This window comes from Salvia hispanica, chromosome 2, assembly GCF_029641045.1.
Source record: "Salvia hispanica isolate PSC_SH4W2 chromosome 2, Shi_PSC_v1, whole genome shotgun sequence".
NCBI classification, from domain to species: domain Eukaryota; kingdom Viridiplantae; phylum Streptophyta; class Magnoliopsida; order Lamiales; family Lamiaceae; genus Salvia; species Salvia hispanica.
This window is the reverse complement of record NC_142693.1, coordinates 47,210,079-47,282,167: the sequence shown is the minus strand read 5'-3', so window position 1 is coordinate 47,282,167 and position 72,089 is coordinate 47,210,079. Positions and strand designations below refer to the sequence as shown.

Genomic DNA, 72,089 nt, shown 5'->3' with positions numbered 1-72,089 from the left:
ACAAATAACACTTACTATTCACATATGAATATCGAGAATATCGAATGTCAACAACTCGTATTAAAATGTCAACAACTATAAAATAACACTTGTAATTCACATATCAATACCGAGAATATCGAATGTCAACAACTAACAAATAACACTTATAATTCATATATCAATAGCTAGAATATCGAATGTCAACAACTAACAAATAACACTTACAATTCACATATAAATACAGAGAATATCGAATGTCAACAACTCGTATTAAAATGTCAACAACTAACAAATAACACTTACTATTTAAATATCAATACCGAAAATATCGAATGTCAACAACTCGTATGAAAATGTCAACAACTAACAAATAAAACTTACAATTTAAATATCAATACCGAGAATATCGAATATCAACAACTCGTATGAAAATGTCAACAACTAACAAATAACACTTACAATTCACATATCAATATAGAGAATGTCTAATGTCAACAACTTGTATTAAAATGTCACCAACTAAAAAATAACACTTACAATTCACATATCAATACCGAGAATATCGAATGTCAACAACTCGTATTAAAATGTCAACAACTAACAAATAACACTTACAATTCACATATCAATATCGAGAATATCGAATGTCAACAACTCGTATGAAAATGTCAACAACTAACAAATAACACTTATAATTCACATATCAATACAGAGAATATCTAATGTCAACAACTCGTATTAAAATGTCAACAACTAACAAATAACACTTACAATTCACATATCAATACCGAGAATATCGAATGTCAACAACTCGTGTTAAAATGTCAACAACTAACAAATAACACTTCCTATTCACATATAAATATCGTGAATATCGAATGTCAACAACTCGTATGAAAATGTCAACAACTAACAAATAACACTTACAATTCACATATCAATACAGAGAATATCTAATGTCAACAACTCGTATTAAAATGTCAACAACTAACAAATAACACTTACAATTCACATATCAATACCGAGAATATCGAATGTCAACAACTCGTATTAAAATGTCAACAATTAACAAATAACACTCACTATTCACATATCAATATCGAGAATATCGAATGTCAACAACTCATATTAAAATGTCAACAACTACCAAATAATACTTATAATTCACATATCAATACCGAGAATATCGAATGTCAACAACTCGTATGAAAATGTCAACAACTAAAAAATAACACTTACAATTCACATATCAATACCGAGAATATCGAATGTCAACAACTCGTATTAAAATATCAACAACTAACAAATAACACTTACAATTCACATATCAATATCGAGAATATCGAATGTCAACAACTCGTTTGAAAATGTCAACAACTAACAAATAACACTTACAATTCACATATCAATACAGAGAATATCTAATGTCAACAACTCGTATGAAAATGTCACAACTAAAAAATAACACTTACAATTCACATATCAATACCGAGAATACTGAATGTCAACAACTCGTATTAAAATGTCAACAACTAACAAATAACACTTACTATTCACATATCAATATCGAGAATATCGAATGTCAACAACTCGTATTAAAATGTCAACAACTAACAAATAACACTTACTATTCACATATCAATATCGAGAATATCGAATGTCAACAACTCGTATTAAAATGTCAACAACTAACAAATAACACTTACAATTCACATATCAATACCGAGAATATCCAATGTCAACAACTCGTATTAAAATGTCAACAACTAAAAAATAACACTTATAATTCACATATCAATACCGAGAATATCGAATGTCAACAACTCGTATGAAAATGTCAACAACTAAAAAATAACACTTACAATTCACATATCAATACCGAGAATACTGAATGTCAACAACTCGTATAAAAATGTCAACAACTAACAAATAACACTTACAATTCACATATCAATACCGAGAATATCGAATGTCAACAACTCGTATTAAAATGTCAACAACTAACAAATAACACTTACAATTCACATATCAATACCGAGAATATCGAATGTCAACAACTCGTGTTAAAATGTCAACAACTAACAAATAACACTTCCTATTCACATATAAATATCGTGAATATCGAATGTCAACAACTCGTATGAAAATGTTAACAACTAACAAATAACACTTACAATTCACATATCAATACAGAGAATATCTAATGTCAACAACTCGTATGAAAATGTCAACAACTAAAAAATAACACTTACAATTCACATATCAATACCGAGAATATCGAATGTCAACAACTCGTATAAAAATGTGAACTACTAACAAATAACACTTACTATTCACATATGAATATCGAGAATATCGAATGTAAACAACTCGTATTAAAATGTCAACAACTAACAAATAACACTTACAATTCACATATCAATACAGAGAATATCTAATGTCAACAACTCGTATTAAAATGTCAACAACTAACAAATAACACTTACAATTCACATATCAATACCGAGAATATCGAATGTCAACAACTCGTGTTAAAATGTCAACAACTAACAAATAACACTTCCTATTCACATATAAATATCGTGAATATCGAATGTCAACAACTCGTATGAAAATGTTAACAACTAACAAATAACACTTACAATTCACATATCAATACAGAGAATATCTAATGTCAACAACTCGTATGAAAATGTCAACAACTAAAAAATAACACTTACAATTCACATATCAATACCGAGAATATCGAATGTCAACAACTCGTATAAAAATGTGAACTACTAACAAATAACACTTACTATTCACATATGAATATCGAGAATATCGAATGTAAACAACTCGTATTAAAATGTCAACAACTAACAAATAACACTTACTATTCACATATCAATATCGAGAATATCGAATGTCAACAACTCGTATTAAAATGTCAACAACTAACAAATAACACTTACTATTCACATATCAATATCGAGAATATCGAATGTCAACAACTCGTATTAAAATGTCAACAACTAACAAATAACACTTACAATTCACATATCAATACCGAGAATATCCAATGTCAACAACTCGTATTAAAATGTCAACAACTAAAAAATAACACTTATAATTCACATATCAATACCGAGAATATCGAATGTCAACAACTCGTATGAAAATGTCAACAACTAAAAAATAACACTTACAATTCACATATCAATACCGAGAATACTGAATGTCAACAACTCGTATAAAAATGTCAACAACTAACAAATAACACTTACAATTCACATATCAATACCGAGAATATCGAATGTCAACAACTCGTATTAAAATGTCAACAACTAACAAATAACACTTACAATTCACATATCAATACCGAGAATATCGAATGTCAACAACTCGTGTTAAAATGTCAACAACTAACAAATAACACTTCCTATTCACATATAAATATCGTGAATATCGAATGTCAACAACTCGTATGAAAATGTGAACAACTAACAAATAACACTTACAATTCACATATCAATACAGAGAATATCTAATGTCAACAACTCGTATGAAAATGTCAACAACTAAAAAATAACACTTACAATTCACATATCAATACCGAGAATATCGAATGTCAACAACTCGTATAAAAATGTGAACTACTAACAAATAACACTTACTATTCACATATGAATATCGAGAATATCGAATGTAAACAACTCGTATTAAAATGTCAACAACTAACAAATAACACTTACAATTCACATATCAATACAGAGAATATCTAATGTCAACAACTCGTATTAAAATGTCAACAACTAACAAATAACACTTACAATTCACATATCAATACCGAGAATATCGAATGTCAACAACTCGTATTAAAATGTCAACAACTAACAAATAACACTTACAATTCACATATCAATACAGAGAATATCTAATGTCAACAACTCGTATTAAAATGTCAACAACTAACAAATAACACTTATAATTCATATATCAATAGGTAGAATATCGAATGTCAACAACTCGTATTAGAATGTCAACAACTCGTATTAGAATGTCAACAACTAAAAAATAACACTTACAATTCACATATCAATATAGAGAATGTCTAATGTCAACAACTTGTATGAAAATGTCAACAACTAAAAAATAACACTTACAATTCACATATCAATACCGAGAATATCGAATGTCAACAACTCGTATTAAAATGTGAACTACTAACAAATAACACTTACTATTCACATATGAATATCGAGAATATCGAATGTCAACAACTCGTATTAAAATGTCAACAACTATAAAATAACACTTGTAATTCACATATCAATACCGAGAATATCGAATGTCAACAACTAACAAATAACACTTATAATTCATATATCAATAGCTAGAATATCGAATGTCAACAACTAACAAATAACACTTACAATTCACATATAAATACAGAGAATATCGAATGTCAACAACTCGTATTAAAATGTCAACAACTAACAAATAACACTTACTATTTAAATATCAATACCGAAAATATCGAATGTCAACAACTCGTATGAAAATGTCAACAACTAACAAATAAAACTTACAATTTAAATATCAATACCGAGAATATCGAATGTCAACAACTCGTATGAAAATGTCAACAACTAACAAATAACACTTACAATTCACATATCAATATAGAGAATGTCTAATGTCAACAACTTGTATTAAAATGTCAACAACTAAAAAATAACACTTACAATTCACATATCAATACCGAGAATATCGAATGTCAACAACTCGTATTAAAATGTCAACAACTAACAAATAACACTTACAATTCACATATCAATATCGAGAATATCGAATGTCAACAACTCGTATGAAAATGTCAACAACAAACAAATAACACTTACAATTCACATATCAATACAGAGAATATCTAATGTCAACAACTCGTATTAAAATGTCAACAACTAACAAATAACACTTACAATTCACATATCAATACCGAGAATATCGAATGTCAACAACTCGTGATAAAATGTCAACAACTAACAAATAACACTTACTATTCACATATAAATATCGAGAATATCGAATGTCAACAACTCGTATTAAAATGTCAACAACAAACAAATAACACTTACAATTCACATATCAATATCGAGAATATCGAATGTTAACAACTCGTATTAAAATGTCAACAACTAACAAATAATACTTATAATTCACATATCAATACCGAGAATCGAATGTCAACAACTCGTATTAAAATGTCAACAACTAAAAAATAACACTTGTAATTCACATATCAATACCGAGAATATCGAATGTCAACAACTCGTATTAAAATGTCAACAACTAAAAAATAACACTTACAATTCACATATCAATACCGAGAATATTGAATGTCAACAACTCGTATGAAAATGTCAACAACTAAAAAATAACACTTACAATTCACATATCAATACCGAGAATATTGAATGTGAACAACTCGTATGAAAATGTCAACAACTAAAAAATAACACTTACAATTCACATATCAATACCGAGAATATCGAATGTCAACAACTCGTATTAAAATGTCAACAACTAACAAATAACACTTACAATTCACATATCAATATCGAGAATATCGAATGTCAACAACTCGTATGAAAATGTCAACAACTAACAAATAACACTTATAATTCACATATCAATACAGAGAATATCTAATGTCAACAACTCGTATTAAAATGTCAACAACTAACAAATAACACTTACAATTCACATATCAATACCGAGAATATCGAATGTCAACAACTCGTGTTAAAATGTCAACAACTAACAAATAACACTTCCTATTCACATATAAATATCGTGAATATCGATTGTCAACAACTCGTATGAAAATGTCAACAACTAACAAATAACACTTACAATTCACATATCAATACAGAGAATATCTAATGTCAACAACTCGTATTAAAATGTCAACAACTAACAAATAACACTTACAATTCACATATCAATACCGAGAATATCGAATGTCAACAACTCGTATTAAAATGTCAACAATTAACAAATAACACTCACTATTCACATATCAATATCGAGAATATCGAATGTCAACAACTCATATTAAAATGTCAACAACTACCAAATAATACTTATAATTCACATATCAATACCGAGAATATCGAATGTCAACAACTCGTATGAAAATGTCAACAACTAAAAAATAACACTTACAATTCACATATCAATACCGAGAATATCGAATGTCAACAACTCGTATTAAAATATCAACAACTAACAAATAACACTTACAATTCACATATCAATATCGAGAATATCGAATGTCAACAACTCGTTTGAAAATGTCAACAACTAACAAATAACACTTACAATTCACATATCAATACAGAGAATATCTAATGTCAACAACTCGTATGAAAATGTCACAACTAAAAAATAACACTTACAATTCACATATCAATACCGAGAATACTGAATGTCAACAACTCGTATTAAAATGTCAACAACTAACAAATAACACTTACTATTCACATATCAATATCGAGAATATCGAATGTCAACAACTCGTATTAAAATGTCAACAACTAACAAATAACACTTACTATTCACATATCAATATCGAGAATATCGAATGTCAACAACTCGTATTAAAATGTCAACAACTAACAAATAACACTTACAATTCACATATCAATACCGAGAATATCCAATGTCAACAACTCGTATTAAAATGTCAACAACTAAAAAATAACACTTATAATTCACATATCAATACCGAGAATATCGAATGTCAACAACTCGTATGAAAATGTCAACAACTAAAAAATAACACTTACAATTCACATATCAATACCGAGAATACTGAATGTCAACAACTCGTATTAAAATGTCAACAACTAACAAATAACACTTACAATTCACATATCAATACCGAGAATATCGAATGTCAACAACTCGTATTAAAATGTCAACAACTAACAAATAACACTTACAATTCACATATCAATACCGAGAATATCGAATGTCAACAACTCGTGTTAAAATGTCAACAACTAACAAATAACACTTCCTATTCACATATAAATATCGTGAATATCGAATGTCAACAACTCGTATGAAAATGTTAACAACTAACAAATAACACTTACAATTCACATATCAATACAGAGAATATCTAATGTCAACAACTCGTATGAAAATGTCAACAACTAAAAAATAACACTTAGAATTCACATATCAATACCGAGAATATCGAATGTCAACAACTCGTATTAAAATGTCAACAACTAACAAATAACACTTACAATTCACATATCAATATCGAGAATATCGAATGTCAACAACTCGTATGAAAATGTCAACAACTAACAAATAACACTTATAATTCACATATCAATACAGAGAATATCTAATGTCAACAACTCGTATTAAAATGTCAACAACTAACAAATAACACTTACAATTCACATATCAATACCGAGAATATCGAATGTCAACAACTCGTATTAAAATGTCAACAATTAACAAATAACACTCACTATTCACATATCAATATCGAGAATATCGAATGTCAACAACTCGTATGAAAATGTCAACAACTAAAAAATAACACTTACAATTCACATATCAATACCGAGAATATCGAATGTCAACAACTCGTATTAAAATATCAACAACTAACAAATAACACTTACAATTCACATATCAATATCGAGAATATCGAATGTCAACAACTCGTTTGAAAATGTCAACAACTAACAAATAACACTTACAATTCACATATCAATACAGAGAATATCTAATGTCAACAACTCGTATGAAAATGTCACAACTAAAAAATAACACTTACAATTCACATATCAATACCGAGAATACTGAATGTCAACAACTCGTATTAAAATGTCAACAACTAACAAATAACACTTACTATTCACATATCAATATCGAGAATATCGAATGTCAACAACTCGTATTAAAATGTCAACAACTAACAAATAACACTTACTATTCACATATCAATATCGAGAATATCGAATGTCAACAACTCGTATGAAAATGTCAACAACTAAAAAATAACACTTACAATTCACATATCAATACCGAGAATACTGAATGTCAACAACTCGTATTAAAATGTCAACAACTAACAAATAACACTTACTATTCACATATCAATATCGAGAATATCGAATGTCAACAACTCGTATTAAAATGTCAACAACTAAAAAATAACACTTACAATTCACATATCAATACCGAGAATACTGAATGTCAACAACTCGTATTAAAATGTCAACAACTAACAAATAACACTTACTATTCACATATCAATATCGAGAATATCGAATGTCAACAACTCGTATTAAAATGTCAACAACTAACAAATAACACTTACTATTCACATATCAATATCGAGAATATCGAATGTCAACAACTCGTATTAAAATGTCAACAACTAACAAATAAAACTTATAATTCACATATCAATACCGAGAATCGAATGTCAACAACTCGTATTAAAATGTCAACAACTAAAAAATAACACTTATAATTCACATATCAATACCGAGAATATCGAATGTCAACAACTCGTATGAAAATGTCAACAACTAAAAAATAACACTTACAATTCACATATCAATACCGAGAATATCGAACGTCAACAACTCGTATTAAAATGTCAACAACTAACAAATAACACTTACAATTCACATATCAATATCGAGAATATCGAATGTCAACAACTCGTATGAAAATGTCAACAACTAACAAATAACACTTACAATTCACATATCAATACCGAGAATATCGAATGTCAACAACTCGTATTAAAATGTCAACAACTAACAAATAACACTTACAATTCACATATCAATATCGAGAATATCGAATGTCAACAACTCGTATGAAAATGTCAACAACTAACAAATAACACTTATAATTCACATATCAATACAGAGAATATCTAATGTCAACAACTCGTATAAAAATGTCAACAACTAACAAATAACACTTATAATTCACATATCAATACAGAGAATATCTAATGTCAACAACTCGTATTAAAATGTCAACAACTAACAAATTAAACTTACAATTTAAATATCAATACCGAGAATATCGAATGTCAACAACTCGTATTAAAATGTCAACAACTAACAAATAAAACTTACTATTCACATATATATATCGAGAATATCGAATGTCAACAACTCGTATGAAAATGTCAACAACTAAAAAATAACACTTATAATTCATGTATCAATAGCCAGAATATCGAATGTCAACAACTCGTATGAAAATGTCAACAACTAAAAAATAACACTTACAATTCACATATCAATACCGAGAATACTGAATGTCAACAACTCATATTAAAATGTCAACAACTAACAAATAACACTTACAATTCACATATCAATACAGAGAATATCTAATGTCAACAACTCGTATTAAAATGTCAACAACTAACAAATAACACTTACAATTCACATATCAATACCGAAAATATCGAATGTCAACAACTCGTATTAAAATGTCAACAACTAACAAATAACACTTACTATTCACATATAAATATCGAGAATATCGAATGTCAACAACTCGTATTAAAATGTCAACAACTAACAAATAACACTTACAATTCACATATCAATATCGAGAATATCGAATGTTAACAACTCGTATTAAAATGTCAACAACTAACAAATAATACTTATAATTCACATATCAATACCGAGAATCGAATGTCAACAACTCGTATTAAAATGTCAACAACTAAAAAATAACACTTATAATTCACATATCAATACCGAGAATATCGAATGTCAACAACTCGTATTAAAATGTCAACAACTAACAAATAACACTTACAATTTAAATATCAATACCGAGAATATCGAATGTCAACAACTCGTATTAAAATGTCAACAACTAACAAATAACACTTACTATTCACATATAAATACCGAGAATATCGAATGTCAACAACTCGTATGAAAATGTCAACAACTAACAAATAACACTTACAATTCACATATTAATATCGAGAATATCGAATGTCAACAACTCGTATTAAAATGTCAACAACTAACAAATAATACTTATAATTCACATATCAATACCGAGAATCGAATGTCAACAACTCGTATTAAAATGTCAACAACTAAAAAATAACACTTATAATTCACATATCAATACCGAGAATATCGAATGTCAACAACTCGTATGAAAATGTCAACAACTAACAAATAACACTTACTATTCACATATCAATATCGAGAATATCGAATGTCAACAACTCGTATTAAAATGTCAACAACTAACAAATAACACTTACTATTCACATATCAATATCGAGAATATCGAATGTCAACAACTCGTATTAAAATGTCAACAACTAACAAATAATACTTATAATTCACATATCAATACCGAGAATCGAATGTCAACAACTCGTATTAAAATGTCAACAACTAAAAAATAACACTTATAATTCACATATCAATACCGAGAATATCGAATGTCAACAACTCGTATGAAAATGTCAACAACTAAAAAATAATACTTACAATTCACATATCAATACCGAGAATATCGAATGTCAACAACTCGTATTAAAATGTCAACAACTATCAAATAACACTTACAATTCACATATCAATATCGAGAATATCGAATGTCAACAACTCGTATGAAAATGTCAACAACTAACAAATAACACTTACAATTCACATATCAATACAGAGAATATCTAATGTCAACAACTCGTATTAAAATGTCAACAACTAACAAATAACACTTACAATTCACATATCAATACCGAAAATATCGAATGTCAACAACTCGTATTAAAATGTCAACAACTAACAAATAACACTTACTATTCACATATAAATATCGAGAATATCGAATGTCAACAACTCGTATTAAAATGTCAACAACTAACAAATAACACTTACAATTCACATATCAATATCGAGAATATCGAATGTTAACAACTCGTATTAAAATGTCAACAACTAACAAATAATACTTATAATTCACATATCAATACCGAGAATCGAATGTCAACAACTCGTATTAAAATGTCAACAACTAAAAAATAACACTTATAATTCACATATCAATACCGAGAATATCGAATGTCAACAACTCGTATTAAAATGTCAACAACTAACAAATAACACTTACAATTTAAATATCAATACCGAGAATATCGAATGTCAACAACTCGTATTAAAATGTCAACAACTAACAAATAACACTTACTATTCACATATAAATACCGAGAATATCGAATGTCAACAACTCGTATGAAAATGTCAACAACTAACAAATAACACTTACAATTCACATATCAATATCGAGAATATCGAATGTCAACAACTCGTATTAAAATGTCAACAACTAACAAATAATACTTATAATTCACATATCAATACCGAGAATCGAATGTCAACAACTCGTATTAAAATGTCAACAACTAAAAAATAACACTTATAATTCACATATCAATACCGAGAATATCGAATGTCAACAACTCGTATGAAAATGTCAACAACTAAAAAATAATACTTACAATTCACATATCAATACCGAGAATATCGAATGTCAACAACTCGTATTAAAATGTCAACAACTAACAAATAACACTTACTATTCACATATAAATATCGAGAATATCGAATGTCAACAACTCGTATTAAAATGTCAACAACTAACAAATAACACTTACAATTCACATATCAATATCGAGAATATCGAATGTCAACAACTCGTATTAAAATGTCAACAACTAACAAATAACACTTACTATTCACATATCAATATCGAGAATATCGAATGTCAACAACTCGTATTAAAATGTCAACAACTAACAAATAAAACTTATAATTCACATATCAATACCGAGAATCGAATGTCAACAACTCGTATTAAAATGTCAACAACTAAAAAATAACACTTATAATTCACATATCAATACCGAGAATATCGAATGTCAACAACTCGTATGAAAATGTCAACAACTAAAAAATAACACTTACAATTCACATATCAATACCGAGAATATCGAATGTCAACAACTCGTATTAAAATGTCAACAACTAACAAATAACACTTACAATTCACATATCAATATCGAGAATATCGAATGTCAACAACTCGTATGAAAATGTCAACAACTAACAAATAACACTTACAATTCACATATCAATACCGAGAATATCGAATGTCAACAACTCGTATTAAAATGTCAACAACTAACAAATAACACTTACAATTCACATATCAATATCGAGAATATCGAATGTCAACAACTCGTATGAAAATGTCAACAACTAACAAATAACACTTACAATTTAAATATCAATACCGAGAATATCGAATGTCAACAACTCGTATTAAAATGTCAACAACTAACAAATAACACTTACTATTCACATATAAATACCGAGAATATCGAATGTCAACAACTCGTATGAAAATGTCAACAACTAACAAATAACACTTACAATTCACATATCAATATCGAGAATATCGAATGTCAACAACTCGTATTAAAATGTCAACAACTAACAAATAATACTTATAATTCACATATCAATACCGAGAATCGAATGTCAACAACTCGTATTAAAATGTCAACAACTAAAAAATAACACTTATAATTCACATATCAATACCGAGAATATCGAATGTCAACAACTCGTATGAAAATGTCAACAACTAAAAAATAATACTTACAATTCACATATCAATACCGAGAATATCGAATGTCAACAACTCGTATTAAAATGTCAACAACTAACAAATAACACTTACTATTCACATATAAATATCGAGAATATCGAATGTCAACAACTCGTATTAAAATGTCAACAACTAACAAATAACACTTACAATTCACATATCAATATCGAGAATATCGAATGTCAACAACTCTTATTAAAATGTCAACAACTAACAAATAAAACTTATAATTCACATATCAATACCGAGAATCGAATGTCAACAACTCGTATTAAAATGTCAACAACTAAAAAATAACACTTATAATTCACATATCAATACCGAGAATATCGAATGTCAACAACTCGTATGAAAATGTCAACAACTAAAAAATAACACTTACAATTCACATATCAATACCGAGAATATCGAATGTCAACAACTCGTATTAAAATGTCAACAACTAACAAATAACACTTACAATTCACATATCAATACCGAGAATATCGAATGTCAACAACTCGTATTAAAATGTCAACAACTAACAAATAACACTTACAATTCACATATCAATATCGAGAATATCGAATGTCAACAACTCGTATGAAAATGTCAACAACTAACAAATAACACTTATAATTCACATATCAATACAGAGAATATCTAATGTCAACAACTCGTATAAAAATGTCAACAACTAACAAATTAAACTTACAATTTAAATATCAATACCGAGAATATCGAATGTCAACAACTCGTCTTAAAATGTCAACAACTAACAAATAAAACTTACTATTCACATATATATACCGAGAATATCGAATGTCAACAACTCGTATGAAAATGTCAACAACTAAAAAATAACACTTACAATTCACATATCAATACCGAGAATATCGAATGTCAACAACTCGTATTAAAATGTCAACAACTAACAAATAACACTTACAATTCACATATCAATATCGAGAATATCGAATGTCAACAACTCGTATGAAAATGTCAACAACTAACAAATAACACTTACAATTCACATATCAATACCGAGAATATCGAATGTCAACAACTCGTATTAAAATGTCAACAACTAACAAATAACACTTACAATTCACATATCAATATCGAGAATATCGAATGTCAACAACTCGTATGAAAATGTCAACAACTAACAAATAACACTTACAATTTAAATATCAATACCGAGAATATCGAATGTCAACAACTCGTATTAAAATGTCAACAACTAACAAATAACACTTACTATTCACATATAAATACCGAGAATATCGAATGTCAACAACTCGTATGAAAATGTCAACAACTAACAAATAACACTTACAATTCACATATCAATATCGAGAATATCGAATGTCAACAACTCGTATTAAAATGTCAACAACTAACAAATAATACTTATAATTCACATATCAATACCGAGAATCGAATGTCAACAACTCGTATTAAAATGTCAACAACTAAAAAATAACACTTATAATTCACATATCAATACCGAGAATATCGAATGTCAACAACTCGTATGAAAATGTCAACAACTAAAAAATAATACTTACAATTCACATATCAATACCGAGAATATCGAATGTCAACAACTCGTATTAAAATGTCAACAACTAACAAATAACACTTACTATTCACATATAAATATCGAGAATATCGAATGTCAACAACTCGTATTAAAATGTCAACAACTAACAAATAACACTTACAATTCACATATCAATATCGAGAATATCGAATGTCAACAACTCTTATTAAAATGTCAACAACTAACAAATAAAACTTATAATTCACATATCAATACCGAGAATCGAATGTCAACAACTCGTATTAAAATGTCAACAACTAAAAAATAACACTTATAATTCACATATCAATACCGAGAATATTGAATGTCAACAACTCGTATGAAAATGTCAACAACTAAAAAATAACACTTACAATTCACATATCAATACCGAGAATATCGAATGTCAACAACTCGTATTAAAATGTCAACAACTAACAAATAACACTTACAATTCACATATCAATACCGAGAATATCGAATGTCAACAACTCGTATTAAAATGTCAACAACTAACAAATAACACTTACAATTCACATATCAATATCGAGAATATCGAATGTCAACAACTCGTATGAAAATGTCAACAACTAACAAATAACACTTATAATTCACATATCAATACAGAGAATATCTAATGTCAACAACTCGTATAAAAATGTCAACAACTAACAAATTAAACTTACAATTTAAATATCAATACCGAGAATATCGAATGTCAACAACTCGTCTTAAAATGTCAACAACTAACAAATAAAACTTACTATTCACATATATATATCGAGAATATCGAATGTCAACAACTCGTATGAAAATGTCAACAACTAAAAAATAACACTTATAATTCATGTATCAATAGCCAGAATTTCGAATGTCAACAACTCGTATGAAAATGTCAACGACTAAAAAATAACACTTACAATTCACATATCAATACCGAGAATACTGAATGTCAACAACTTATATTAAAATGTCAACAACTAACAAATAACACTTACAATTCACATATCAATATCGAGAATATCGAATGTCAACAACTCGTATGAAAATGTTAACAACTAACAAATAACACTTACAATTCACATATCAATACAGAGAATATCTAATGTCAACAACTCGTATTAAAATGTCAACAACTAACAAATAACACTTACAATTCACATATCAATACCGAAAATATCGAATGTCAACAACTCGTATTAAAATGTCAACAACTAACAAATAACACTTACTATTCACATATAAATATCGAGAATATCGAATGTCAACAACTCGTATTAAAATGTCAACAACTAACAAATAACACTTACAATTCACATATCAATATCGAGAATATCGAATGTTAACAACTCGTATTAAAATGTCAACAACTAACAAATAATACTTATAATTCACATATCAATACCGAGAATCGAATGTCAACAACTCGTATTAAAATGTCAACAACTAAAAAATAACACTTATAATTCACATATCAATACCGAGAATATCGAATGTCAACAACTCGTATTAAAATGTCAACAACTAACAAATAACACTTACAATTTAAATATCAATACCGAGAATATCGAATGTCAACAACTCGTATTAAAATGTCAACAACTAACAAATAACACTTACTATTCACATATAAATACCGAGAATATCGAATGTCAACAACTCGTATGAAAATGTCAACAACTAACAAATAACACTTACAATTCACATATTAATATCGAGAATATCGAATGTCAACAACTCGTATGAAAATGTCAACAACTAACAAATAACACTTATAATTCACATATCAATACAGAGAATATCTAATGTCAACAACTCGTATTAAAATGTCAACAACTAACAAATAACACTTACTATTCACATATCAATATCGAGAATATCGAATGTCAACAACTCGTATTAAAATGTCAACAACTAACAAATAACACTTACTATTCACATATCAATATCGAGAATATCGAATGTCAACAACTCGTATTAAAATGTCAACAACTAACAAATAAAACTTATAATTCACATATCAATACCGAGAATCGAATGTCAACAACTCGTATTAAAATGTCAACAACTAAAAAATAACACTTACAATTCACATATCAATACCGAGAATATCGAATGTCAACAACTCGTATTAAAATGTCAACAACTAACAAATAACACTTACAATTCACATATCAATATCGAGAATATCGAATGTCAACAACTCGTATGAAAATGTCAACAACTAACAAATAACACTTACAATTCACATATCAATACCGAGAATATCGAATGTCAACAACTCGTATTAAAATGTCAACAACTAACAAATAACACTTACAATTCACATATCAATATCGAGAATATCGAATGTCAACAACTCGTATGAAAATGTCAACAACTAACAAATAACACTTACAATTCACATATCAATACAGAGAATATTTAATGTCAACAACTCGTATTAAAATGTCAACAACTAACAAATTAAACTTACAATTTAAATATCAATACCGAGAATATCGAATGTCAACAACTCGTATTAAAATGTCAACAACTAACAAATAAAACTTACTATTCACATATATATATCGAGAATATCGAATGTCAACAACTCGTATGAAAATGTCAACAACTAAAAAATAACACTTATAATTCATGTATCAATAGCCAGAATATCGAATGTCAACAACTCGTATGAAAATGTCAACGACTAAAAAATAACACTTACAATTCACATATCAATACCGAGAATACTGAATGTCAACAACTCATATTAAAATGTCAACAACTAAAAAATAACACTTACAATTCACATATCAATATCGAGAATATCGAATGTCAACAACTCGTATTAAAATGTCAACAACTAACAAATAATACTTATAATTCACATATCAATACCGAGAATCGAATGTCAACAACTCGTATTAAAATGTCAACAACTAAAAAATAACACTTATAATTCACATATCAATACCGAGAATATCGAATGTCAACAACTCGTATGAAAATGTCAACAACTAAAAAATAATACTTACAATTCACATATCAATACCGAGAATATCGAATGTCAACAACTCGTATTAAAATATCAACAACTAACAAATAACACTTACAATTCACATATCAATATCGAGAATATCGAATGTCAACAACTCGTATGAAAATGTTAACAACTAACAAATAACACTTACAATTCACATATCAATACAGAGAATATCTAATGTCAACAACTCGTATTAAAATGTCAACAACTAACAAATAACACTTACAATTCACATATCAATACCGAAAATATCGAATGTCAACAACTCGTATTAAAATGTCAACAACTAACAAATAACACTTACTATTCACATATAAATATCGAGAATATCGAATGTCAACAACTCGTATTAAAATGTCAACAACTAACAAATAACACTTACAATTCACATATCAATATCGAGAATATCGAATGTTAACAACTCGTATTAAAATGTCAACAACTAACAAATAATACTTATAATTCACATATCAATACCGAGAATCGAATGTCAACAACTCGTATTAAAATGTCAACAACTAAAAAATAACACTTATAATTCACATATCAATACCGAGAATATCGAATGTCAACAACTCGTATTAAAATGTCAACAACTAACAAATAACACTTACAATTTAAATATCAATACCGAGAATATCGAATGTCAACAACTCGTATTAAAATGTCAACAACTAACAAATAACACTTACAATTCACATATCAATACCGAGAATATCGAATGTCAACAACTCGTATTAAAATGTCAACAACTAACAAATAACACTTACAATTCACATATCAATATCGAGAATATCGAATGTCAACAACTCGTATGAAAATGTCAACAACTAACAAATAACACTTATAATTCACATATCAATACAGAGAATATCTAATGTCAACAACTCGTATTAAAATGTCAACAACTAACAAATTAAACTTACAATTTAAATATCAATACCGAGAATATCGAATGTCAACAACTCGTATTAAAATGTCAACAACTAACAAATAAAACTTACTATTCACATATATATATCGAGAATATCGAATGTCAACAACTCGTATGAAAATGTCAACAACTAAAAAATAACACTTATAATTCATGTATCAATAGCCAGAATATCGAATGTCAACAACTCGTATGAAAATGTCAACGACTAAAAAATAACACTTACAATTCACATATCAATACCGAGAATACTGAATGTCAACAACTCATATTAAAATGTCAACAACTAAAAAATAACACTTACAATTCACATATCAATATCGAGAATATCGAATGTCAACAACTCGTATTAAAATGTCAACAACTAACAAATAATACTTATAATTCACATATCAATACCGAGAATCGAATGTCAACAACTCGTATTAAAATGTCAACAACTAAAAAATAACACTTATAATTCACATATCAATACCGAGAATATCGAATGTCAACAACTCGTATGAAAATGTCAACAACTAAAAAATAATACTTACAATTCACATATCAATACCGAGAATATCGAATGTCAACAACTCGTATTAAAATATCAACAACTAACAAATAACACTTACAATTCACATATCAATATCGAGAATATCGAATGTCAACAACTCGTATGAAAATGTTAACAACTAACAAATAACACTTACAATTCACATATCAATACAGAGAATATCTAATGTCAACAACTCGTATTAAAATGTCAACAACTAACAAATTAAACTTACAATTTAAATATCAATACCGAGAATATCGAATGTCAACAACTCGTATTAAAATGTCAACAACTAACAAATAAAACTTACTATTCACATATATATATCGAGAATATCGAATGTCAACAACTCGTATGAAAATGTCAACAACTAAAAAATAACACTTATAATTCATGTATCAATAGCCAGAATATCGAATGTCAACAACTCGTATGAAAATATCAACGACTAAAAAATAACACTTACAATTCACATATCAATACCGAGAATACTGAATGTCAACAACTCATATTAAAATGTCAACAACTAAAAAATAACACTTACAATTCACATATCAATATCGAGAATATCGAATGTCAACAACTCGTATTAAAATGTCAACAACTAACAAATAATACTTATAATTCACATATCAATACCGAGAATCGAATGTCAACAACTCGTATTAAAATGTCAACAACTAAAAAATAACACTTATAATTCACATATCAATACCGAGAATATCGAATGTCAACAACTCGTATGAAAATGTCAACAACTAAAAAATAATACTTACAATTCACATATCAATACCGAGAATATCGAATGTCAACAACTCGTATTAAAATATCAACAACTAACAAATAACACTTACTATTCACATATCAATATCGAGAATATCGAATGTCAACGACTCGTATTAAAATGTCAACAACTAAAAAATAACACTTACAATTCACATATCAATACCGAGAATACCGAATGTCAACAACTCGTATTAAAATGTCAACAACTAACAAATAACACTTACTATTCACATATCAATATCGAGAATATCGAATGTCAACAACTCGTATTAAAATGTCAACAACTAACAAATAACACTTACTATTCACATATCAATATCGAGAATATCGAATGTCAACAACTCGTATGAAAATGTCAACAACTAAAAAATAACACTTACAATTCACATATCAATACCGAGAATATCTAATGTCAACAACTCGTATGAAAATGTCAACAACTAAAAAATAACACTTACAATTCACATATCAATACCGAGAATATCTAATGTCAACAACTCGTATGAAAATGTCAACAACTAAAAAATAACACTTACAATTCACATATCAATACCGAGAATATCGAATGTCAACAACTCGTATGAAAATGTCAACAACTAAAAAATAACACTTACAATTCACATATCAATACCGAGAATACCGAATGTCAACAACTCGTATTAAAATGTCAACAACTAACAAATAACACTTACTATTCACATATCAATATCGAGAATATCGAATGTCAACAACTCGTATTAAAATGTCAACAACTAACAAATAACACTTACTATTCACATATCAATATCGAGAATATCGAATGTCAACAACTCGTATTAAAATGTCAACAACTAACAAATAATACTTATAATTCACATATCAATACCGAGAATATCTAATGTCAACAACTCGTATGAAAATGTCAACAACTAAAAAATAACACTTACAATTCACATATCAATACCGAGAATATCTAATGTCAACAACTCGTATGAAAATGTCAACAACTAAAAAATAACACTTACAATTCACATATCAATACCGAGAATATCGAATGTCAACAACTCGTATGAAAATGTCAACAACTAAAAAATAACACTTACAATTCACATATCAATACCGAGAATACCGAATGTCAACAACTCGTATTAAAATGTCAACAACTAACAAATAACACTTACTATTCACATATCAATATCGAGAATATCGAATGTCAACAACTCGTATTAAAATGTCAACAACTAACAAATAACACTTACTATTCACATATCAATATCGAGAATATCGAATGTCAACAACTCGTATGAAAATGTCAACAACTAAAAAATAACACTTACAATTCACATATCAATACCGAGAATATCTAATGTCAACAACTCGTATGAAAATGTCAACAACTAAAAAATAACACTTACAATTCACATATCAATACCGAGAATATCGAATGTCAACAACTCGTATGAAAATGTCAACAACTAAAAAATAACACTTACAATTCACATATCAATACCGAGAATACCGAATGTCAACAACTCGTATTAAAATGTCAACAACTAACAAATAACACTTACTATTCACATATCAATATCGAGAATATCGAATGTCAACAACTCGTATTAAAATGTCAACAACTAACAAATAACACTTACTATTCACATATCAATATCGAGAATATCGAATGTCAACAACTCGTATTAAAATGTCAACAACTAACAAATAATACTTATAATTCACATATCAATACCGAGAATCGAATGTCAACAACTCGTATTAAAATGTCAACAACTAAAAAATAACACTTATAATTCACATATCAATACCGAGAATATCGAATGTCAACAACTCGTATGAAAATGTCAACAACTAAAAAATAATACTTACAATTCACATATCAATACCGAGAATATCGAATGTCAACAACTCGTATTAAAATGTCAACAACTAACAAATAACACTTACAATTCACATATCAATATCGAGAATATCGAATGTCAACAACTCGTATGAAAATGTCAACAACTAACAAATAACACTTACAATTCACATATCAATACAGAGAATATCTAATGTCAACAACTCGTATTAAAATGTCAACAACTAACAAATAACACTTACAATTCACATATCAATACCGAAAATATCGAATGTCAACAACTCGTATTAAAATGTCAACAACTAACAAATAACACTTACTATTCACATATAAATATCGAGAATATCGAATGTCAACAACTCGTATTAAAATGTCAACAACTAACAAATAACACTTACAATTCACATATCAATATCGAGAATATCGAATGTTAACAACTCGTATTAAAATGTCAACAACTAACAAATAATACTTATAATTCACATATCAATACCGAGAATCGAATGTCAACAACTCGTATTAAAATGTCAACAACTAAAAAATAACACTTATAATTCACATATCAATACCGAGAATATCGAATGTCAACAACTCGTATTAAAATGTCAACAACTAACAAATAACACTTACTATTCACATATAAATACCGAGAATATCGAATGTCAACAACTCGTATGAAAATGTTAACAACTAACAAATAACACTTACAATTCACATATCAATACAGAGAATATCTAATGTCAACAACTCGTATGAAAATGTCAACAACTAAAAAATAACACTTACAATTCACATATCAATACCGAGAATATCGAATGTCAACAACTCGTATTAAAATGTGAACTACTAACAAATAACACTTACTATTCACATATGAATATCGAGAATATCGAATGTAAACAACTCGTATTAAAATGTCAACAACTAACAAATTAAACTTACAATTTAAATATCAATACCGAGAATATCGAATGTCAACAACTCGTATTAAAATGTCAACAACTAACAAATAACACTTACAATTCACATATCAATACCGAAAATATCGAATGTCAACAACTCGTATTAAAATGTCAACAACTAACAAATAACACTTACTATTCACATATAAATACCGAGAATATCGAATGTCAACAACTCGTATGAAAATGTCAACAACTAACAAATAACACTTACAATTCACATATCAATACAGAGAATATCTAATGTCAACAACTCGTATGAAAATGTCAACAACTAAAAAATAACACTTACAATTCACATATCAATACCGAGAATATCGAATGTCAACAACTCGTATGAAAATGTCAACAACTAAAAAATAACACTTACAATTCACATATCAATACCGAGAATACCGAATGTCAACAACTCGTATTAAAATGTCAACAACTAACAAATAACACTTACTATTCACATATCAATATCGAGAATATCGAATGTCAACAACTCGTATTAAAATGTCAACAACTAACAAATAACACTTACTATTCACATATGAATATCGAGAATATCGAATGTAAACAACTCGTATTAAAATGTCAACAACTAACAAATTAAACTTACAATTTAAATATCAATACCGAGAATATCGAATGTCAACAACTCGTATTAAAATGTCAACAACTAACAAATAACACTTACAATTCACATATCAATACCGAAAATATCGAATGTCAACAACTCGTATTAAAATGTCAACAACTAACAAATAACACTTACTATTCACGTATAAATACCGAGAATATCGAATGTCAACAACTCGTATGAAAATGTCAACAACTAACAAATAACACTTACAATTCACATATCAATACAGAGAATATCTAATGTCAACAACTCGTATGAAAATGTCAACAACTAAAAAATAACACTTACAATTCACATATCAATACCGAGAATATCGAATGTCAACAACTCGTATGAAAATGTCAACAACTAAAAAATAACACTTACAATTCACATATCAATACCGAGAATACCGAATGTCAACAACTCGTATTAAAATGTCAACAACTAACAAATAACACTTACTATTCACATATCAATATCGAGAATATCGAATGTCAACAACTCGTATTAAAATGTCAACAACTAACAAATAACACTTACTATTCACATATGAATATCGAGAATATCGAATGTAAACAACTCGTATTAAAATGTCAACAACTAACAAATTAAACTTACAATTTAAATATCAATACCGAGAATATCGAATGTCAACAACTCGTATTAAAATGTCAACAACTTAGAAATAACACTTACAATTCACATATAAATATCGAGAATATCGAATGTCAACAACTCGTATTAAAATGTCTACAACTAACAAATAACACTTACAATTCACATATCAATATCGAGAATATCGAATGTTAACAACTCGTATTAAAATGTCAACAACTAACAAATAATACTTATAATTCACATATCAATACCGAGAATCGAATGTCAACAACTCGTATTAAAATGTCAACAACTAAAAAATAACACTTATAATTCACATATCAATACCGAGAATATCGAATGTCAACAACTCGTATTAAAATGTCAACAACTAACAAATAACACTTACAATTTAAATATCAATACCGAGAATATCGAATGTCAACAACTCGTATTAAAATGTCAACAACTAACAAATAACACTTACTATTCACATATAAATACCGAGAATATCGAATGTCAACAACTCGTATGAAAATGTTAACAACTAACAAATAACACTTACAATTCACATATTAATACAGAGAATATCTAATGTCAACAACTCGTATGAAAATGTCAACAACTAAAAAATAACACTTACAATTCACATATCAATACCGAGAATATCGAATGTCAACAACTCGTATTAAAATGTGAACTACTAACAAATAACACTTACTATTCACATATGAATATCGAGAATATCGAATGTAAACAACTCGTATTAAAATGTCAACAACTAACAAATTAAACTTACAATTTAAATATCAATACCGAGAATATCGAATGTCAACAACTCGTATTAAAATGTCAACAACTAAAAAATAACACTTACAATTCACATATCAATACCGAAAATATCGAATGTCAACAACTCGTATTAAAATGTCAACAACTAACAAATAACACTTACTATTCACATATAAATACCGAGAATATCGAATGTCAACAACTCGTATGAAAATGTCAACAACTAACAAATAACACTTACAATTCACATATCAATACCGAGAATATCGAATGTCAACAACTCGTATTAAAATGTCAACAACTAACAAATAACACTTACAATTCACATATTAATATCGAGAATATCGAATGTCAACAACTCGTATGAAAATGTTAACAACTAACAAATAACACTTACAATTCACATATCAATACAGAGAATATCTAATGTCAACAACTCGTATTAAAATGTCAACAACTAACAAATAACACTTACAATTCACATATCAATACCGAAAATATCGAATGTCAACAACTCGTATTAAAATGTCAACAACTAACAAATAACACTTACAATTCACATATCAATATCGAGAATATCGAATGTTAACAACTCGTATTAAAATGTCAACAACTAACAAATAATACTTATAATTCACATATCAATAGCGAGAATCGAATGTCAACAACTCGTATTAAAATGTCAACAACTAAAAAATAACACTTATAATTCACATATCAATACCGAGAATATCGAATGTCAACAACTCGTATTAAAATGTCAACAACTAACAAATAACACTTACAATTTAAATATCAATACCGAGAATATCGAATGTCAACAACTCGTATTAAAATGTCAACAACTAACAAATAACACTTACTATTCACATATAAATACCGAGAATATCGAATGTCAACAACTTGTATGAAAATGTCAACAACTAACAAATAACACTTACAATTCACATATCAATACAGAGAATATCTAATGTCAACAACTCGTATGAAAATGTCAACAACTAAAAAATAACACTTACAATTCACATATCAATACCGAGAATATCGAATGTCAACAACTCGTATTAAAATGTGAACTACTAACAAATAACACTTACTATTCACATATGAATATCGAGAATATCGAATGTAAACAACTCGTATTAAAATGTCAACAACTAACAAATTAAACTTACAATTTAAATATCAATACCGAGAATATCGAATGTCAACAACTCGTATTAAAATGTCAACAACTAACAAATAAAACTTACTATTCACATATATATATCGAGAATATCGAATGTCAACAACTCGTATGAAAATGTCAACAACTAAAAAATAACACTTATAATTCATGTATCAATAGCCAGAATATCGAATGTCAACAACTCGTATGAAAATGTCAACAACTAAAAAATAACACTTACTATTCACATATCAATATCGAGAATATCGAATGTCAACAACTCGTATGAAAATGTCAACAACTAAAAAATAACACTTACTATTCACATATCAATATCGAGAATATCGAATGTTAACAACTCGTATTAAAATGTCAACAACTAACAAATAAGACTTATAATTCATATATCAATACCGAGAATATCGAATGTCAACAACTAGTATGAAAATGTCAACAACTAAAAAATAACACTTATAATTCACATATCAATACCGAGAATATCGAATGTCAACAACTCGTATTAAAATGTCAACAACTAACAAATAACACTTATAATTCATATATCAATAGGTAGAATATCGAATGTCAACAACTCGTATTAGAATGTCAACAACTAAAAAATAACACTTACAATTTACATATCAATACCGAGAATATCGAATGTCAACAACTCGTATGAAAATGTTAACAACTAACAAATAACACTTACAATTCACATATCAATACAGAGAATATCTAATGTCAACAACTCGTATTAAAATGTCAACAACTAACAAATAACACTTACAATTCACATATCAATACCGAAAATATCGAATGTCAACAACTCGTATTAAAATGTCAACAACTAAAAAAATAACACTTACAATTCACATATCAATATCGAGAATATCGAATGTTAACAACTCGTATTAAAATGTCAACAGCTAACAAATAATACTTATAATTCACATATCAATAGCGAGAATCGAATGTCAACAACTCGTATTAAAATGTCAACAACTAAAAAATAACACTTATAATTCACATATCAATACCGAGAATATCGAATGTCAACAACTCGTATTAAAATGTCAACAACTAACAAATAACACTTACAATTTAAATATCAATACCGAGAATATCGAATGTCAACAACTCGTATTAAAATGTCAACAACTAACAAATAACACTTACTATTCACATATAAATACCGAGAATATCGAATGTCAACAACTTGTATGAAAATGTCAACAACTAACAAATAACACTTACAATTCACATATCAATACAGAGAATATCAAATGTCAACAACTCGTATGAAAATGTCAACAACTAAAAAATAACACTTACAATTCACATATCAATACCGAGAATATCGAATGTCAACAACTCGTATTAAAATGTGAACTACTAACAAATAACACTTACTATTCACATATGAATATCGAGAATATCGAATGTAAACAACTCGTATTAAAATGTCAACAACTAACAAATTAAACTTACAATTTAAATATCAATACCGAGAATATCGAATGTCAACAACTCGTATTAAAATGTCAACAACTAACAAATAAAACTTACTATTCACATATATATATCGAGAATATCGAATGTCAACAACTCGTATGAAAATGTCAACAACTAAAAAATAACACTTATAATTCATGTATCAATAGCCAGAATATCGAATGTCAACAACTCGTATGAAAATGTCAACAACTAAAAAATAACACTTACTATTCACATATCAATATCGAGAATATCGAATGTCAACAACTCGTATGAAAATGTCAACAACTAAAAAATAACACTTACTATTCACATATCAATATCGAGAATATCGAATGTTAACAACTCGTATTAAAATGTCAACAACTAACAAATAAGACTTATAATTCATATATCAATACCGAGAATATCGAATGTCAACAACTAGTATGAAAATGTCAACAACTAAAAAATAACACTTATAATTCACATATCAATACCGAGAATATCGAATGTCAACAACTCGTATTAAAATGTCAACAACTAACAAATAACACTTATAATTCATATATCAATAGGTAGAATATCGAATGTCAACAACTCGTATTAGAATGTCAACAACTAAAAAATAACACTTACAATTTACATATCAATACCGAGAATATCGAATGTCAACAACTCGTATGAAAATGTCAACAACTAAAAAATAACACTTACAATTCACATATCAATACCGAGAATATCGAATGTCAACAACTCGTATTAAAATGTCAACAACTAACAAATAACACTTACAATTCACATATCAATATCGAGAATATCGAATGTCAACAACTCGTATGAAAATGTCAACAACTAACAAATAACACTTACAATTTAAATATCAATACCGAGAATATCGAATGTCAACAACTCGTATTAAAATGTCAACAACTAACAAATAATACTTATAATTCACATATCAATACCGAGAATCGAATGTCAACAACTCGTATGAAAATGTCAACAACTAACAAATAACACTTACAATTCACATATCAATACAGAGAATATCTAATGTCAACAACTCGTATGAAAATGTCAACAACTAAAAAATAACACTTACAATTCACATATCAATACCGAGAATATCGAATGTCAACAACTCGTATTAAAATGTGAACTACTAACAAATAACACTACCTATTCACATATGAATATCGAGAATATCGAATGTAAACAACTCGTATTAAAATGTCAACAACTAACAAATTAAACTTACAATTTAAATATCAATACCGAGAATATCGAATGTCAACAACTCGTATTAAAATGTCAACAACTAACAAATAAAACATACTATTCACATATATATATCGAGAATATCGAATGTCAACAACTCGTATGAAAATGTCAACAACTAAAAAATAACACTTATAATTCATGTATCAATAGCCAGAATATCGAATGTCAACAACTCGTATGAAAATGTCAACAACTAACAAATAACACTTACAATTCACAAATCAATACAGAGAATATCTAATGTCAACAACTCGTATTAAAATGTCAACAACTAACAAATAACACTTACAATTCACATATCAATACCGAAAATATCGAATGTCAACAACTCGTATTAAAATGTCAACAACTAAAAAATAACACTTACAATTCACATATCAATACCGAGAATATCGAATGTCAACAACTCGTATTAAAATGTGAACTACTAACAAATAACACTTACTATTCACATATGAATATCGAGAATATCGAATGTAAACAACTCGTATTAAAATGTCAACAACTAACAAATTAAACTTACAATTTAAATATCAATACCGAGAATATCGAATGTCAACAACTCGTATTAAAATGTCAGCAACTAACAAATAAAACTTACTATTCACAGATATATATCGAGAATATCGAATGTCAACAACTCGTATGAAAATGTCAACAACTAAAAAATAACACTTATAATTCATGTATCAATAGCCAGAATATCGAATGTCAACAACTCGTATGAAAATGTCAACAACTAAAAAATAACACTTACAATTCACATATCAATACCGAGAATACTGAATGTCAACAACTCGTATTAAAATGTCAACAACTAACAAATTAAACTTACAATTTAAATATCAATACCGAGAATATCGAATGTCAACAACTCGTATTAAAATGTCAACAACTAACAAATAAAACTTACTATTCACATATATATATCGAGAATATCGAATGTCAACAACTAAAAAATAACACTTATAATTCATGTATCAATAGCCAGAATATCGAATATCAACAACTCGTATGAAAATGTCAACAACTAAAAAATAACACTTACAATTCACATATCAATACCGAGAATACTGAATGTCAACAACTCGTATTAAAATGTCAACAACTAACAAATTAAACTTACAATTTGAATATCAATACCGAGAATATCGAATGTCAACAACTCGTATTAAAATGTCAACAACTAACAAATAAAACATACTATTCACATATATATATCGAGAATATCGAATGTCAACAACTCGTATGAAAATGTCAACAACTAAAAAATAACACTTATAATTCATGTATCAATAGCCAGAATATCGAATGTCAACAACTCGTATGAAAATGTCAACAACTAACAAATAACACTTACAATTCACAAATCAATACAGAGAATATCTAATGTCAACAACTCGTATTAAAATGTCAACAACTAACAAATAACACTTACAATTCACATATCAATACCGAAAATATCGAATGTCAACAACTCGTATTAAAATGTCAACAACTAAAAAATAACACTTACAATTCACATATCAATACCGAGAATATCGAATGTCAACAACTCGTATTAAAATGTGAACTACTAACAAATAACACTTACTATTCACATATGAATATCGAGAATATCGAATGTAAACAACTCGTATTAAAATGTCAACAACTAACAAATTAAACTTACAATTTAAATATCAATACCGAGAATATCGAATGTCAACAACTCGTATTAAAATGTCAACAACTAACAAATAAAACATACTATTCACATATATATATCGAGAATATCGAATGTCAACAACTCGTATGAAAATGTCAACAACTAAAAAATAACACTTATAATTCATGTATCAATAGCCAGAATATCGAATGTCAACAACTCGTATGAAAATGTCAACAACTAACAAATAACACTTACAATTCACAAATCAATACAGAGAATATCTAATGTCAACAACTCGTATTAAAATGTCAACAACTAACAAATAACACTTACAATTCACATATCAATACCGAAAATATCGAATGTCAACAACTCGTATTAAAATGTCAACAACTAAAAAATAACACTTACAATTCACATATCAATACCGAGAATATCGAATGTCAACAACTCGTATTAAAATGTGAACTACTAACAAATAACACTTACTATTCACATATGAATATCGAGAATATCGAATGTAAACAACTCGTATTAAAATGTCAACAACTAACAAATTAAACTTACAATTTAAATATCAATACCGAGAATATCGAATGTCAACAACTCGTATTAAAATGTCAGCAACTAACAAATAAAACTTACTATTCACAGATATATATCGAGAATATCGAATGTCAACAACTCGTATGAAAATGTCAACAACTAAAAAATAACACTTATAATTCATGTATCAATGGCCAGAATATCGAATGTCAACAACTCGTATGAAAATGTCAACAACTAAAAAATAACACTTACAATTCACATATCAATACCGAGAATACTGAATGTCAACAACTCGTATTAAAATGTCAACAACTAACAAATTAAACTTACAATTTAAATATCAATACCGAGAATATCGAATGTCAACAACTCGTATTAAAATGTCAACAACTAACAAATAAAACTTACTATTCACATATATATATCGAGAATATCGAATGTCATCAACTAAAAAATAACACTTATAATTCATGTATCAATAGCCAGAATATCGAATATCAACAACTCGTATGAAAATGTCAACAACTAAAAAATAACACTTACAATTCACATATCAATACCGAGAATACTGAATGTCAACAACTCGTATTAAAATGTCAACAACTAACATATTAAACTTACAATTTAAATATCAATACCGAGAATATCGAATGTCAACAACTCGTATTAAAATGTCAACAACTAACAAATAAAACATACTATTCACATATATATATCGAGAATATCGAATGTCAACAACTCGTATGAAAATGTCAACAACTAAAAAATAACACTTATAATTCATGTATCAATAGCCAGAATATCGAATGTCAACAACTCGTATGAAAATGTCAACAACTAACAAATAACACTTACAATTCACAAATCAATACAGAGAATATCTAATGTCAACAACTCGTATTAAAATGTCAACAACTAACAAATAACACTTACAATTCACATATCAATACCGAAAATATCGAATGTCAACAACTCGTATTAAAATGTCAACAACTAAAAAATAACACTTACAATTCACATATCAATACCGAGAATATCGAATGTCAACAACTCGTATTAAAATGTGAACTACTAACAAATAACACTTACTATTCACATATGAATATCGAGAATATCGAATGTAAACAACTCGTATTAAAATGTCAACAACTAACAAATTAAACTTACAATTTAAATATCAATACCGAGAATATCGAATGTCAACAACTCGTATTAAAATGTCAGCAACTAACAAATAAAACTTACTATTCACAGATATATATCGAGAATATCGAATGTCAACAACTCGTATGAAAATGTCAACAACTAAAAAATAACACTTATAATTCATGTATCAATAGCCAGAATATCGAATGTCAACAACTCGTATGAAAATGTCAACAACTAAAAAATAACACTTACAATTCACATATCAATACCGAGAATACTGAATGTCAACAACTCGTATTAAAATGTCAACAACTAACAAATTAAACTTACAATTTAAATATCAATACCGAGAATATCGAATGTCAACAACTCGTATTAAAATGTCAACAACTAACAAATAAAACTTACTATTCACATATATATATCGAGAATATCGAATGTCAACAACTAAAAAATAACACTTATAATTCATGTATCAATAGCCAGAATATCGAATATCAACAACTCGTATGAAAATGTCAACAACTAAAAAATAACACTTACAATTCACATATCAATACCGAGAATACCGAATGTCAACAACTCGTATTAAAATGTCAACAACTAACAAATAACACTTACTATTCACATATCAATATCGAGAATATCGAATGTCAACAACTCGTATTAAAATGTCAACAACTAACAAATAACACTTACTATTCACATATCAATAACGAGAATATCGAATGTCAACAACTCGTATTAAAATGTCAACAACTAACAAATAATACTTATAATTCACATATCAATACCGAGAATCGAATGTCAACAACTCGTATGAAAATGTCAACAACTAAAAAATAACACTTACAATTCACATATCAATACCGAGAATATCGAATGTCAACAACTCGTATTAAAATGTCAACAACTAACAAATAACACTTACAATTCACATATCAATATCGAGAATATCGAATGTCAACAACTCGTATGAAAATGTCAACAACTAACAAATAACACTTACAATTCACATATCAATACCGAGAATATCGAATGTCAACAACTCGTATTAAAATGTTAACAACTAACAAATAACACTTACAATTCACATATCAATATCGAGAATATCGAATGTCAACAACTCGTATGAAAATGTCAACAACTAACAAATAACACTTACAATTTAAATATCAATACCGAGAATATCGAATGTCAACAACTCGTATTCAAATGTCAACAACTAACAAATAATACTTATAATTCACATATCAATACCGAGAATCGAATGTCAACAACTCGTATGAAAATGTCAACAACTAACAAATAACACTTACAATTCACATATCAATACAGAGAATATCTAATGTCAACAACTCGTATGAAAATGTCAACAACTAAAAAATAACACTTACAATTCACATATCAATACCGAGAATATCGAATGTCAACAACTCGTATTAAAATGTGAACTACTAACAAATAACACTTACTATTCACATATGAATATCGAGAATATCGAATGTAAACAACTCCTATTAAAATGTCAACAACTAACAAATTAAACTTACAATTTAAATATCAATACCGAGAATATCGAATGTCAACAACTCGTATTAAAATGTCAACAACTAACAAATAAAACTTACTATTCACATATATATATCGAGAATATCGAATGTCAACAACTCGTATTAAAATGTCAACAACTAAAAAATAACACTTATAATTCATGTATCAATAGCCAGAATATCGAATGTCAACAACTCGTATGAAAATGTCAACAACTAACAAATAACACTTACAATTCACAAATCAATACAGAGAATATCTAATGTCAACAACTCGTATTAAAATGTCAACAACTAACAAATAACACTTACAATTCACATATCAATACCGAAAATATCGAATGTCAACAACTCGTATTAAAATGTCAACAACTAACAAATAACACTTACTATTCACATATAAATATCGAGAATATCGAATGTCAACAACTCGTATTAAAATGTCAACAACTAACAAATAACACTTACAATTCACATATCAATATCGAGAATATCGAATGTTAACAACTCGTATTAAAATGTCAACAACTAACAAATAATACTTATAATTCACATATCAATACCGAGAATCGAATGTCAACAACTCGTATTAAAATGTCAACAACTAAAAAATAACACTTATAATTCACATATCAATACCGAGAATATCGAATGTCAACAACTCGTATTAAAATGTCAACAACTAACAAATAACACTTACAATTTAAATATCAATACCGAGAATATCGAATGTCAACAACTCGTATTAAAATGTCAACAACTAACAAATAACACTTACTATTCACATATAAATACCGAGAATATCGAATGTCAACAACTCGTATGAAAATGTCAACAACTAACAAATAACACTTACAATTCACATATCAATACAGAGAATATCTAATGTCAACAACTCGTATGAAAATGTCAACAACTAAACAATAACACTTACAATTCACATATCAATACCGAGAATATCGAATGTCAACAACTCGTATTAAAATGTGAACTACTAACAAATAACACTTACTATTCACATATGAATATCGAGATGATCGAATGTAAACAAATCGTATTAAAATGTCAACAACTAACAAATTAAACTTACAATTTAAATATCAATACCGAGAATATCGAATGGCAACAACTCGTATTAAAATGTCAGCAACTAACAAATAAAACTTACTATTCACATATATATATCGAGAATATCGAATGTCAACAACTCGTATGAAAATGTCAACAACTAAAAAATAACACTTATAATTCATGTATCAATAGCCAGAATATCGAATGTCAACAACTCGTATGAAAATGTCAACAACTAAAAAATAACACTTACAATTCACATATCAATACCGAGAATACTGAATGTCAACAACTCGTATTAAATTGTCAACAACTAACAAATTAAACTTACAATTTAAATATCAATACCGAGAATATCGAATGTCAACAACTCGTATTAAAATGTCAACAACTAACAAATAAAACTTACTATTCACATATATATATCGAGAATATCGAATGTCAACAACTAAAAAATAACACTTATAATTCATGTATCAATAGCCAGAATATCGAATATCAACAACTCGTATGAAAATGTCAACAACTAAAAAATAACACTTACAATTCACATATCAATACCGAGAATACCGAATGTCAACAACTCGTATTAAAATGTCAACAACTAACAAATAACACTTACTATTCACATATCAATATCGAGAATATCGAATGTCAACAACTCGTATTAAAATGTCATCAACTAACAAATAACACTTACTATTCACATATCAATATCGAGAATATCGAATGTCAACAACTCGTATTAAAATGTCAACAACTAACAAATAATACTTATAATTCACATATCAATACCGAGAATCGAATGTCAACAACTCGTATTAAAATGTCAACAACTAAAAAATAACACTTATAATTCATGTATCAATAGCCAGAATATCGAATATCAACAACTCGTATGAAAATGTCAACAACTAAAAAATAACACTTACAATTCACATATCAATACCGAGAATACCGAATGTCAACAACTCGTATTAAAATGTCAACAACTAACAAATAACACTTACTATTCACATATAAATATCGAGAATATCGAATGTCAACAACTCGTATTAAAATGTCAACAACTAACAAATAACACTTACAATTCACATATCAATATCGAGAATATCGAATGTTAACAACTCGTATTAAAATGTCAACAACTAACAAATAATACTTATAATTCACATATCAATACCGAGAATCGAATGTCAACAACTCGTATTAAAATGTCAACAACTAAAAAATAACACTTATAATTCACATATCAATACCGAGAATATCGAATGTCAACAACTCGTATGAAAATGTCAACAACTAAAAAATAAAACTTACAATTCACATATCAATACCGAGAATATCGAATGTCAACAACTCGTATTAAAATGTCAACAACTAACAAATAACACTTACAATTCACATATCAATATCGAGAATATCGAATGTCAACAACTCGTATGAAAATGTCAACAACTAACAAATAACACTTACAATTCACATATGAATACCGAGAATATCGAATGTCAACAACTCGTGTTAAAATGTCAACAACTAACAAATAACACTTACTATTTAAATATCAATACCGAGAATCGAATGTCAACAACTCGTATTAAAATGTCAACAACTAACAAATAACACTTACAATTCACATATCAATATCGAGAATATCGAATGTTAACAACTCGTATTAAAATGTCAACAACTAACAAATAATACTTATAATTCACATATCAATACCGAGAATCGAATGTCAACAACTCGTATTAAAATGTCAACAACTAAAAAATAACACTTATAATTCACATATCAATACCGAGAATATCGAATGTCAACAACTCGTATTAAAATGTCAACAACTAACAAATAACACTTACAATTTAAATATCAATACCGAGAATATCGAATGTCAACAACTCGTATTAAAATGTCAACAACTAACAAATAACACTTACTATTCACATATAAATACCGAGAATATCGAATGTCAACAACTCGTATGAAAATGTCAACAACTAACAAATAACACTTACAATTCACATATCAATACAGAGAATATCTAATGTCAACAACTCGTATGAAAATGTCAACAACTAAAAAATAACACTTACAATTCACATATCAATACCGAGAATATCGAATGTCAACAACTCGTATTAAAATGTGAACTACTAACAAATAACACTTACTATTCACATATGAATATCGAGAATATCGAATGTAAACAACTCGTATTAAAATGTCAACAACTAAAAAATAACACTTATAATTCACATATCAATACCGAGAATATCGAATGTCAACAACTCGTATGAAAATGTCAACAACTAAAAAATAAAACTTACAATTCACATATCAATACCGAGAATATCGAATGTCAACAACTCGTATTAAAATGTCAACAACTAACAAATAACACTTACAATTCACATATCAATATCGAGAATATCGAATGTCAACAACTCGTATGAAAATGTCAACAACTAACAAATAACACTTACAATTCACATATCAATACAGAGAATATCTAATGTCAACAACTCGTATTAAAATGTCAACAACTAACAAATAACACTTACAATTCACATATCAATACCGAAAATATCGAATGTCAACAACTCGTATTAAAATGTCAACAACTAACAAATAACACTTACTATTCACATATAAATATCGAGAATATCGAATGTCAACAACTCGTATTAAAATGTCAACAACTAACAAATAACACTTACAATTCACATATCAATATCGAGAATATCGAATGTTAACAACTCGTATTAAAATGTCAACAACTAACAAATAATACTTATAATTCACATATCAATACCGAGAATCGAATGTCAACAACTCGTATTAAAATGTCAACAACTAACAAATAACACTTACAATTCACATATCAATATCGAGAATATCGAATGTCAACAACTCGTATTAAAATGTCAACAACTAACAAATAACACTTACAATTCACATATCAATATCGAGAATATCGAATGTCAACAACTCGTATGAAAATGTCAACAACTAACAAATAACACTTACAATTCACATATCAATACAGAGAATATCTAATGTCAACAACTCGTATTAAAATGTCAACAACTAACAAATAACACTTACAATTCACATATCAATACCGAAAATATCGAATGTCAACAACTCGTATTAAAATGTCAACAACTAACAAATAACACTTACTATTCACATATAAATATCGAGAATATCGAATGTCAACAACTCGTATTAAAATGTCAACAACTAACAAATAACACTTACAATTCACATATCAATATCGAGAATATCGAATGTTAACAACTCGTATTAAAATGTCAACAACTAACAAATAATACTTATAATTCACATATCAATACCGAGAATCGAATGTCAACAACTCGTATTAAAATGTCAACAACTAAAAAATAACACTTATAATTCACATATCAATACCGAGAATATCGAATGTCAACAACTCGTATTAAAATGTCAACAACTAACAAATAACACTTACAATTTAAATATCAATACCGAGAATATCGAATGTCAACAACTCGTATTAAAATGTCAACAACTAACAAATAACACTTACTATTCACATATAAATACCGAGAATATCGAATGTCAACAACTCGTATGAAAATGTCAACAACTAACAAATAACACTTACAATTCACATATCAATATCGAGAATATCGAATGTCAACAACTCGTATTAAAATGTCAACAACTAACAAATAATACTTATAATTCACATATCAATACCGAGAATCGAATGTCAACAACTCGTATTAAAATGTCAACAACTAAAAAATAACACTTATAATTCACATATCAATACCGAGAATATCGAATGTCAACAACTCGTATGAAAATGTCAACAACTAAAAAATAATACTTACAATTCACATATCAATACCGAGAATATCGAATGTCAACAACTCGTATTAAAATGTCAACAACTAACAAATAACACTTACTATTCACATATAAATATCGAGAATATCGAATGTCAACAACTCGTATTAAAATGTCAACAACTAACAAATAACACTTACAATTCACATATCAATATCGAGAATATCGAATGTTAACAACTCGTATTAAAATGTCAACAACTAACAAATAATACTTATAATTCACATATCAATACCGAGAATCGAATGTCAACAACTCGTATTAAAATGTCAACAACTAAAAAATAACACTTATAATTCACATATCAATACCGAGAATATCGAATGTCAACAACTCGTATTAAAATGTCAACAACTAACAAATAACACTTACAATTTAAATATCAATACCGAGAATATCGAATGTCAACAACTCGTATTAAAATGTCAACAACTAACAAATAACACTTACTATTCACATATAAATACCGAGAATATCGAATGTCAACAACTCGTATGAAAATGTCAACAACTAACAAATAACACTTACAATTCACATATCAATACAGAGAATATCTAATGTCAACAACTCGTATGAAAATGTCAACAACTAAAAAATAACACTTACAATTCACATATCAATACCGAGAATATCGAATGTCAACAACTCGTATTAAAATGTGAACTACTAACAAATAACACTTACTATTCACATATGAATATCGAGAATATCGAATGTAAACAACTCGTATTAAAATGTCAACAACTAACAAATTAAACTTACAATTTAAATATCAATACCGAGAATATCGAATGGCAACAACTCGTATTAAAATGTCAGCAACTAACAAATAAAACTTACTATTCACATATATATATCGAGAATATCGAATGTCAACAACTCGTATGGAAATGTCAACAACTAAAAAATAACACTTATAATTCATGTATCAATAGCCAGAATATCGAATGTCAACAACTCGTGTGAAAATGTCAACAACTAAAAAATAACACTTACAATTCACATATCAATACCGAGAATACTGAATGTCAACAACTCGTATTAAAATGTCAACAACTAACAAATTAAACTTACAATTTAAATATCAATACCGAGAATATCGAATGTCAACAACTCGTATTAAAATGTCAACAACTAACAAATAAAACTTACTATTCACATATATATATCGAGAATATCGAATGTCAACAACTAAAAAATAACACTTATAATTCATGTATCAATAGCCAGAATATCGAATATCAACAACTCGTATGAAAATGTCAACAACTAAAAAATAACACTTACAATTCACATATCAATACCGAGAATACCGAATGTCAACAACTCGTATTAAAATGTCAACAACTAACAAATAACACTTACTATTCACATATCAATATCGAGAATATCGAATGTCAACAACTCGTATTAAAATGTCAACAACTAACAAATAACACTTACTATTCACATATCAATATCGAGAATATCGAATGTTAACAACTCGTATTAAAATGTCAACAACTAACAAATAATACTTATAATTCACATATCAATACCGAGAATCGAATGTCAACAACTCGTATTAAAATGTCAACAACTAAAAAATAACACTTATAATTCACATATCAATACCGAGAATATCGAATGTCAACAACTCGTATTAAAATGTCAACAACTAACAAATAACACTTACAATTTAAATATCAATACCGAGAATATCGAATGTCAACAACTCGTATTAAAATGTCAACAACTAACAAATAACACTTACTATTCACATATAAATACCGAGAATATCGAATGTCAACAACTCGTATGAAAATGTCAACAACTAACAAATAACACTTACAATTCACATATCAATACAGAGAATATCTAATGTCAACAACTCGTATGAAAATGTCAACAACTAAAAAATAACACTTACAATTCACATATCAATACCGAGAATATCGAATGTCAACAACTCGTATTAAAATGTGAACTACTAACAAATAACACTTACTATTCACATATGAATATCGAGAATATCGAATGTAAACAACTCGTATTAAAATGTCAACAACTAAAAAATAACACTTATAATTCACATATCAATACCGAGAATATCGAATGTCAACAACTCGTATGAAAATGTCAACAACTAAAAAATAAAACTTACAATTCACATATCAATACCGAGAATATCGAATGTCAACAACTCGTATGAAAATGTCAACAACTAACAAATAACACTTACAATTCACATATCAATATCGAGAATATCGAATGTCAACAACTCGTATGAAAATGTCAACAACTAACAAATAACACTTACAATTCACATATCAATACAGAGAATATCTAATGTCAACAACTCGTATTAAAATGTCAACAACTAACAAATAACACTTACAATTCACATATCAATACCGAGAATATCGAATGTCAACAACTCGTGTTAAAATGTCAACAACTAACAAATAACACTTACTATTCACATATAAATATCGTGAATATCGAATGTCAACAACTCGTATTAAAATGTCAACAACTAACAAATAACACTTACAATTCACATATCAATATCGAGAATATCGAATGTTAACAACTCGTATTAAAATGTCAACAACTAACAAATAATACTTATAATTCACATACCAATACCGAGAATATCGAATGTCAACAACTCGTATTAAAATGTCAACAACTAACAAATAACACTCACTATTCACATATCAATATCGAGAATATCGAATGTCAACAACTCGTATTAAAATGTCAACAACTACCAAATAATACTTATAATTCACATATCAATACCGAGAATATCGAATGTCAACAACTCGTATGAAAATGTCAACAACTAAAAAATAACACTTACAATTCACATATCAATACCGAGAATATCGAATGTCAACAACTCGTATTAAAATGTCAACAACTAACAAATAACACTTACAATTCACATATTAATACCGAGAATATCGAATGTCAACAACTCGTATTAAAATGTCAACAACTAACAAATAACACTTACTATTCACATATAAATATCGAGAATATCGAATGTCAACAACTCGTATTAAAATGTCAACAACTAACAAATAACACTTACAATTCACATATCAATATCGAGAATATCGAATGTCAACAACTCGTATGAAAATGTGAACAACTAACAAATAACACTTACAATTCACATATCAATACAGAGAATATCGAATGTCAACAACTCGTATTAAAATGTCAACAACTAAAAAATAACACTTACAATTCACATATCAATACCGAGAATATCGAATGTCAACAACTCGTATGAAATTGTCAACAACTAACAAATAACACTTACAATTCACATATCAATACCGAGAATATCGAATGTCAACAACTCGTATTAAAATGTCAACAACTAACAAATAAAACTTACTATTCACATATCAATATCGAGAATATCGAATGTCAACAACTCGTATGAAAATGTCAACAACTAAAAAATAACACTTACTATTCACATATCAATATCGAGAATATCGAATGTCAACAACTCGTATTAAAATGTCAACAACTAACAAATAAGACTTATAATTCATATATCAATACCGAGAATATCGAATGTCAACAACTAGTATGAAAATGTCAACAACTAAAAAATAACACTTATAATTCACATATCAATACCGAGAATATCGAATGTCAACAACTCGTATTAAAATGTCAACAACTAACAAATAACACTTACTATTCACATATCAATATTGAGAATATCGAATGTCAACAACTCGTATTAAAATGTCAACAACTAACAAATAACACTTACAATTTAAATATCAATACCGAGAATATCGAATGTCTACAAGTCGTATTAAAATGTCAACAACTAACAAATAACACTTACTATTCACATATCAATATCGAGAATATCGAATGTCAACAACTCGTACTAAAATGTCAACAACTAACCAATAATACTCAGAATATACATATCTATACCGAGAATATCGAATGTCAACAACTCGTATTAAAATGTCAACAACGAACAAATAATACTTACAATTCACATATCAATACCGAGAATATCGAATGTCAATACTTGAGTGTTATCTGATGGATTCTTCATATTATTCCGAGTCGACGTCGACGAATGGTGGATGTAATTTGGTTGGATTTTCATTAACATGATTTTTTTGTGTTATGTTGGTGAATTGTACTCTGTTGACATAAATGCAAATATGTTGACTTGATGTATGTTACCTGTCAAATTTTGTGTTATGATGTTGAATTATACTTAGTAGCTATACTCTTTGTTGATTTTTTATTTCATTAACATGATTTTTTTGTGTTATGTTGGTAAATTATACTCTGTTGACGAAATAAATGCACAGCTGTTGATATTTAAATTGATGTTCTGTTGACATAAATGCAAATTTGTTGACATGATGTATTTTATCTATTAATTATTCTATGTAGCTATATTCTTTGTTGACATTTTGTTGTTATACAAAATAGTTGTATGCAAAATGCACCCTTCCCTGTCTGAACAGCCCCTGCTGTGGTGTTTGTTGGTGGAGGAAGGGGTTTTGGATAGGGTTGAGAGTCCATGATAGGTTGTCTGATGTATGTTACCTGTTAAATATTCTATGTAGCTATACTCTTTGTTGACATTTTGTTGATATACAAAATAGTTGTATGCAAAATACTGTTGGTTCACGCAGCGGAAGAGCATGTAAATAAATCACATAATAATCAGATCTATTTAGCAGATTATTTAGACAAAATCTATTCGCGTAATTATCACATGTATCATGCTCATAACTTGAATTAATCATGCTTTAAGAATATTGAAAACCTAAAACATGCTTTTCTACGGAGTAGAATAATACCTAATTAATTCTCCAAAGAATTGAAGATGGCTAGCGACTTCTCCACGTGTAGCTTTAAGTACTAGACCACAAATCTTCTCTCTGGTTCCCGAACTGTACTCTAATATCAGTGTGGGCTGATCTTACTAGAATACTAGGACTTAAATAAAGAAGACAGAAGAAATCCTTTTTGGAATAGGACTCAAATTCGAAATCTCCTACAGCTGGGAGAGATCGAAATTTTCGAAAATTGCAATATGAGATATTGTGTATTTTCTGTCTCCTTTATTCTCCTATTTATATTAAGTTCCTTTTGGGCCCAGACAGGGATCTATGGAAGGCTTTGGATATGGGCTCATCCAATTTACTTTTTACTAATTAAATTGAACCCACAATTTAATATAAGTTATAATTGGAATATTACGAGCAGCCACTACAGAAGTAATATTGAACTCTCCCCATCCAAATCCGAAATTATAAGTAATCCGGGTTTCCGTTTATCTTTCATTTCCCGTGCTTAAGATTAATATGTCCATTAATTAATTAATGTCTGCTATTGACTTAATTAATTAACTTCTTATTAATTCCAAGAGTGGACTTAGCATGAAACACTCATTTATTATTCATAGAGTAATCATACTCCAACTAGCTAGGTTCCGAATAATAAAACTTAGTTTCGCGCTCCTCTTGAGGACATTATCAAACGAGACTCACCTCGTGCACGATTCAATATAATAGCAATCCTAGCACCGCTAGATATCGATCACCACTGCCCAATATATCAGGATAATTGGGCTACGAAAAACCCGCACCATTTGATAAGTCAAAGCAATGCATAATCAATACCGTATGCTCAATGCTAACCTACATTGATTAAGAAATAAATATTTATCAAGACCTCGCCTTTCAGTAGATAGCCCAAGGCAAGTCTTGCTGTTAGATCCGTTCAGTGCTATACCACACCAATGTCATCTTATTTCAGTAAGGCTTAGAAATATACGGACTGACATTGCAACCTTTCTCGATGGGTAGTCTAATTCCATCTAGGTTGTGAAATTCATATTTTTCTTTGTTTAGAACTGACCGTATTACCTTAAAGTGGACGACGCCCACAACCGGTCTACTAAAACAAAGACTTAGACTTTGTTAAGTTAACTTATACATTTAAACATGCATTAACATCCATTAAATGTAAAACATAACAACATTATGACAAAAATAATCTGTTTTATTCATTGGAAAATAAAATAAGAGTTTTACAGTATTCAATCACTCGAAACGTGATTTCTAGTATACAAACTCTAACAATCTCCCACTTATACTCAAAACACTTTCGAGTATACAAAATGTGCTAACGTCTAAATCTCCCACTTATACTGAAAGCGGATTGAGGTCTTGAATTAGTCGAACTCCCATTCCTTCAACATGGCTTTCATACGGCTTTACCGCTAACGCCTTCGTGAAAGGATCTGCCAGGTTGTTTTCTGACTCAATCTTGACCACTTGTATGTCTCCTCTCTGCACTATATCTCGAATGATATGATACTTCCTCTCTATGTGCTTGCTCGCCTTATGAGCCCGTGGTTCCCTCGAATTTGCCACAGCACCAGAGTTATCACAATAAACGGTGATGCGCTTGGGCATATTCGTAACCACACCTAAGTCCAGAAGGAAGTTCTTAAGCCATACAGCCTCCTTTGCAGCCTCCGAAGCGGCTACATACTCGGCTTCCATGGTAGAGTCTGCAATGCATTTCTGCTTTACACTCTTCCAAACTATAGCTCCACCTCCTAAGGTAAACACATATCCGGAAGTTGATTTTCTCGAATCCAGATCAGCCTGAAAGTCTGAATCTGTATATCCTAAAGGACAGAGCTCGGCTGCATTGTAAACTAGAACATAGTCCTTAGTCCGATTAAGGTACTTGAGTATGTTCTTTACGGCAGTCCAATGTCCTTGGCCGGGATTTGATTGATATCTTGCTACCATGCCAACAGCAAAGCAGATATCGGGTCTAGTACAAAGCATAGCATACATGAGACTACCAACTGCCGAGGCATATGGTATTCTTCTCATCTCTGCTATCTCAGATGCTGTCTTAGGACACATCTCTTGAGACAACTGGATGCCATGTCTAAAAGGTAGGAAACCTTTCTTGGCATCTTGCATGCTAAAGCGTCTAAGTACCGTTTCGATGTAAGATTCTTGGGATAAGCACAACATTTTCTTACCTCGGTTCCTAAGAACCTTGATACCGAGAATGTGTCCCGCATCACCCATATCTTTCATCTCGAACTGGCTGGACAACCAAGTTCGCACTGATGACAACATCTTTTTATTGTTTCCAATTAGAAGAATGTCATCTACATACAAAACTAAGAACACAACATTTCCTTTTTCAACCTTCTTATACACGCAGCTTTCATTAGGGCATTTTTCGAATCCAAACTTTTGAACAGTTTGATCGAAACACTGGTTCCATGATCTAGATGCTTGCTTGAGACCATAAATGGCCTTCTTAAGCTTCCAAACCATGTGTTCCTTGCCCTTCACTACATAGCCTTCGGGTTGTTCCATGTAGATGGTCTCCTCAAGACTCCCGTTTAGAAACGCAGTCTTAACGTCCATCTGCCATACTTCCCAATCCATGTAAGCTGCTATAGACAAAAGTATACGGATCGATTTGAGCATGGCCACTGGGGAGAAGGTCTCATCGTAATCGATACCTTCCTTTTGGGTATACCCCTTAGCCACTAGTCTTGCCTTGAAGACTTTAACTCGTCCATCGGGTCCACGTTTACGTTTGTATATCCACTTGCTCCCAATGGCAGTACAGCCTTCGGGTAGGACAGACAAATCGTAGACGTCTTTGTCTAACATAGATTGTAGTTCCGAATCCATTGCTTTCACCCATTCGCAATGATCGACATCAGCCTGCGCCTCTGCAAAATTCCAGGGATCCAGTACATTGCTGTCCGAGGAGTGATCCATACACTCACCCAAACCAATGTATCTATCGGGCTCATGAGAGACCCTCCCACTGCGGCGCGGCACTACAATATCTGGAGTATTAGTTGAAGTTTCTGGAATTGTTGTTACACTTGGTAATTGTTCTTGGTTAATGGAAGTTGAAACTTGAGTTAGCTCTTCTAGAGCAATCTCACTGCTGGACTTATGATTCATTACATAGTCTTCCTCTAAGAATGTGGCATGAGTGCTCACAATCACTTTCTGATCTCTGAGACTATAGAATTCATAAGCTTTCGTTCCTCTAGGGTATCCTATAAACACGCAAACCTCAGTCCTAGATTCCAGCTTAGTTGGATCCTTTTCCAATACATGAGCCGGACACCCCCATACTCTGAGATGTTCTAGATTGGGCTTACGCCCATTCCACAACTCATATGGGGTAGTAGGAACAGATTTAGAAGGTAAGACGTCTAAGAGATAGTTTGCAGAAAGCAAAGCATGACCCCAAAACGAAACAGGTAACCGTGCATAACTCATCATCGATCTGACCATATTTAATAAGGTCCTATTCCTTCTTTCAGCCACGCCATTCTGCTGGGGTGTGCCCGGCGCAGTCGTTTGGGATTCAATCCCAGCTACCGATAAATAGTCCAAAAACTCGGCACTTAGGTATTCGCCTCCGCGATCAGATCGCAGGCATTTGATACTCTTACCATGTTGCGTCTCTACTTTAGCCTTAAACTCCTTGAACTTGTCAAAAGTTTCAGACTTGTAGCGCATCAAATAGATGTATCCGATTTTCGAGTAGTCATCTGTAAAGGTGACGAAATATCGAAAACCGCCCCTTGCCTCGGTTGACATTGGTCCACACACATCAGTATGAATGAGCTCAAGTACTTCTTTGGCCCTATTCCCCTTTGATCTAAAAGATCTCTTAGTCATCTTGCCTTCGAGACAGGACTCACACTTCGAAAACGGTTCCTTCTCAAGACCTTTAATAAGATCTTGATCAACCATCGCATGAATCCTTCTTTCGTTGGCATGACCAAGTCTAAGGTGCCATAAGTACGTTTCATTCATTGAAGTTGAAGGTTCTTTTCTTTTCTTAGAAATTTTCGATGTAGCATTGAGTTCTGATTTACGTTGATTAAATTGTGTAGAAGTGATCGTGTACAGATTGTTTTCCATGATACCGCGACAGATATAAGAACCATCTTTCTTAATAACGCAATTGTCATTAAAAGAAATCGAATATCCATCATAAGACAATTTAGAAACTGAAATTAAATTTCTTCTAAAAGAGGGTATCAACAAAACATTCTTCAAAATCAAAAATCTATCACTAGAAAAACGTAAATAAACGTCTCCCACTGCAACGGCCGCCACTTTCGTAGCGTCGCCCAGCTGGACCTCTATCTCACGATCATGTAGCCGTCTTGTCACCTGCATCAAGTCAGGATCAAAACATATATGATCAGTTGCTCCAGTATCAATAACCCAAGTATGAGTAGATGTCAAAGCCAAACATGACTCGACTACTAGAGCATGGTGCATACCTGTAGCCTTGCCCTTTTTAGGACAATCTGGCTTCCAATGACCTTTCTCTCCACACTTGAAGCATTTTCCAGTTTGCTTCTTGTCACCCCGCTGTTTCTTCTTTCCCTTAGCATTGTTGACTGCTACTTGGTTCGGTGCCTTTTTCTTTCCTCTTCTAGCCTTAGAGCCAGAGGAATTAGGCGCGATACTCATCATAGCTACTTTAGCTTGAACCATAAGGTCCTCCGCCGACTGAAGTTCAGTCAGCAACTCTGCTAAAGTATAATTCCGTTTGTTCATCTCAAAGTTGAGCTTGAACTGCTGGAAGCTAGGGGGAAGACTCTGAAGGATTATAGTAACCTGGGACTCGGGATCGATCGTCCCTCCCAATACCTCAATCTGGTTGAGGTGACTCATCATCTCGAGGACGTGTTGCCTCACAGACGAGCCTTCCTTCATAGACTTCGTCATGATACTCCGAAAGGCTTGAGACTTAGCCGTTCGATTCTGAGTACCAAAAAGATTTGCGAGATTTGTCATGATCTCGGCGGCAGTTTCCATGGCAGAATGCTGATGCTTGAGTACTGATGACATAGAAGCCAACATGTAGCACTTAGCCATCTCATTCGCCTTATGCCACCGTCTATGCGCATCTCGCAATGCTTGGCTGGCACTAGCAGCCGGGACAGCTGGGCGTGGAGTAGTGAGTACGAACTTGTACTCTTCTGCTGTGAGAACGATATCCAAGTTTTGTTTCCATTCGATGTAATTTTGGCCTTCGAGTTTGTTTTCTTTGAGAATGGCAGAAAGAGGATTAAAAGACATCTTGACGAATTTTATTGCACTGCAAACAGAAGATTTTACTATTTGTCATAAACTTATGTAAGGAAATTGAGTAGATTAACCATAAAACTTTTCAAAATCTTACAACAGCAAAATTAATAAATTGTATCCTCCTCAGGAGGTTAATACGCATTAAAATTTCGACAATTTACTGGTCACAACACCGACATATCAATAGCTTCCTCCTCTGGAGGTTGACATGTCAAATGCTTCCTAAGCACGACCACCTGGTTTAGCATTACAGTATTTTATTTCTACAACACACTCCCATAACAATGTTCATGTGTTGATAACAAAATCAAGCTATCTCATAAATTCCGATTGAACCCTGAAACTCGCAATTCCTTAGGATTATTGTCCCTACTCTGTAGGTGGCGATAATATTAGGAATCACTTTCTAGTTCACTCTATTCATTATTTGAGAAGTCCGCCCTTATGAACTTACTGTTTTCGTAGGATTATTGTCCCTACTCTGTAGGTGGCGATAATATTAGAAAATCAGCTTCACAAAATTTGGCAGTCCAACCGATGGAGACCATATATAAACCATTAGTTCATAATTATCGCTTAGATATTTGGGTTATGGTTTTAATTAATTATCCTTTAGCCTTAAGGCAGATTAAGACTAATTAAATTCTGTTGGTATTTAATTTACTGGATAATTAAATCTTTTATAATCTTTAATATCTTAATATAGAAACTATTAATCTAGAATTTAATTCTCATTCATGTCTTACTATAAGATATATCTAAAATAAAATACATTATTTATAATCTTAATTAGACATGAAAAATCAAATTCATATAATTTCCAAGTTCAAGATTAGGAAGAATATCAATTATATTATTTAATGTATTCTTATATATATCATATCTTATAATAGATTCTAGATATATATTATAATTAGGAAACTATTAAATTATTCTTATCTATATCATCTAGGATATAAAATATTCATAGATATAGAAAATAATCCAAATATTCCTAAAATCTAGGGAAATCTTCCCAAAATGTTTTATTTCATTAAATAATATTATTTTTAATGATATCTATTAATTAAACAATTAAATAATCATTAAAATAATCTTTCGTCAATCTCTAGAGATTCGAGGTTGGCACGAATCTACACAACGAAGATACGAAGATATCCCCGGAGATTCTCGCCGGGACGGCGTGTTCGCCCCCCGACGACCGCCGGAAAACCCGCGCCTTACGGCGCGCTCTTCCTTCTCCCTTCTTCCTCCCGGCGGACAACCGCCGAGATTTCACCCTCCGTCGTCGTCGAGCCAGAAGGCGCAGCCAGAGCCACGACCTCCCGGCGATCTCCCACTGCCCGACGAGCTCGCGCGCACCAGCAGCCGGCGGCTGCTCTCGGTTGCGCCTCGCTAGGGCTGGGTCGGCTAGGGTTTCGGTATTAGGGTTAGGGTTAGGGTTTTGCGAAGAAGACCGGCGCCTCGGTGGTTCTCGGACGAGCCACCGTGCCAGGCTTCCTCCGTCCGACGCGTCTGGTGCCGCCTGGGCTCGCGGTCTCGATCGGCGGCGCGCGCGAGCCCCTGCTCGCATGCGCGTCGCCGCGTGATCGCACGTCCTCGGCTCCTGTCGCGTCGCATCGCGTTTGATCGGGGCCGGCTAGGGTTTGGCGGGCTTGGCCGGTGGCGCGCGCGAGCCCTTGCTCGCCGGCGCGTCGCCCCATGCCCGTCGCCCTCGGCTCCCACTCGATTGGCAACCCTCTTCGATCGATCATAGCGCAATTCGTCCCGGCGCAAGCGCCGACGAATCGCACATCTAGTTCGTTCGAATAATTCAAGTTCTATGATTCGAATGTTCTTGAGTTCAACATGCATAAACATAAAAAAATAAAAACACAAGAACATGCTTCGTAATCAATCAAGACATGCATACATGAATTTCGCGAAATTTAAATCCAAATAATCAGAGCCAAAGACTGGCTCTGATACCAATTGTTGGTTCACGCAGCGGAAGAGCATGTAAATAAATCACATAATAATCAGATCTATTTAGCAGATTATTTAGACAAAATCTATTCGCGTAATTATCACATGTATCATGCTCATAACTTGAATTAATCATGCTTTAAGAATATTGAAAACCTAAAACATGCTTTTCTACGGAGTAGAATAATACCTAATTAATTCTCCAAAGAATTGAAGATGGCTAGCGACTTCTCCACGTGTAGCTTTAAGTACTAGACCACAAATCTTCTCTCTGGTTCCCGAACTGTACTCTAATATCAGTGTGGGCTGATCTTACTAGAATACTAGGACTTAAATAAAGAAGACAGAAGAAATCCTTTTTGGAATAGGACTCAAATTCGAAATCTCCTACAGCTGGGAGAGATCGAAATTTTCGAAAATTGCAATATGAGATATTGTGTATTTTCTGTCTCCTTTATTCTCCTATTTATATTAAGTTCCTTTTGGGCCCAGACAGGGATCTATGGAAGGCTTTGGATATGGGCTCATCCAATTTACTTTTTACTAATTAAATTGAACCCACAATTTAATATAAGTTATAATTGGAATATTACGAGCAGCCACTACAGAAGTAATATTGAACTCTCCCCATCCAAATCCGAAATTATAAGTAATCCGGGTTTCCGTTTATCTTTCATTTCCCGTGCTTAAGATTAATATGTCCATTAATTAATTAATGTCTGCTATTGACTTAATTAATTAACTTCTTATTAATTCCAAGAGTGGACTTAGCATGAAACACTCATTTATTATTCATAGAGTAATCATACTCCAACTAGCTAGGTTCCGAATAATAAAACTTAGTTTCGCGCTCCTCTTGAGGACATTATCAAACGAGACTCACCTCGTGCACGATTCAATATAATAGCAATCCTAGCACCGCTAGATATCGATCACCACTGCCAAATATATCAGGATAATTGGGCTACGAAAAACCCGCACCATTTGATAAGTCAAAGCAATGCATAATCAATACCGTATGCTCAATGCTAACCTACATTGATTAAGAAATAAATATTTATCAAGACCTCGCCTTTCAGTAGATAGCCCAAGGCAAGTCTTGCTGTTAGATCCGTTCAGTGCTATACCACACCAATGTCATCTTATTTCAGTAAGGCTTAGAAATATACGGACTGACATTGCAACCTTTCTCGATGGGTAGTCTAATTCCATCTAGGTTGTGAAATTCATATTTTTCTTTGTTTAGAACTGACCGTATTACCTTAAAGTGGATTAGACTTTGTTAAGTTAACTTATACATTTAAACATGCATTAACATCCATTAAATGTAAAACATAACAACATTATGACAAAAATAATCTGTTTTATTCATTGGAAAATAAAATAAGAGTTTTACAGTATTCAATCACTCGAAACGTGATTTCTAGTATACAAACTCTAACAAATACAACCTCCCTTGTCTGAACAGCCCCTACTGTGGTGTTTGTTGGTGGAAGAAGGTGTTATGGATAGGGTTGAGAGTCCATGATAGGATGTCTGAGATGTTGGTGCTGGTGTGGGTCAATTAACATATGTTAGTTGACATATTTTTCCTTTATGTTGTAGGATCTGTTATTCCAATTTGCAAGGCTTAGTTGAGGCCTTATGAAAGTAAAAATTTTCTTCCCTTGAGGAGGAAATTTCCTTTTATGAAAAGTATGCTCAAGAGGCTTGTTTTGATTGTCGATGATTTGGAAATAGGTCTAGTGGTGGGGTTGTTATTTTTCAGTCTGTTGTTTTCAACAGACAAGGTTTTCATACAGTTGATCCGTTGGATGTCAATGTAAGTATGTCTGAGGATGGGAATGTGTCAGATGATGATGAAGTATCGTCAAAGAAGAAATGCAGATGTGGCACCAAAAGGTGTGGATGTAGAACAAGGATCAGTGTCAAGTTTTTTTCTGATTGTGGTGTTAAATATTATCTTGTGCATCAATTCATTGAGGAACACAATCATGCTATGGTTGACAAAGATCATAAGCGATTTATGAAAGGTAATCGCAGTATCAAAGATGTTCATCACAAGTTTGTTGAAGATTGCACCAAAGCTAACATCGGTCCTACTTCAACTTTCACCTTATTAAAGGAGTTTTTTGGTGGTTATAATGTTGTTGGGTGTACGTTGAATGATGTTAGGAATTGTTCTCGTGATATTAAAGAGAAACTGAAAGAAGTGGATGTTCAAATGATAATAAATCAGATGCAAGAGAAGAAGAGAATTTGTGAAGGCTTTTTTTACAAATATCAATTATCATCTGATGATAATAAGTTAGTGAGCTTATTTTGGTCTGATGCTGAGTGTCGGAAACATTACCATATGTTTGGAGATGTTGTAGCATTTGACACAACATATTCGACAAACAGATAGTTTATTTATTATACTTAGTAATTGACAAACATAGTAGTTGACATGGTAGTTGACATAGGATACATTTGTACTTTCATCGTATATGATTTAATAGTTGACATAGCATATACCTATAATTGACATTGGTTATTATTAAAAATGTGTTGATGTTTTGTGTTGATCTATTTGTTCAATAGGTATCGTATGGTGTTTGGTCCATTTACCGGGAAAGACAATCACAGGTGTCCTATTGCGGTTGGAGTTGGTTTCGTATCCAGTGAGAATTGTGATGCATTTTTATGGCTTTTCACTATATTTGTTGAATGTATGGGTGTTGCTCCAAGGATCATAATCACTGACCAAGATTGGGGAATGAGGCTTGCCATTGAGAAGGTACTATCTGGTACAAGGCATCTTTGTGCATGTGGCATATTATGAGGAAGTTGTTTGAGAAGATACCTAAATCTATTTCTGATAGAGAAAAGTTTAGTAAGGAGTTTAAGGCTTGTGTTTGGTCAGAGTTGTTAGATCCAGATGAGTTTGACATATTATGGACTGGTATTGTTGAAAAATATGGTGTGGAAGATCATAAATGGTTTAAGGACATGTTTGCTATTAGACATTTGTGGATCCCAGCCTACTTTAGAGATCTTCATATGGGTTATTTAATGAGAACAACATCTTTTTCAGAAGCTGAAATCAGTTTTTTTAAGACGTACTCTAAACCGTTGTTTAATTTTGCTGACTTCACTCTTCAGTATAATAATGCCATTGATGCTCAAAGGAATCAAACTGAACTGCTTGACTATTATGATTCTGTAATCTCTCAAAAATATGCCACTGATTTAGCATTTGAGAAGCAATTGGCATCTGTATACACAGATAGGATGTTCAGAGTGGTACAAGAATTGATTTCTGAGGCTGATAAGAGTTCTCGGATGATTAGCATGTCCACTTTGGATAACATTGAGGTCTTTAATGTTTCTGATGCTAGAAAGAAGACTCTCACAGTTACACATGATATAGAGACTGAGTCATATGATTGTGAGTGTAAACTATTTGCAAGGTGTGGTTATCTATGCAGCCACCTTTTCTTCGTCCTCAGAAACAAAGATGTCAACAATATTCCAGAGAAGTATGTTGGTAACCGGTGGCTGAAAAGTGAATTATTAAAGGCAATTCATGGTCTCACGAGTGATGAAAGTGCTTCTGACAAAGGTATGTGAACTATTTCCTATATTTAAGTTTATTTGGCACATGTTATATAGGTTGTTGACATGGTATTTTTTATCAGAAAAGTGTATCTAACAAAAATACTCATGTTTTGTATATTTCAGTTTTGTTGACATAAACTATATAGTCTGTTGACATGTTACAAATTTACTGTTCATATAATTTATATAGGATATTGACATGTTATATGCTTGCATGTTCTAACAGGTGTCATGGACGTTACTTTTGTCTATATCAACGTGCTTTTAAGAATAAAAATCATCTGATTGCTTTGGATTATTTGCTTGCGGGTATTGGTCCACAAATTTTTACTGATGACACTACTGGATCTTCATCAGTTGATAAAAATGATTCAATCAAGAGCATATATGGTATAGCTGTACCTGAAGAAATACCTGCACATGCTCCAGATATGGTTAGTACAAAAGGAGGTGCAAGTGACAAGAAAAGCAGGATTAAATCGAGCATATAGAAAGCAATTGAAAAAGAAAATAAACTTCATAGGCGTTGTGGAAAGTATCATAAAGTGACTGATCATAATGCCAAAAATTGTGGCAGAAAGTAGACATAATTGTTCATTTTTAACAAGCAAGAGTTGTTTTTTAGTTGTTAACATATACTACAAGTTATTGACATTTTCTTATTAGTTGTTGATATTTGATTTTGCTCTCTATTGACATCTATTGTATGATTTTCTTTTTTAATTTTAAGATTTTCTTTTTGAGTTGTACACACTTTATACAAGCTGTTGACATTTGGTTATAAGTTGTTGACATTTCAATACAAGTTGGAGTCAAGCTTGCTTCCGTGCTCCTTCATGTTTTTAAGGTTGATTATAATTACAAATCATGTCAACTATATATACTAGCCATGTCAACAACTAATATAATTATGTCAACTACGGTACATATCATGTCAACTACACGTACAAATCATGTCAACTATGTTACAAGCCATGTCAACTACACATAGAAAACATGTTAACAACAATTTTAAGTCATGTCAACTACACGTACTAGCCATGTCAACAACTAATATATTCACATTGTGTCCACGGCGAATACCAGTCATGTCAACTACTGTACATATCGTGTCAACTACACGTACAAGTCATGTCAACTATGTTACAAGCCATGTCAACTACACGTACAAGTCATGTCAACTATTTACAAGCCATGTCAACTACACATAGAAAACATGTCAACAACAATTTTAAGTCATGTCAACTACACGTACTAGCCATGTCAACAACTAATATAATTATGTCAACTATGGTTCACATCTTGTGAACGACACATACCAGTCATGTCAGTTACTGTACATATCGTGTCACCTACACGTACAAGTCATGTCAACTATGTTACAAGCCATGTCAACTACACGTACAAGCCATGTCAACTACACTTTGAAAACATGTTAACAACAATTTTAAGTCATGTCAACTACACGTACTAGCCATGTCAACAACTAATATAATTATGTCAATTTTAATTTTATTTTTTTATTATAATATTTGTTTTCCAAGTTGTTGACATTTTATACAAGTTGTTGACATTTTGTTATAGGTTGTTGACATTTCAATCAAGTTGTTGACATTTCAATACAATTTGTTGAACTGATTAACATTTGTTATAACTGCTAGTTTCAAAAGTCAGAATGCACAATAATAATTTTAAAACCCATCAAAAAATAAGTTAACATCAAACATTAAAATCAATTTTTGGTCACTTCCTGTTTCTACGACTAAACAACCTCTTGTACTTGTTGTTTAGCTTAAGCAATTTAACCATATTTGCTTCCATCCAATCATGAGCCAGTTCTAACATTGGCAACCTCTGGTTATTGTAAATTGATGCAATGATCGTGCAACAATATCTTCCCCTAAGTACTTGGAGAATCTTTACACTACGTGCAGAGACGCCGATATCCCATTCACTGCCCTTTTTCCCAACATAGGTCTCCATGTGCCTCATCAAATAGACACCGCAATCCTTTATGTTTGTGCTTGTCGCCCATTCTTAAGTCAGAAAGTTGAATGAAGACTTGTTTATATTTTCTGAAAGATCTAGCAATTTCTTCTCTATGAAGTATGCTTCAAACATATCTTTCTGCAAAATATATAAATTACTAAATTAAACTACACATACAAAGCATTTCAACACAATGTAGAAGTTATGTCAACCAAATGTAGAGAATATGTCTATAACATAGATAAAATCATACCATTAAGCCAATATCAATGTCATACTTTTTCAACGGATCCGTATCTTTAGGTGGCTTCATATTATCTATGATCTCAATGATGTTTTTCTTCATCCAATACACTACAAGGTAGTAATGGTTATCTGCACAAACTGGGAAGAAGACCTGTATGCCATGAAAGATAAAATTATATCCATAGAACACCTGTTCATATTCTAACATAGATGTCATTGTGAGATCTTATTACCAAATCAATTTTTCTCCGGTTGAAATCTAGTCTTCTTTGAACCTCATTATCTATCTGAGAAATGAAATTCCTCTTTGTTGTCGAAGCATCCCAATTTTCCTGCCGATTTGTTACATTGAAGTTCTGCATTCAACATGTTTGGTTAGGGAGACATCTGACTCAAACATTTTACACATAATTTAAGATTACTTACACATGGAGATGTACTCATAAAAAAACGTGAAAGTGATGTTGTCGGCCTTTCATTTTCTCTGTTGTTCAGGTGTGAAGCTCATGCATTAATTACACCCACATTAATTTCTACATGGGGCTTCAGTGATAAAAATAATTCCTTGGTTTCCCAAGCAAAATCATCTTCATAAACGCATGCATTTCTGAAATGAAGTTATACAAACGACATATGAACAATATTCATAAAGTATGTTTACTGGATAGAAAACTAAAAATATTTTTTAGATCAATGAAATAATTAAATAATGCAAACTCATCTGTTCTGTTCTGTTTCTAGTATGTATTAGTAGACAGCTCTTTCATAAGCTTACAGGTACGTTTTTGTATGTATAGCTCTTATGTCAACTGGAGAACCTAGGAACATGAGACCTTTTCACTCTGGTTTCTGGCAGTGGAATCTCATACTCCCTCCGTCCCGGCTAAGATGACACATTGCTTAGCCGACACGAGATTTTAGGAGTTATTGGTTAAAGTGTTTAATTGAAGAGAGAGTATAAGTATTAAAGTAGAGAGATAAAGAAAGATGAATGTTTTAATAGGAGTGAGAAAAAGTGGTTGAGTGTATTAATTGGAGAGAGAAAGTTACCAGAAAAGGAAATGTGCCATTTTAGTTGGGACAAACTAAAAAGGAAAACGTGTCATCTTAAGCGGGACGGAGGGAGTAGAATGGAACAACAGTCTGTTGTCAGTCCAAATAAAATTCATGTTAGTTACAATTTAAAATAATGTCAACTATATATACTAGTCATGTCAAAAATTAGTATAATTATGTCAACTATGTTGCATATCGTGTCAATGGCACATACAAGTTATGTAAACTACGGTACATACTCTGTCTGCTACACATAGAACCATATTAACAACAAATATAATTCATGTCAACAACAATTATAAGACATGTCAACTACACGTATAAATCATGTCAATAACAATTATAACCAAATGTCAACCACACTTTCAAACCATTTCAACAAAAATTCAGTCATTTTATAAAAACAATATACTATTTAATCTTAGTTTCAGTTACTTTACTTTTACAATATTCTCTTTTTTCTCTTTTCCTTTCTAGGCTGATTCATTATTGTCATCACCCACTGTGTCCTCTTTTGTTCCTTCTCCTTCTTCTTCTTCAGCAGCCTATTGAATTAGTAATTTATAATTAATATCAAATTAATTTGAATTAATTCAAAATAACAAAAGACAAGATTTGGCTCACCCCTTTAGGATCAGAAACTAGCGATGTAGGGATATTTACTCAGCTTCTTTCTTCTGCCAACTGCTTGTAAATTAGTTATACAATGTTAGTATCTCAACTATAGGAGTAATCTAATGTCAACTCAGAGACACATATGCAAACAAAATGATGTACTTACTTCATCAAAGAGACGTCCATGTTTGAAAGTTGGAAACTAAGTCAAATCTTCAAGTGCTTCCTTTTTTCTTTTCAGCATTAACTATTGATTCATGGATTGTTTTCTAGTTATCAAAAGTATTAGCCTTGTCTTCAAGGAACTTGGAAAAATTAACAAACTTTTCGTTCACAGATTCAATTGGACTTGTTTGGCTTCCAAGTGCAGATCTAGCCATATCACACATCAATTTGAAAGCAAAATTAGTTTTGATGTGTGAGGGAGCTTCTGTAAAGGCCCTGACAAGATTGATCTTCCCGTAATTCATGTGATGAATGTTTTTCACTACATTCTGAATGAATTCTTTTGGGAGTAGATTCAGGGAATACCCAACACCACTGTCATCAACATCAACAATTTTTTGTTGAGGCGCCTGCTCCTCCTCGTCCTCCTCATCCTCCTCTTCCTTATCTTCCTCCTCCTCCTTCTCCTTCTCCTCTTCCTGCTCCTCCTCTTGATCCTCCTCTTGCTCCAGGTTATGGACATATCTCTTCTTGATAAGTCCTAAACCAAATTTTCCTGCAGCTATCTCTTCATTTTCTCTAGCCTGGAGATGCTCACTTGTCCACCCTTTAGTTAATGGAAGAGCGCGGGGAACTGAACGTTTAACTTTAATAACTCTATCCATGTAGCAGAGCTGCATATAAAATCAATATCAATAACAATTACAATTTATATCAACTACATATAAAACTCATTTCAATAAGTAATGTAATGCAAAATGTAAAACATACCATAAGGAAAGGAAGTGGTCCAGCAAAGGCATTCTTCTCTGTGATCGACCAATTTTGCTTTGCAAACTTGAGCACAGATATTATATACGAACACCAATTGACATTTCTCACGTTATCCAGATCATCAATTATCTCCCCAATCTTAGATTTTACCATTCCACATGTTGATTTCTCAATCAATGTTGATTCTAGTAAGGCCAAGAACATTCTCTTGAACTGTCTTCCTCCTTGAAGATCTTATAACATAACATATTCAACAGCGTTATGGTTCACGCTTCCTGGTTTCGTACCACATTGTTTTGCTATATCCCTCATGGAAGGTGCATTACTTTTACACGTATCTCTGGAGTAAGTAATGTCTTCTCTTGGAAATCTGTATACAAGCTCCACATCCACTTCAGTGATAGTAATACTCTTCCCATTATTGAGGTTTATCTTGCACTCTTTTTCATCAAAACTCTTCAACAAAGAGAATTCCAATATGTTGGGTATGTAATCAATTTTGAAATGTAGGACGCTCTCAAAACTCATCTCCTTCACAGAATTAATATGTGCCTCATTCAGTCTGTTAATTGCATCAACAAAATACATCGACTTCCTTTTCACTAGAAGCCGTTTACTTAAGTTATTATTTCCTTCTGTCTCTTCTTTACCTTCTGTTCTGGGTCATTTTGTCTTTTGCTTCTTCTCTCAGAAGCAATTAACTGGGTCATTTTGTCTTTTGCTTTTCTCTCAGAAGAAATTAACTGTTTCGGGTCATTTCGACTTTTGCTTCTTGTCTCAGAAGCAATTAAATCTATCTTTCTCTTTTCTGGTTTAAAATCAAGCATAACAATAATGTCCAAAATAAAGTAATATTATGTCAAATGTATACATATAACATTTGAAGAGCATACATATGTTTTCTACGGCCATCCTAACAGTCATTCAAACAACCATACACTATGTCAACAATTATGTTCAACCCAGAGACATGCTAACAGCCATACATATGACAAGGGCAACCATACATGATGTTAACGATTACATAATAAAGGCAAGTACACATTTAATTCAAACAAGCATACACTTTGTGTTAAAAAATTAAAATCGAAGCCATATAATTACAAAACGAATGAAATCTTTAACCTAAATTAGTCGGTTCAATGGTTTTTTTTATTCTGGACGCCATTTTTCCAGCGACGGTCGACGGTTCATTGGATTCCATGGTATTTTTGTAGTTCGGTTGTCATTGCTAAAACTTACAATTGTTTCAGAAACCTAGAAAATTTATTTGTCTAGGAGATGAAATTGTCTTTTGATTTGTAGATGAAGGGTTACGAAATGAAAAAGAGTCAATTTTTTAATTCTTTAGAGTTAAAGATTTTTGAGAGAGTAGTTGGAAGAAAAATTGATTACAACTCTGCTTTTGAGAGAGTGTATTTTGAAATGAATTTATTTTCCGGCAATTAATTTATTAGACAATAATAAGAAGTTAAGGACTTAACTTTGCTTTTAAGGAAGGAAGCTTTATAAAAAATTTGAACTGCCATATTTTTTTCCGCCATTTTATTAGAGAAATGAATAGTTGACATATTAATACAAGTTGTTGACATTTGATATTTTGCCTATTGATATGAGAATTATTTAGTTGTTGACATTTCTTACACTTTATTGACACTTTCTTATTTGTTTCTGACATTTGATTTGTTGTCTATTGACATGTATTTTATGACCATAATTCATGAACATGTGTCAATTAGAGGGAAAAAATTGTTTGTTTTAATTATACGTGTTTTTTTTAGTTGTTAACATTTTCTATGAAGGCTATTGACGAGTTGTTAACATTTTGTTTATCAGTTATTGACATTTGATAAATAGGCTATTGTCAATCTGTTGAGTTTTTTGCTATAATCTGATGAGTTTTGATATACAAGCTATTGAAATTTATTGTATGATAATGATGCTAGAACTTGTGTCAAATTAAAAAAATAAGGAAAAACAGTTGTATATTTTTTTATTTAAAAAGATTTTATTGAGTTGTTGACATTTCAATTCAAGTTGTTGACATATTCTTATAGACTGCATGATTCAAAAATTAGTTGAGATAATTGTTTTACATATCCATCTAAAAAATATGATAACATCAAATATTCAAACCACTTTTTGTTCAAATCAGAATAAAACAGTTGTTTACTTCTTGATTCTTCGGCTAAACAATTCCTTGTACTTATTCTGTAACGCAGGCAATCTTTGCTTGTTTCCATTCATCCGGACGTCAGCATCGTGTATCATATCCATACACTTCTTGTTTCTCTCTGATGTAAGCATTGTTTCGCAATATCTTCCTCTGAGTATCTGTAGAATCCTTAAGCCACGTGGAGAAAAGTCGACATACCATTCTATTCCCTTTCTGCCAAAGTAAGTTTCCATATGTCTCATCAAATATATACCACTGTCTTCTTTATTGGTGCTTGTTGCCCAATCTAAAGGAACAACTTTGTATGGAGACTTCTTTATATTTTCTGATAGCTCTGATATGTTCTTCTCTTTGAAGTATGCCTCAAACATATTGATACGCTAGGATTTTGCACGGTTTTAAGGCCATTATTTGGACCGTTTTTAATGTCAAAGTTGCATTACATGTCCATTATTTGCATATTTTATCTATTTTGGTATTTTGACATGTTTTGTGAGAAATGTGCATATTTGAGCCTAAAAAGGGAGTAAAAACCCGAAGTAGGAAATCTGGAGCTTCTCCGGCGACCGCCGCAACACTTTCGGCGACCGCCGGCGCTTAGCGGTGACAAAGGCATGCCTGGCGACCGCCGGGAAGTGCGTGGCGACCGCCACAAAGAGTCAGAAGCTTCTAGACTGCGCGCGGCGACCGCCGGCCAAGGTCCGGTGGCCCGCCACAAAAATGCGGCGCGCAACAGCTGTCTTCAAACTAAATTTGCCGGCGATCCTGAAGTACGATCAGGGCGTTCTAAACACAATTCTCTTTGTATTGAAAAGAGCGTCAAGATGGTACAAGAATCACCTCAATCGGAGTTCTGTGGAGAGAGTTGTGGCCGTTCTACCAAAGTCGCGCAAAGCTGCCAGCTGCAGTCTAGGCGGAAATTTGAAGAATGGGGAACGAAAATTACATCTTTCCTAATGCTTGGAGGAAAATTATTACCAAATTTAAATCCTTCTGAAGCATATATATACCCCATAACCTCATTCATAGAATTCAACCCTTCCATAGCCTCCGAAAAGGGGAGCTTTCATAGCTCCTCCTCCAACCCTAATCTTTCATCTTATTTTTGCCAAATACTTCTATAGCATAAATTTGCGAGTTCTTCATTGTGCAAGGGGTTAGAGAAAGAAGCAAGAACATCAAGAACGACAAGGATTCAACCTACGGGTTTTATTTGCTTTAGTTTTATGTTCCAATTGTTTTCACTCCAATATATGTTTTTAGCTTATTCAATTATGTCTAACTAAATTCATAGGATTCTTTGGATGTGTTAGTAACTTTTATTGGTTTATACAATTCATTTTTCTATTTAATATCCGTTTTATTTTACTTTGTTTCTTCCCTAAGTAGTTGACGGACTAGGTTTCAGTCGGGCGTGTAAATGCAGGGGTGTATCCAACTGATCAGTATAAGATTCCTAACCTAGTTGAGTCGTTGGCACGACAACCTAACCTGGTGTCAAATAAATTTCCTCAACCCACTTCTACTGGCTAGTATAGTGGAGGTAAGGGTCGAATCCCACAAGGATGGACACGTTCGGATAACTGTGGTGATATTCCTGGGTGTTTTTGGTTAGCTACCACGATTTTGGGGTTGAGACTCTACCTAGACGAGAAATAAAAATGGTACTCTACTGACTAGTAGGCGTGAAAATGACAGACATGTGGTTGTATTCATGAAAATAGGGGACAATGTATCTAAGAGACATGTGAAAAGTAAACAGTTACTAAAAGAGGAAACTTAGACAACATGGTATATCTGGCAGCTGGTTGGCTTTCTGACAGGTTTGGAAGGTACAACTGAAAAGTAAGAGACAAAAGCAAAAGCAACTAAAAATCAAAAGTGGTCCAAGGCAAAAGTTGATTTTGACGTTTTCTTCTTCACCAAGTATTAACAGAAATCATATGAACACAAACTCCATGACAAAACTCAGATTCATGAATTCAAACTCAAGACCCATTAATTAACATGCTTAACTTAAGATGAACAGCTGAAACTGCAGATTACTTCTACTGACTAACATGCAGGGTGATGTTCACAGCGTAAAACAAAACTTATGCACGAAAACTTAAACCTAGACATAACTACAATTTTCGATCAACAACTTCAGATCTAGCCTACTCGAAGGAAAACACATGCACACACTTAAAAATGAAAAGCGATAACTAAATCTAACTTCCCTAGGCAGAATGAAGCAAACTCAAACCAAAGAGACATACGAAATAAAAACTTCATGACTTAAACGTTTGGATCTTCACCAAGTACTTCAAAAGACAACAAGATAAATGTTTGCAACAGATCCAACGAAGAAAACAGGTAAAAATTAAACTAGAAAGAATTAATGATTGTTTTGCCATTCCGGGCGATGATACTGCTATACTACTACGGTAAACTGGCTGGAACGGTAGAATGATGATTTCTCCGATAGACTCTTGGACGTCAAGTGACCATAGCTGTGGCGAGGAACGAGAGACTGGATAATACTGAAGGACTGATCTTCTAGAGAGAATTCTACTAAGTGTGAAGAGTGAACGACCCGAGTGTGTGTTTTTTCTCTCCAAGTGGCTTCTTTTATAGGGAGGCTTGCCCTTGCTTTTAGGGTAGACTTCCTTCTCAATTTCACTTTTCTGCCCTTGTTAATGATCATCCCAGCTATCCTTCTTCTCCATCTCGAGCCTTTTCTCTGGCATGCATGCTGGTCAGTATTGCACCCTTCTAGCGCTTTTTCACCTTGCGTCGCCTGAATCGTCTCCTGGCTTGGATCCCTTAATCCTACACACTTGAGCAACTATTTTGCAGATAATACATGCATTTCACGACATACTGACCAGTAACCAAGGCTTCGAATACGACTTATCAAACTGCTCACACTTACCACGTGCTTGTCCTCAAGCATGAAGACAAACAAAAAGAAATAAGTCGAATTCGAGCCTGGTTACTCCCCCTGACCGACTCTACCTAACCTAGACTCAAAACTCTGCCATAAAGAAACACACAACGACACAACACATAAACATATATAAAATAACTCAAACACATAGAACAGGCTATATTTTCAGTCATCCCTCCCCTTGGAATCAGGTGCAATCCGGCCTTAGACAGCCTTGAACTTCCGCCGCCCCCCTTTTCCTTCCTAGTCAGTATATCCGCTTGTCAGGATAACCCAATTCTAGGCCAAACACTGGATTCACTCAGTCACTCATTCCTCACAGAGGATGTTAGGATTGTTTTCTCTCAATGCTTAACCACACATGTTTCGTACTCAGATCTCACGCGCAGTTCCTGACGGTCTTTAGGGCTTGTAACATGGCTATTGGTTTGTAATGTTTGGCTGGTGGTTCCTAAGGCTCTAAGGTTCAAAAACTAACTACTTATTTTGATGTGGGAGAACTGTGTGCATTTAGGCTTCTGGCTATGGCTTCTTCTTCAGCTGGACAATTTCTGACATTGGCTTCCAACTGGTCATTAGCTTCCTTGTGGCTTCGCCACCCTTATACCTTCTTATATTTTTGGATCTGGAATTTTTCCAGATCGATTTTCTCCTTTTTTTCTTTTTCTCCAGCTGGTTCTTTTCGTATGTCCACCTGGGTAGTTGCTTCATTGCCTTATGCCTTGCACACACACAGTCCTAGTGGCTGATGGGTTATTTCGGGGTGCAGATCATGTTAGAAAATGGGGTTCCAAGGGTAGGATCAGGTTTTTTTTTTTGGGTGGTTTCCTACTGCTTTCAGGGTTTGCTACACGCGGTCACCTTGCCCTAGACATCATGTGGTAGCCACTCTTCTTTTTTTTTTCCTGTGTTTAGTGGAAAGTAGTTCCACTTTGGGCTTCTAACTTACCTTTTAAGAGAGCTTTCATGTCTGACCTAAGGAATGAGTTTTTTCCTTCATACTTGCATCATCTATATGACTAGGAGCTACTGTGGGGGGTGGTTTCTGTTTTCCAGCATGTCTTATCCGCCTCAATTCCCTTCACCGTCAGTTTGAGGCAGTTGAGTTTTAAGCCCATTCATAAAAACACATAAATCCTAGACCTAAACAAACCTTAAAAATACTAATCATGCACTGACTCAAATAACACATATATATATGTCATACTGGCCATTTGCTCCCCCCTCTCCCTTCACAAGTGTCTGCCCCAGATACGGGCTGTAAAGTGAAAAATGGGAATTTTGCTAGTATGACAGACACACATTTATAACAAACACATACTATATCTAAAAACTTCTCACACTTAGGCTATGCAATAGGCTAAGTGGGAGAGTTTTAGATATGTACATAGATTTAATAAAACAGAACAGAATATTACAAAACATGATATATAAACATATAAACTCCTCACACTTAGACTACGCAGTAGGCTAAGTGTGAGTTAACATGCGTATGACTGAGCACAAAAACATAAACAGAACACATGCACCAAAGTAGCAAACCCTTTACTTCTCACACTTAGACTATTAGATAGGCTAAGTGTTATGAATGGGGTTTGCACACATAACTACACATAAAATTTTTCCTAGATAGCAAAAGTGATAAAAATAACTAAAAATTGAAAATTAAAAAGAATACTAACTGGTCATTAGGGGGGGGGGGGGATCGTTCAGACATTCCTCCTGCTCCTCCTTGGTGCAGGGGTCTGTGCAGGTGGTTCCTTAGGTTCCTCTCCAGTGGATTCCGGTTGGTTGTCTTCTGCATACTCTGATTCATCACCTTCTTCTTCCTCAGGTTCGGTGGGTGCATCATTATGGCCTCCATGGCCACTTGTTCCAGCTCTTGTGCTTACCTTTCCTTTCGCTAATTCTTTAAGTACACTCTCCATCAGGATCGTCAGCCTTGCCATCTCTGCCCGTGATTGTCTGTTCTCTTCTGCCAGCTCGGTTACTGTCCTCTCCAGACTTTCTTGCCTCAGCCTTTGCGCTTGTTCGTTTTGCCCAACTTGCCCCAACCAGGGGCTTCTCCCATCGGGTAGAACTGAGGGACTCCTTCTCGGTAGTATACAATGTTTATGCGGACGAAGAAGGGTATATCAAACAGGCCAGGAGAGTCGACCATGTACATCGGAGATAGGTCGTCTTCCTCTGTTATGATGATGTTGTTGCGCACGAAGGCTCCTAGTATGTTGCAGAGGGACAAGTTCCTAGCTGGGTAGCTGGGTGGGTGGCTATCAGGTGGAATTGGTAGGCTGTCCAGATTCCCAAATGCAGCCTTCTTCCGCGATTAGCGCACCACACCTTGTACAATTCGGTCATAGAAGTTCTGGCGGCTGAATTACTCTGTCCTAGTAAGTTGTAGCCTAAGTAGAGTTGCACCAGTCTGAGCATGGAATTGTTGAAGTGGGTGGATCTAGATGTGGTGGAGGCGAACTGACCAGCATCGGAGTGGGTTAGCTCCTCCCAGGCTTCTTGGGGTTCAAAGTCTACATGGCGCCTTGGTATCCCCCTTTCTCGGTGTCTCCATTCCGGTCCTATAGCCTCCTCCAGGCTACACATCCCCAATCGCACGGTCCATTCGATTAGACTCATGGACAGTTCTCCACCGAATATTCTGAAGGAAATTGACACTTCGTCTAGGTCTGTTGTGACTTGGAATCTAAATGTAGTGAAGAATTCCTTGGCTAATCTTACTGATATCTCTGGGTCCCTATTCTCCAACAGCCACTCAAAACCCAATGCTTCCATATTGGCCAGGAAAGAATCACGCACAGATAACTCATCCAGAGAGGGTATGTGGAGTAACTTTCCACATTTGACTTGCTTGTTTCTATCTTTCTTGTCGTCAAATGCATCTTGAAGCTTCTTGGTGTTGTAGTGCTTCATGTCCTCCATAAGCTCATAAGTAAGCTCTACCCGCCACCGTCGGTACACAATCCTCTCTACCGGCGGGTGGACTAGTTCTTGGTGGTTATCGGGGAGCTGCTGCTCATGGTACTCCTCTCCTTCTAGAGAGATATCACTCTCTGACTCTGACTCTTCGCTGGAAGTGTAGTCATTGTCACTCAACATCCTTCTCTCTTCTGTCTCTTTGATCACTATGCCGGTATTGGCTGTGCGCTATTTCTTGATGACTTGCTTCTTCTTGGCAGAGGCTTTCCCTTTTCTTTTCCTTTCCTGGATGTACTTGTCTTCATTTTCCTCTGCCTTTGCTTCTTCGTCGGCTTGTGTTGAAAGGTCCTCCTGAGCAGTAGGCTCGGTTACCATGCGGGTACTAGTATCACTTCCTATCGCTTCCTCCCAACCTACTGACTCTGATGCAAGGTCCAGACCCTCAGCCACCTTGTCAGCCTCTTCCTTCTGGTCAGTCGGCATTGATGAAACTGTCCCTGTTGCATTTGGGTGTCCTTCTGGCTAGTTGTCGAGGGCTCCTCCCTATGTTTTGTAGGAGTAGTCTTCTCGTCTTCGCTAGAGACCCCCACTGCATCTGCTACTGTGTTTGCTCCTGCCTTGTTGGACTTCCATTTTCCTAAGCATCTCTGTCACACTCTTTTTGGTTTCTGCCTTTCTGCCTTGGGGTCGTTCTTCAACACTAGCCTCCTCTTGACTAGCTTTGGTTTAGACACTGTTGAGGCTTCCTCTGGTCGTTTTTCGGTCTCTTCTTTTGTTTACTGCCTCTCCTCTTCACATTGTTTCTGTTCTTTGGTTTGTACTTCTCTCATTTCCTCCACTGGCTGGTGGACCACCCCCTCTGATTCATCTACTACCATGATTGTTTTCCCTCTTCCTATTGCCTGGGATGCGAGGTCCAGTACCTCAGCCACCTCCTCAGGGTTTACCACTATCCTATCTCCTCCGCCCAAAACCGTTTGGAACTCATCATCCGTCATTAGCCCTTGCTTCTGAAGGTACTAGAGTAGACGTGCAGTTTTGCAGTGTGTATTGTCACTCGATCTAACAGGTCCAGAGGATTCGACTAGACTTCGAAGGCTAGAAGATCATGAAACTATCAGAAAGGGGTCGTTGGATGCTCTCTATTCCTTCAAAAAACCTCAATCCACTATACTATAACTTAGCACAGGGAAGTAAAGGATCGATCCCACGAGAACGAAGGTGTTATGAAACTGCATTTAAGGATGTTTTGAGAAAAAAGGTTTTGGCTGCTGCCACGCAATTTTGTGGGTCGAGAACTTATAACTACTGGGTTTGAGAGATAGAAAAACTTTACTCTACCTACTGGGTCTAAGAAACGAAAGCGTACGGAACATACATGACTTAGAGAAACTGAGATAGTTTAAAGTTCTAAGACAACTGGAGCAAGCTTAACTTGACAGACTTTCCTAATTTGGACAGACAAGCATAAAGCGAAAAGTAGAGACAAGTTTCCTTAAACTACCAGGGACTGGAAAAGCACGCAGAAAAGTAAAAGGACAAAGCAGATCGTACTGACTAGGGGACAATGCAGAAAAGTAAAGTACATGCTGAAAAGTGCTGACATAAAGCAGATCTGGTTCTAACTACCAACAACTTCATCTTCTTCGGGAATCAAACGAGAATAGCAGATAAAACAGAGTATTAAACACCATGAAAACAGAGCAAACCTTAGATCTAGACTAAAAATGAGAAATTAAAGCCTAAACTAACAGATCTCTGCTACTGGACCTAAAGGATGCAGAAACTAAAAGTAAACAGCCATAATCATGCACAACGTAAACAACAAACACCAAATACACGAAACTCCAACTCAAATACACCATGATTCAACAACTACAGACATCTCCATATGCACATCCCCAACCTCCAACAACAAACCAACAGATCTCAGCTCCAAACATCCAACAATAAACTAAGAACGAAAGTAAAAGCAAGAAATAAAGATCAACTCAGCGAGATCCAACAAAAACCAACATAAACTTCCATACTAGAGAGATAGGTTCAAATCCAGTAGATCAAAGCAAGAAACTAGAGTTGCGAACTTAAAACCAACAAGTACTAAACGAAAGCAAGTAAAAATTGTTTCTTCGCCTTCACAAGGCGGTGTTACACAGCAATATAACAACGTGAGAACCACGGTGGCCAAAATCCTCCATCTCCAAGTGCGCAGTAAAATGAAAATGAGAAATTTGAAGTGTGGAACTTGTTAGGTTTGGTATACTGAAAATCATGTTTCGAGCAAGTTTTGCGCGAACAGAATCTTGCTTGTATACTGATAAGGCTAATTTCATGCATCGGTTATATAGTGAAAAGTATTACATTTTGCTGGGTCTAACACGGTTTCTAAGCCAGATGTGTGACAGAATCACTAGATCAAGGAGATGCTGAAGGAAACAATCTAGCGAAGGAATGCAGTAGAAATGAGCAGAATCTAAGGAAAAAGAAGGCTTGAAAAAGGGAATTAATAGCTGAGGGCAACAAAGTCTATCTATACCTCGCTGGGCCCCACTTCAACGCCTATAAATAGAAGAGCATGTAACACACAAGATATCACTCTTTTTCGCTCACTCTTAGCTAACACACAACACACACTTGGGAAATGGGAGTTCTGGGGTAGTTTTTGATTCCAGAGGGTTAATTCTTCAGTAAATGTCAGTCGTAACACCGTCCGCGTGAGGGCGAAGATACAATTTCTTTATTTTCAGTTGTTTTGCACGCTTTTCATCGAACTTCACTTTTGGAAGTCGAATTGGCTGTTGATGTTACTGATTATCTATGCACTTCTGTTAGTTTGCGTTTAATCTGTGATAATTCAAGTCGATTTACGTAGATCCTGCTGTTGAGAGTTTTATTTCGGCAAGTTTCATGTTGATCTCTGTTTTTGATGCTTTGGTGCTCGATCTGGGAATCTGGTGGTAGATCTATGGTGTTGTTGATTGAAGGGAGGTTGTTGGTTAAATTTGAAGTTATGAAATGTTTCTTTGGGCTGGAGTTTGTGTCGGACGCTTGGATCCGGAGTGGATTTAGCGTCTGAGGTTGGATCTGAAGATGAGGAAGTCGAGTTATGCATGGATTTTGAGTTTTCTATTTTCTTTCTGTTTTGCTTCATCTAGCATCCATAGATCTGTTTAATTTTTAATTGTTCTTCATTAAAATTGTGAAAATCCAGTCTGCTCTGTTCCGATTTCGCTTATGCTGTGTTTTCTCCTGAGTTTTTACGCAAATTGGTTGGAGAAGATGATGTCGCTGTTAGTTAGTACCTTAGTTGTTTTTCCAGCTTTTCGTCCGTACACTGTTTTTTCAGTTATGGTCCCCACCGTCAGTTTGTTTCTCAGGTCTAGGTAATCAGAGTAGTTTCTTAGATCTAGTGATTGTTCGGTTTAATTTCCTTGCATTGCTTTTGTTGTTTCACCTAGATCTAGCTGTTAGCATAGCAGTTTTAATTCCAAGTTAAGTTTAATTTCCTCACCCAAGAAAAATGCGTGGCAGCAGCCAACCCAAAAACAATCCCCAAATCCTTGAGCATGATTATTACGCATCCATCTCCGTGGGATCGATCCCTACTTCCCTATGCTAGGTTTTAGTAAAGTGGTTGAGGTTTTTTGAAGGAGTGTTCTGTGTGTCCGACGACCAGGATTTTCCGACGACCAACGAGTTTCTAGACCGTGTGATCTAGCGGATTCGCTGGACCTAGGAAACCTGTTATTTCCTTTTGTGCACACAACGTAAACAAGAAGAGTCTTTCAAATGGCGCCGTTTCCGGGGAAGGATGGAGTTTATTGTTATTGCGTTTAAGGATTTGGTGTAAATATTTTAATTTCTGTTATTTCCTTTTTCCTTGACAGTTTATGAACGCAGGCTTCCATTCTGGAAATTGGGCGAGCTCATCTGGGTCAGGGAGTGGCCAATACAAGTGGCGAGTCAAGGAATCTACATCTACCATCACCACCAGATCAGGATTGAGGACGGAGGATCCATTCCCGTTCGAGTCAGAGAGTAAAAAGAGTGGAATTCGTCGGGAGAAGAGAACCCGGAGTCGTCAACGGAAACAGAGCATTCTGAGTCCGAGGAGGAGGAAGACCCGAATATGGCTCATCTAGTAGATCCCGATCCGGAGATAGGGTCGCTCACCGCACATCTCGACGGTGAACCCGCCCATGCTATAGTCTCAAACCCGCACCGGAGGTCGATCGATATCGAAACGAATGTACTCGGAGTTCTACCCACGTTCTCTGGACGAAGGAACGAATGCCCTTATGAATTTTTGAACGAGTTCAGTAAACTATGCAACATTGAAAAGCGACCCAACGAGGCAACGGAGGAGGACTACCGTCTTCGTGCAATCCCGTTTGCTCTCAAAGGGGAGGCGAATACTTGGCTGCTAAGGCTCCTACCAGACTCGATCAACACATGGAAGGACTTTAAACTAGAGTTTTTGGATTACTTTTTTCCGTCCAACAAGACGAATGCCTTGAAGAAGGAGATTCAGGAGTGCAAGCAGGAATACGATGAGTCTCTGAGTTCTTATTGGTCCAGGTTCAAGGGGCTGTTGGATGCTTGTCCCAACCACAGGATGATAGAAGCGGAGACCTACTATCTGTTCTACGAAGGTGCAAATCCTTAATCGAAAGACTTAATGAATTCCTCGAGTGGGGAAAATTTTACCAAGAATAAAGCAAGTGAAGCTAGGGAGACTTTGGGAAGGCTGATCGAGGCAAAGAAGGCCTATGATAACCCGCGAAGCATATTGAGAAGAGGGTCAGCCAATGCAGTAATGGAACAAGATGACAAGAAGGTGGAAGATAGGATCGATAAACTGGAGAAAGCATTGCTGAATGCAATTGAGAAATACAATCCGCATGCTCCAGTAGAAATTGAGAAACCCCCTGGTCCAGAGGAAAGGCAACTTCAGCCATATTACAGTCAGCCCTGTGAAGGGGAGTGCCAAGCTCAGGCAAATTCGATGGGAAGTTGGAATCCCGATGGAAGTTGGAACCAAGGAAGACAGAGGGATGCTCCATGGAGGACTCACCCAAACTTTAGGTGGACTGACCATGATCAAGCCCAGCCACCCCCACTTCAGCTCACGAATTATGCACACCCTCCGGAGAGGCAGTCCAACTGGTCAGGGAAAGGTCAAGAGGGGCAATTGCAACTCGGGTACAGGAATCAGGACCATACTAATTAGGGAAATAGGAATCAGAACAATTCAGGGAGCTCCTATGTGCCACCTCATCAGAGAAATAAC

General features: G+C 32.4%; 1 protein-coding gene and 1 pseudogene across 1 annotated transcript; one reads left to right on the top strand and one right to left on the bottom strand.

The window, feature by feature from the left end:
• The first annotated feature begins 53,360 nt into the window (after positions 1-53,360).
• On the top strand, positions 53,361-54,409 carry LOC148932557 (protein FAR1-RELATED SEQUENCE 9-like). The gene is made up of 2 exons (XM_089065152.1): positions 53,361-53,926; positions 54,109-54,409. The coding sequence occupies exons 1-2, from the start codon at positions 53,361-53,363 to the stop codon at positions 54,407-54,409; spliced, it is 867 nt and encodes a 288-aa protein (XP_088921278.1).
• An 11,168-nt stretch (positions 54,410-65,577) lies between these two features.
• LOC148932556 (uncharacterized) lies at positions 65,578-67,282 on the bottom strand (annotated as a pseudogene).
• Positions 67,283-72,089: the final 4,807 nt, after the last annotated feature.

Coding starts and splice junctions, on each gene's coding strand:
- LOC148932557 (XM_089065152.1), top strand. CDS start 53,361: ATGGGTTATTTAATGAGAACAACATCTTTTTCAGAAGCTGAAATCAGT. Junction 53,927..54,108: donor AGTGCTTCTGACAAAGGTAT/GTGAACTATTTC, acceptor TAATTTATATAG/GATATTGACATGTTATATGC.